This window comes from Hipposideros armiger, unplaced genomic scaffold, assembly GCF_001890085.2.
Source record: "Hipposideros armiger isolate ML-2016 unplaced genomic scaffold, ASM189008v1 scaffold_275, whole genome shotgun sequence".
In the NCBI taxonomy this organism is placed as follows: domain Eukaryota; kingdom Metazoa; phylum Chordata; class Mammalia; order Chiroptera; family Hipposideridae; genus Hipposideros; species Hipposideros armiger.
The window spans coordinates 969,887-1,038,723 of record NW_017731625.1 but is presented as its reverse complement, the minus strand read 5'-3'; the positions used below and the strand labels follow the sequence as shown (position 1 = coordinate 1,038,723).

The 68,837-nt window shown below is 54.1% G+C and overlaps 3 protein-coding genes and 1 long non-coding RNA gene across 18 annotated transcripts in view; 3 read left to right on the top strand and 1 right to left on the bottom strand.

Moving 5' to 3' along the window:
• Positions 1-13,193: 13,193 nt before the first annotated feature.
• Positions 13,194-50,820, top strand: TCF3 (transcription factor 3). 12 transcript variants are annotated; one of them, XM_019657267.1, is made up of 20 exons: positions 13,197-13,460; positions 15,508-15,651; positions 19,100-19,172; positions 32,420-32,493; positions 32,739-32,817; positions 35,487-35,554; positions 36,700-36,829; positions 37,847-37,896; positions 39,074-39,176; positions 39,254-39,420; positions 39,527-39,656; positions 40,059-40,117; positions 40,225-40,303; positions 41,127-41,200; positions 41,615-41,776; positions 41,851-41,974; positions 45,535-45,670; positions 45,807-46,042; positions 48,430-48,575; positions 48,789-50,820. In XM_019657267.1, exons 2-19 carry the CDS (start codon positions 15,580-15,582, stop codon positions 48,570-48,572), a joined length of 1,959 nt encoding a protein of 652 aa, XP_019512812.1. In that variant the 5' UTR covers positions 13,197-13,460; positions 15,508-15,579; the 3' UTR covers positions 48,573-48,575; positions 48,789-50,820. The 12 variants fall into 12 exon arrangements, with proteins under 12 accessions (XP_019512818.1, XP_019512817.1, XP_019512816.1 ...); XM_019657273.1 differs by lacking the exons at positions 48,430-48,575; positions 48,789-50,820 and adding an exon at positions 47,948-48,108 and having other exon boundaries at positions 13,194-13,460; positions 45,807-46,035; XM_019657272.1 differs by lacking the exons at positions 48,430-48,575; positions 48,789-50,820 and adding an exon at positions 47,945-48,108 and having other exon boundaries at positions 13,194-13,460; positions 45,807-46,035.
• Positions 43,756-55,586, bottom strand: LOC109390611 (uncharacterized). The gene is made up of 2 exons (XR_002125607.1): positions 54,972-55,586; positions 43,756-45,222 (listed from the first exon to the last, which is right to left on the bottom strand). It is a non-coding gene; the product is annotated as an uncharacterized LOC109390611 (long non-coding RNA).
• A 59-nt stretch (positions 55,587-55,645) lies between these two features.
• Positions 55,646-57,581, top strand: UQCR11 (ubiquinol-cytochrome c reductase, complex III subunit XI). Its single transcript, XM_019657282.1, has 3 exons — positions 55,646-55,754; positions 56,942-57,083; positions 57,423-57,581. The coding sequence occupies exons 1-2, from the start codon at positions 55,705-55,707 to the stop codon at positions 57,057-57,059; spliced, it is 168 nt and encodes a 55-aa protein (XP_019512827.1). The 5' UTR covers positions 55,646-55,704; the 3' UTR covers positions 57,060-57,083; positions 57,423-57,581.
• A 7,558-nt stretch (positions 57,582-65,139) lies between these two features.
• MBD3 (methyl-CpG binding domain protein 3) overlaps positions 65,140-68,837 on the top strand; it is an 8,686-nt gene continuing 4,988 nt past the window's right edge. Inside the window, exon 1 of one of the 4 annotated variants that reach the window (XM_019657281.1) lies at positions 65,140-65,315. Coding sequence is in view for 2 of the 4 variants with exons in the window: in XM_019657278.1 (XP_019512823.1) it covers positions 65,302-65,411 (110 nt within the window). In the remaining 2 variants the exon portion in view is untranslated. Of the gene's footprint in view, positions 65,412-68,837 lie in introns of all 4 variants that reach the window. The other 3 variants (XM_019657278.1, XM_019657279.1, XM_019657280.1) reach the window with 3 other exon arrangements.

Genomic DNA, 68,837 nt, shown 5'->3' with positions numbered 1-68,837 from the left:
TGGACCAGTGGGCTCTCCCAGAAGCAGGGATGGAGGAATAGTCTAGAAGCAGTAATGGTGAAATCTTCTAGAAGCAGTAATGGTGGACTCTTCCAGAAGCAGTGATGCAGCCAGCTCAGGAGTTAGAATGTGGACTTGGTGTCCGGTGTAATATGGATGGAGCCATGGTTTCCAGTGCCAGTCACACAGGCCACTGCCTGGGTGACCTTCTGTGGTCCAAGCCAAGTCTGCAGCCAGGTGGCCTTGTCATCAGCTATAAATTGGGTGTATTTCCCCATGTATAAAACGCTCCCATGTATAAGATGCACCTTAGCTTTGAAGCCTGAAATTTGAAAAAATATGTATTACATAAAGTTATTGAACTCAAGTTTTAGTCATCATAAAATTCATACACCTCCTCATCACTGTCAAAACTCCCAACCATTAGCTTGTCCTCATCTGTGTCTGATGACGAATCACCCAAATGCCCTTTGCTCTTCAATCCATATCTTCAATTCCCTCTCTAAATCTGGCCATTTTGCTGACTTGCCTTCCATGGCCTTCTGCCGTGGTGTTTTCAATAGGGTTTCTTCTTCCCGTAGACAGTCTTGGATTGTTTTCTCAGTTGGAGGAGGACCAAGTTTTACGTTCAGCAGCACGATTTCCATTCACTTTTGCAAACTGGGTCACTTTTAACTTGTTGAATTCAGCACTGTATGAAAATCTTTTCTGAGCCATTTCTGGGCAGAACGTGGCAAAACGTAACCTACCGTAATATAACGGTAACAAGTGCGAAACAATGAGTGCAAAGACAACAAGCACGAAAAAGAGGGAAATGCAAGTAAAACAATATACAACCACTGTATAAGATGCACCCAGTTTTTAAACCCCAAATTTTTCCTAAAAAGATGCGTCTTATACATGGGGAAATATGGTAAGTACCTAGCCTTCCTCCGGAAGGCCTAGGAACTGTGCTCCCAAATGGTAAGTGCTCCAAAGAACTGGCTTGGACTGGACTTGAGATCTGGATGTGCCTTGGAGGAAACTGAGGCCCAGGAGGGTCATACTGTCCATGTGTGCCAAGGGTCGCTTGACCTCTGAGCCAGCTCACCCTACCGCCCAGGGACTCACTCACCCTCTCTGAGTCTTGCCACCCTTGCTCTGGCTGAGGGACCTCTGTCCTAACCCCACAGCATTCCCCCAACCCTGGACACCCAGGCTTGACCCCACTTCCTTGTCACCTTCCGGGTCCAGGGGTCAGGGCTGCAGGGATGAGAGAGGTTCAGTAGCTGACCTCATGGCCACTATTGCCAAGGAGATGGCCCATGAGGGCTGGGTGTGGGGGAAGTGGCCAGGGACAGGGGGTGACAGACAACTGAGAGAGGGAGGAGATAGAGAGAGAGACGAGAAGGACAGAGGGATTAAAGGAAGAGCCACAGCAAATGAGCACAGTCATCACATCAGAGCCTCCTGGGGAGCTTGTCAGCTGTGTTAACAACTATGGGCGGGATCCAGGAACCAGTATTCATCCCTGAGGAACCACTGATGACAGACTCCTGTCTGCAGGCACTGCTTGGACCACTGAAGGTCACCCAGCTGGGAGCCCAGGAACCCTGCCTGCTCTCCATAGTGGCCTCTCATCTATTCATGCCCAGAAGACCACGGAAGGTGTCCTAGAAGAGGGACTGATAGTGCAGGGCCCTGCAGGATGAATAGGAGTTTGTGGGGGTGGAGAAGGAACAGTAAGAAGGAGGGAGGCAGCCCTTCATACCATCCTGGGAGTGGAGACAACAGGATGGGTGAGTGGGATAAGGAAAGGTCCCTGCTTTGCTGGCCAGCTGTAATTCTGGAACCTCTGGGGCTGGCTGGCTGTGGCTGCATTTTCATAGCCAGGCATGGATACCTGTAATCACAGGGGCCACTGGGCTTGTCCTTCAGTAGGTGAGCCTCTGAGCTGTGTACTGGGTGCCCACAGGGTGCCAGACATAGGGAGTGCCTTCACAGAGCACAGGTCCTCATGGTGGGGGACAGCAGCCAGACCCAGATCAGGGTAACAAAGAAATGGGTTGGGAGAGAGGATCAAACGGGGGCCAGCACTAACCGGAGGTGACACTGAGCCTGGACATATACATGTGTGAACATGCATAAACATGCCAGAGGGTGTGGACACATGTTTTCCAGGACATATGCATGTGCAAATATGCGGGGCCACACGAGAACGTGCTCATGTGACTGCCTGAGGGAGGGCAGGTGACCAGATCAGAGCCCAAGGAAACGTGGACATGTGGGTGTGCCCAGCATGTGTGCACGTGTGAACAAACATAACATGCCTTACATGTTCAAACACGCAAATGTGTACGGACAAGCCAGGGCTCATATACATGTGTGAACACACCTAAACTCACTGTACCCAGTGTGTGTGCACCCCCCAGAAACATGCCAGAACACATGTATAAACATAAACACACGCGAGCACATGAACACGCCAGAGTACACACGAGCGTATAGAGCGTTCACTAGTCTGCCACCATGCACGTGAGTTCACGTGTGCGTGTTAACAAGACTGAGCACGCGTGAGCACCGGTAAACACAGGTGAGCTGCATACACGCACGAACACATCATGGTTCGCATGGACTTGCGTTCACACGTGCCCGAGCCCAAGTGCGCCGCACACACGCCTGAGCCGGTTGGAACACACGCGCGCGATCACGAACCCACGCGGAGATCGGGCACACGCGTGCGCAGATCGCAGCCACGCGCAGCGGGCGTCCCCGCATTTCTGGGCGCCTAGCGCCCTCTGGTGGCCGCGTATGGGCTCCGCAGCACGTTTGTCCCTGTGAGCGCAATGAAGGGTCCCGGTCGCGGCGCCCCCCTCTCCAACCAGGTCAGGCCGAGGGTCAATGTGGGCGTCAAATGATCACATTAGGGTGAGACTGGGACGGGAAGGTCCCCAGGGCTCAGGACGGGGTCAGGACGGGGCAGCCGGGTGGGGCCTCCATGTCCTTCTTCACCATTCAAGCCCTTACATCCCGGAGGAGTCTGGCCGGCTCGCTCTACCCGCACCAGGGGGCTTCCTCCGGTTCCCCCAGCGCAGGGTGGGATCCATGGGGCGGGACTCCTCGGGGCGCCACCAGGTGGCAGCATGCGTCCAGATGCGTACCTCGGGCCACCGGGAGGGAAGGGCTCTGGGAGGAGCCTGTGTGACACTCACCCACCCACCCAGCACCCGGACTCGCCGCTCTGTGCCTGTCTTCCAGCTTCGCGATGGGTTCGTGGAGGTGACAGTACACGTGCATGGTGCAGAGTAGCACCGAGGGCCTCTGGGGAGAGGTGACCTTGAAGGAAAAGGACGAACACACAAATGGAGGGACACAGCATGTGCAAAGGCCCAGAGGTGGGCCATTGGAGCTAGTCGGATCTGAAAGGCATCCTGAGGCTGGGCTGAGCGACTCCGGGGCCACATGAGGAGGCGGGAGGTTTGGAGGGGGAGCCCACTGCTGAGGCTGCAGAGGGGCCTTCGGGTTCTGGCCTGAACACAGGAGGTTGGGTTGATAGCACCATTCGGGGCCTATGACAAATCCAAAGGTTTTCAGACAGATTCTGATCCTGAATTCTCAAGTAGCAGCATGGGATACTCAGAATGTAGCCATCTGCAGAAAATTCCAGAATCCCAGACCTTCTGGTTGATGCCAAAGTTGATGACTCAATTTCAAAAGTAAAGACACCCTGTTCCCTGGTAGGGGTCCCTGTGACCTGAGGGGCAGGGGTGACACAGAGGGGCGACACAGAGGGGCAGGGATCCTGTAGCCACAGACCTGGTGAGGAAGGTTCCATCCTCACCCCCAGAGTTTCTGTGCCTTTAAAATAATGCAGCAAAATTAACAGCTTTGCCAACATTAATATGCAAAAATGCAAATCAGGGGTGATTAAGCTGCAGCCCCTGGAGGGTATTTCTGCAGTGATGGATTCTACTGTCAGCAGAGCTTTGGCAGATTGATATGCTGATGGGGAGCGGGGAGTATGTGTGGGGAATGAGTGTCCTGGGGGTGCCCAACTCCTGGCCCCCCCAGTGCCCTCCTTGCTGCTCACAAACCCCTCCTGTCCACCTTCCCCAGAGCCTGGCCTCAGTGGCTTGAATGGGGGAGTAGAGGGCCTGGTCAGCCAGGCCAGCTTGCTGTGTGACCTGTGGGTGAGGACCAGGAACTTGGCTGAGGATCCTAGTGTTGCAGAGGGGGCCTAGTCGCCAGCCCCAGAGGAAGCGAAGTGTGGCGAGGTGGAGATAGAGACAGAGACAGAGACAGAGGGAGAGAGAGTCCTCAGGGCCTTTGCACTGGCCCTGTCCCAACCAAGATCACCCCTGGCCTCCATACCCCCTCCTGGAGACCCTTTGGCTGCCCAACTCTGACCCCACCATGACAGCTTTAGATGCTTGTAGTGGCTCCTTCAGTATTGTTTTCCTCCACTGCTGGCTGTGACGCCTCCTCACCCCTGCAAGGGCACAGACCGCCAACCTGTGGTCCCACCAGGTGCCAGTGCCCCCAGCCTATCAGGGCCCAGAGAGGGGCCCACGTAGTCTATAGAAGGGAAACAGGCTCATGAGGTGGTGGGGACTTACTTGGGGTCACCCAGCCCATGAGAGGCATCTCCCAGGCTCCCCATCTGGGGAGGGATAGAGACCATGGGACAGGGGTATAGAGGTAGGACTGGTCCTGATGGGCAGGTGGGGGTGAGTGGGATTCTAATGTCACAGAATGGGCCCAGTCCCCAGCCCCAGAGGAGGCAAAGTTCTGGGAGAGGGAGATAGCGACAGGGAGACAGAGAGAGACACAAAGAGAGAGAGAGAGAGAGAGAGAGAGAGAGAGAGAGAGAGCCAGCCCCAGCATTGCCCCTCCCAGCAGAAGCTTCAAGCTGGCCCAGGACCAGCCGCCAGCTGCTGCCTCCCTCCCTCCCCCCTGTACTCAGGGTGGGGGCTGGGCTCTGAGGCATCCCAGCTGCCACTGCCACACACACAGACCCACAGGCTTGTTTGGTGGCCCTGCCAGCTGCCGGGGACCCATACAACCTCCTGGGCTGGAGGAAATGCCTTCGCCTGGGTCAGGGCTTCCAGGCACCACTAAGCTATAGGACAGGCCTCCGCCTCTGAGCCTCACCTGTATGCCAGGCTCAGGCTGGGTGCTGGGGATGCAGGGGTGGCCAGAGCAGGCCCAGGGGCTGTCCTTGTGGAACTGGAGATGGGGGTGGGGGCTTTAACAACCAAATCAGATGGTTGTGGATATTGATAGGTTAAAGGGGGAAAGGTAACAAACCAGCTGACAGGCTGGAGAATGAGGGAAAGAGGGTGTTGCCGTCAGAAGGACCAGCTGTACAAAGGCCCTGAGGTTGGAATGAGACATGGTGTCCGAGGATGAGCTAATGTGGCTGGAGGGGGTGAGTGAGGGGGCTGGAGGGAGGCCAGGCTGGAGACCACATGGTAGGTGCTTTGTGCCCCCCAGTTTCCTCCTATCCTGGATTATTCCTTTCCCTCTTGGCCTGCCCAGACCCCATCCCTGGCTGAGGGTGTCTAGCCAGCTCTGGGGTCTCCCTGGATCCCATCATTGCCAACACAGCCAAGCCACAGGAGGGGAGGGAATTAGGAGCTGGTGGGTGAATTCCTTATTTTTCTCTGTGTCTGTTCTGCATCCTTATAAGTGAAGCACAGAGTGGCCTGGGACCTAGTGTTCTACCCTGCCCTGGGACCAACTAGGGGTGGAAGGAAACCAAGAATCAGTGAGAAGCCCAGAACCCTCACCCAGGCAGTGGGGTGATGGAGAGGCCAGGCCCAGGAAACCAGAACTGGAGGATCTACAGGGTTGGAGGCAGGGCCTCAACACAAATGGGGAAACCGAGGCCAGCAACCTTCAGAGGAGAGGCTCTGTAACCCAGTTCCTCTAGGGCAGTGCTTGGGGCTTTCCCTGCCCTCCTGGAAGGGGCCGCCCCTCCTTGTTCCCCCAGCACCGGCCTGTAGACCTGTAGACTAGCCTTGACCCTGATGGGTGTTGTCATTAATCCCCTTTAACTGATCAGTGGGTGTGTGACCACACTGGACTCTCTGCATTGCTCCTTGTACCCTGCTCACTCTCAGAACTGCTCTGGGGGGCCTCCCCGGGCACCAGGGGTTTTCCCCAGAGGACCCAGGGCAGCTAGCCTGCCTAGTCCAGGGAACGCCCAGTGAGCATTGTCATGGAAGCAGTTGGTGACATCCTCCCCCCAGTGAAACCCCACCCCTCCATCCCATGGCTCTGCAGGGTCACACAGCTTCAGCATAGAGTTGAAAAGCTAAACTTTTAAAAAATTAACACCCCCCACACACACACACACACACAGGACATACAGCCCACCCTCTGCTAATCCTACCTCTTAAATATAAATATAAAGTAAGAACTGAAAGTACCCCCCACCCAGAGTAACCACTGAAACCTTGGGCATTTCCTCCTGCACATTTTCAATACACTCTTTCTTCGTTTACAAAAACTACCCCAAATGGCGCCGTGGGTCTCCAGCTTGTATTTTACTTGCACAGCCTGCCTCAGATGTTGTCCTCACTCAGAAAACAATTACAGACCCCTCTGCTGTAAGGTGAGTACAGTGTTCCGTGCTTGGCCATGTCTGCTTACACATCCCCTTTTGCTGGACACCGGTGGTTCCAAAGTGTTTGCTGTAACGAGCACTCCTGTTTGTGCCATCACTTTCATCAGATTTATGAGTGTTAGCACTGGAATTGAAGGCAGAGTTCAAAGTGATGCAGTGCTTCTTAATTGTAAGAAGCACTCTCCAGTGGTCCCCACACCCACCTTCACCATCACAGGATGTGACCAATCTTTTACTGTTTTGCCAACTATAAGGACAAAAGGTAGTTTCTTGTTTGCATTTATTTCCTTGTGAGTGACTTTAAACTTCATGTTCTCTGTCTCTACAGTGGCCATTTATATTTCATCTTGTGTGAAGTAATTGTTCATTTCTGTTTGGTTGTTTTTCTTACTGATTTGTAGGAACTCTTTGTATAGGAAGGATACAAATCCTTCTTCTGTTACGATGTTGCAAATATTTTCTCCCTAGTAGTCACACCTCATCTGACCTCATCTGTGGGTCTGTTATAATTCAGAAGGGTTTTGTTTTTACGTAGTCAAATTTGAAGATTTTTCCTCCTTTTATAGCTCTAGGCTTTGTGTCTTTGTCACTCCTGAAGAGGGCAAGCAGGTGAGGATGGGGGAGAGGGTGGGCAAGGTCAGCCTTTTCTGAGTCTCCTCCTATCCCAGGAGTACAGGGAACTCAGCCAAGTCCAGGCATCTCCCTCCCTCAGATCCTGCCTCACACACTCCCTACCCGCCATTTGAAAACTGTTGTCCACAGAAGAACAAGTAGGGGCTAGGCCCGAGCCCAGATGACTAAGGACTCAGGCAGATCTCCCTCCTTCCCCAGGCCTCTTGACCTATTTATGCAACTTATTTATTTTCTCTGCAAATATGCAACTAAGTCACATTGAGTCCCAGCCAGGAGGGAGCACGTGGAGTTGGTTCAGCCTCTTTGGGCCTCAGTTTTCTCCTCTGCGAAATAGGGCCAACCACAGCCCCCTCAAACACACACTTTTGCTGGGTTGGTGGGAAGATCACAGAGACGCATAAAAACTGTGTCATAAAAACTGTGTCACAATGCCAGGCACAAAGCCAGTGCCCAGGTGACCCCATTGACTTGTCCCTTCTGTAAAACAGGTGTACACACACACCCAGGGACCCTGCCCTTGGGTGGTCCTGGGCACAGAACCCTGTCTGGGTTCACTGCTCAGTCGTGTGGCTTTGGTTAAGTGGCTGCATCCCTTTGTGCCTCAGTTTTCCCATCTGTAAAACGGGTGCCATAACGGTCACCGCCTCATAGATCTGGGGTGAGATTCGGTGAGACGATACACTCAGGGAAAGCACAATGTGGGCAGCTTTTGGGATCTAGCCCCTGATTTTCAGAAGGGGAAACTGAGGCCCCAGAGGGGAGCCCCTGCCAGGGCTCATATAGCCAAGACAGGGTGGAACTGATATTTGAATCCGCATCTGTTGGTGCACCAGGCCAAGAGGCTGGGAACAGGACTCATGCTCTGTTTCCTACCCTGGGTACCCACTTCTCAAGTCACTAAGAACCAGGAGGCTTCCTGGAGGAGGCAGTACTCAAGTTGAGGGTCAAAGGATGAGGAAGGAATAGCAAGGTACAACTGGGGGAAGGGTGGCTCAGGAGGAGAGCACAGGCAGGGCAGAGGCCTGGAAACTCACAGGTGTTTGGAGGAACGGCAAGGAAGGGACTTGGAGGGTAGTTTAGGCTGCAAGGTGGGGAGTGGGCAGAACTGGGGTAGGAGTGGAGGCCAGAGTGGGGTCAGTGCCACTAACTGCCAAGGGCTCTCCATGGCCCTCAGCACACCCAGGGGATGGCTTTTGATGCCACCTCCCGGCCTTTGCCCTAACTGTGCTCTCTTCCGGATCACACTTGCTAGCCTGGGGACATCTCAGCATTTCAGGCTCAGCTCCTGTGCCCCCAGTGAGATCAACCACATTGCCCTCCTGGCTTTTCCCCAGGGCCCTTGAGTAAGACCCACACTCCTTAGCCTGGCAAGGTGCTGGCGGCCTGGAATGCCCTTTCCCCATTTCTGGAAGGCACCAGGGAGCAGGTGAAGGAACTTGGGAGGCCAGGTGAACCCAGTGTGAGAGCCTGGCTGGCCTCAGGCGGGGACCTGACCCTCAGTTTTCCCCATCTGAACAGTGGGGTGATTACTGCTTCCTCCTGGTTGAAGTTTGGGGGATCTGGAGAAGCCTCAGGAGAAGAAGGTCACCCTTAGTGTGCGCAGGGTAGACAGGAGCACCCCTTATGCTGCTGTGAGCAGAGGTCAGCAAGTCTCCCCTGTGGGTGGGCACATGGGCAGTGGGGATCCAGCCCAGCTCCCTGATGCCTAAGGGAACTGAGCCAGACAGTGCCCATGGGGGCAGGTGGGGAAGTGCCCCATGTTTGCACAGGCTGCCCTGGAATGTGGTGGGACAGGCCCTGGGGGCCCCTGAGTCAGGAGCTGTGGGCACCAGGCCAGGAGGAGGAAGGGCTGCCCTCAGAAGGTGGCACTTGCCTGGGTGGTGGGTAGTGACCATGCCGGTAGGGACCAGGTGCAAAGAGCTCAGTGTGGTGGCCGGGTTCCATCCAGGTGAGGGGGCCCAGCCTAGGCTTGGGGCCCAGTCCAGGGTTGGGGCCCATGCTGGGTTCGGGTTCAGTCCAGGTCAGGGCTCATTCATTCATTTACTGACCTCTACCTGGCACACAGCCTCTCCTGACCTGCCCTTTTCATTCCTTCACTGGCCCCCAAACGCCCTTGCTTGGGGAGTCTATTGATGCACTCAGATCCCCAGCCCCACACTCAATACTGATGGAGTGGCTGTCTCCTTGTCCCCAACTCATGGGTGAGCCTTCAGTCCCCCCACAAACTTATCCCAAATCCACAGCCCCATGCCCACCCTTCTCTCCCTCAACGACCATCCCACCTTCTCCCCGCTGAACCCTCCTCCATATGCAGCCACAGAGATCATGTCCCTCTTCCCACCATGGTGGCTCCCTCATGCCTTCACCATTAGGACCTGACCCCTCCCTGTGGAGTCTGAGGCCCCGCCCTCCAACCTTGGCTCCTCTTTCCTCCATTTCTTGGGGCTCCAGCCTCGAGGCTTCCTTAAATACACCCTGTGCAGTCCCACCTCCCAGCCTTTGCCCTGGCAATTCCCCTGCCTAGGATGCTCCCTGCTCTGCCCATCAACTTCGCGCCTCCTGCTGGTCACACCCAAGTGTGTTTTTAGCCAGAGGACACACCCCAGGGAGGTTGGGGTCCTGTGGGTCACATTTAGAAACCCTCCTGGATCTTTATCTGACATCCCAACAATGGGAGCTGTGAGGCTGGGCTTGGATCACCTTCAGAGCCCCCTGACCAGCTCTCACGGTCCAACTGCTCCCCAGGTCCAGTGCCCGGGTGGAGGGGCAGGGGTCCCTCCCCTCCTTGTATTCATGGTTGAGTGCCAGAGAAGTCAGGCCTGGGAGCCGCTGGTGGACCTGCTGCTTCACCGGCCACTGAACACGCACCATGGCTGGCATTTCCTTCCTCATCTGGGGAGGGTAATACTCTCCCCAATGCCATCTCCAGGGAGACCCCTAACCCCAGGCACAACCGGCAGGCCTTGGAGGAACCTCGCTCCCAGAGAGAATCAATAAATGAATGAATGAGACCTGACCCAGGCCACTGGTTGGGGGGGTCATGGTAAGCATGGACATGTTGGGGTCAGACCCCTCCATGAGGGTCAAATGGACCAAGAAGCCCCCAGCTCCAGAGGCAGCTGTCATCCCTGCAGGAGTGCATGCTGGGAGGGTGAAATGGGGTGTGTGTGTGTGTGAATGTGAGCAGGTCTGGCTTGAGTGATAAGCAGTCCTCCCTCCTGCTACAGCTTCTGAAATGCAGGGAGGAGCTGGGTGGGGTGGGAGAGAGTGTGTGTGTTGGGGTGGGGGTTGAGGTGGGAGGGGAGTCTGTTAACACTCCAAGAGAAGGTCCCTTTTTTGGAGACAAATGAAAAGGGGTGTTGGGAGAGTGGCCCTAAAGTCCCAATACATTATCTCCGTGGACAACTGTGGCCCACACACCTACTGTGTCTGTCTTGCGGAAGCTTCTACCACCATGCCAAGTTCTATCCCCCAATACCCCCACACACACTCACTGGTGGAAATCTGTCTTTGGCATGAGTTTTTCCAACCAGAAATGGGGTCACCTCCCTCACTGTGGGGTCCCCAGCCTGGGGTGTGCACAGTAGGTGTGGCTCAGGTGGAAGGAGGAGACAACAGGCAAGGGAGGCAGGTCTCTGGTTCCTGCCTGCAGTGCCTGGGGCACTCAGAGAACAAAGGCCACAGTCAGGCAGGTGGAGGCGGGCAGGCTGTGGGCTGCCCTCAAGGGCCCCTGGCACCAGCCGCTGGCTGCCTGTCCCTGTGCCAGGGCCCTGTAGGGCACACCTGGGCCTCTGGGCTGGGCAGAGGTGGCAACTTAATGGGGGCCCCCCATGGGCTGCTCCACCTGGTGACTCAGCCCCACACCAGGCCTCCCCAGGAGGACAATGGTGGTTTGTGGAGCCAGGAGGGCCTCCTGGCAGGTGTGAACTCCAGAGTGAATTGGGGCCCAAGGATGAGCTGTCTGAGTCTCAGTTTCCTCATCTGGACAATAGGTGTGAGAACCTGACCGCCAAAAGTGTGGATGGAAAGTGCCACCTTTGGGACTAAAGCGGGGAGCTCTTTAGCAGGCCCAGTTTGCTTTGGAGGACAGGGACTGGATAGGTCACAAGTACCACTGTACCCCAACGCCCAGCATCAAGCCTGGCACACAGTCGGTGTTCAATAATCGCATGGACCATTCCCCCCTTCACTGGGTGTGTCCAGGACCACCCCAGGAACACTGGCCCAACCCAATTGTTTACACTCAGCATTGGGGGACAAAGGCTGACCTACCCTGAATGAGGCTGGGGACCCCAAGAAGCCTGGGCCTCAGCCTGTTCTTCCAGAAACCTCCCAGGCTGGAGGGAAGCCAGAGTAGACCACAGACCTGTGGGGTCAGGGCTGGGCCACCAGTAAAGGCTGGAGAGAAGAAGGGACCCTCACTCTAGAGTCCCAGATCCATTAGTGGGGAGAGGCTGAGGGATGCAGGCAAGAGCTGTGGGCAAATACTCTGTGTCCTTCCATTTTCCTGATGGGGAAACTGAGGCCTAGAGTGCAGCCAGAATTTGCCCAAGATCACAGTGAGATGGGGAGGGAAGAGGGACTCAATATCCCACTATCCATACCCCTTACCCAGGCCCGGAAAGGGGTCAGGGTGAGGATCAGCCAGCCCCGTTCCAGTGTAGCAGGAGGGGCTTGTGACTTTATTAAGAGTCCCTACGTTTCCCTTGGGTCTTCTCCACTCCTTCCCCCAGAACCCCCACTTTTCTACCTTCCTTTCAGCCCAGCTCTCTGGGCTGGAGCAGCCCTAAACTGTGGTGATTAAAAGGCTCTAGGTGGGGGTAGAAGAGCAATGAGGCTGGGGGCACAGGAAGGACAAAGACCCAGAGGTGGGAATGAGCCTCGTAGGTTCCAGAACAGGGAGGTGGCCCTTGTGGCCTTTGCTGAGCCCCTCAGGCCATGGGGATGGTGACCTCTTCCCAAGCCTGAAAGCCATGTAGCTTTCTCTCTGGGGACACAGATGGCCACGGAAGAGTGTGTTATTTAATTTATAATAATTATTCCCATTTTGTAGGGTCTGTGGTCTTTAAAAAGCTGAGGAGCCCTTTGCTGTGGGGGGAACTTTGGAACTAAGTGGAAACAGGTCACTGAGAATCAGAAGGCCTAGACTGGCCTTAGCCCTGTCCAAACTCAGGTCCAAATTCCATGTTACAGATGGGGAAACAGACCCAGCGAGTCACAGGTATAGTGCGGGTTACACGCGGGACTCTCTAACCCTGAAATAGAGCTGACCTCGGTTTCCCCGACAGTGAAATGGGTCTGATTCGTTCGCTCTGGGCCTGGATGCCCGCTCGCAACACCGAACACCGGAGCCAGCTCTAGGAACGCAGACACGACAAAGTCCAAGAGGCCGCGCGGGCGGCCACGCAAACCTGAGAATAAAACTCCAAAGCCCACCCCCGACGCTTCTCGCGGCCTCTTGCTCGGAGAGTCCTGCCTCTTTCTTCGCTGGGCCTCACAGAAAGCGTGAAGAGGGCGTGGCCTCTTCACGAATGGCTGGCAGCCCCGCCAATCAGGCTTTCGCGCCCTCCGATTGGATATCGTCGATCTGCCTTATCTTTCCATCTCACGGTCCTTTCCCGCTTGCGTCAAACAGGATGTGCACTCCCAATCCACGTACGCCTCCGCGCTGGAAGATAGTCCCTGCTGGTTCCCGGTGCTGTCTGCTGACGGACTCGCTGGGCGCCCCCGCTTTCAGGCTCCGGCCTCTTCCGCGACGCCGCAGCCAACACCTGTGGGCGCACTGGAGAGCAAGCCGCGAGCAGGATGCGCGGAGGGCTGCGGCAGAGGGCTGCGGCGGAGGGATCCACGATGGCATCAGGCGGGGCGTGGGTCGTGGGGCGGGGCGTAGGCGTGCCCTGGAGTGGGCGTGGCCGGCGCGCGGGCGGGGGGCGGAACATGTCTCCCGCCGCAGGAAGATGAGGCAGCGGCGGTGGCCGCGGGCGTAGCGGGCCGGACTGAGCCCACCGGACGCGGCGGCTGACACTGCGGCTCCACGAACGACGCCTCCGCCAGCGTCCCGGCGGTGCACGGGCCCCGCGGGGCGGGCACTCAGGGAGGGGCCCGGGCCACGCGCCGCGCCGCCTACGCGCGACCCTCGGGGCTGGCGGACGCCCCTTTGTCCGGGGGGGCCGTTCATGCGCCGCCCCCCGCGCGCTGCGGGCCGGGCCGCGCAGAGCAGGTAACCGCGTCGAGACCCGGCGGGCCGCGCCGCGTTGGGGGCCCAGCGTCTTTGTGCAAAGTTGCCCCGGACCTCCCCACGTCCCGAGGGCCGGGAAGTTGGGACGGGGATAGCGTTCGGGAGTGCGCTCCCTGCCCCATGCGGGTCGGGCGCGGGGCAGCGGCGGCCCGGAGTCATTGTTCTCCAACTTTGCGCGCAGGGAAAGGGGGGCGGGCGACGTGGAGGGGTCGGCGCACGCGAGGGCCGCGCGCTCCTCCTCCGCGGTCAGGCGGGCCACTTAACGAAACTTTGCGGAGCCCGGGGCGGGGGCGCCCGAGGGGTCACCGAACTTTGAGGGGGGGGGCGGTCAGGGCCCAGAGCGGAGTTCTCGGGATGCCCCCTCCCCGGGGAGGGGCCCAGCCGGGAGCCAGAGTTTGGAGGGGGAGCGCGGGAGGGGAGCGTCCTTTTGTCTGCTCGGGGAAGGTGAGGCCGCGCGAACTGCAGCTCAGGTTTAGGGCCGGGGGCTGGGGAGGGAATATCTGCTCCGCGTTAATGCGGGGAGAGGCGGCAGCGGTGGCTTGGGGTCGCGAACAGAGCGGCCGTGGCGCCCCAGCTTCAAAGGGCTCCCGGGCCGCGCCGCCTGCCCGGGCTTCGGGAGTTGGGGGTGGGGGGTTGGTTTCCCGGGCCTCGTTCCACCTTTCCTCTCCGAAAGGAAGACGCCCTGTGCCCCCTTATTCTCAAAGTGGTTCCAAACACCTTTTGAGTCCCCCATAGTCTTTGTGACACCCCGTAAGAGTCAACTCCCCTATAAAAGCCTGTTTCAGCCCCCCCCCCCGCTTTCTAGTCTGTTTTAAAATCGGTTTCAACTACCCCACAAAAAAGTGCGGTTTCGTACTCAAAAAAGTCAGTTTCACACGCCCTTCAAAAAAGAAAAAAGTTAGCGGGGGAGGGGTGCGCAGGGGCAGCCGTTTCACACCCCGTCTCTAGTTGGCAAACAAAGCGGGGGTTTCTCCGCCTCTGAAGTTGGGTCTCCCTTGGCCTCGGAACCTCCTCTTCCCCGCAGTCTCCGTGGTGTCCCCGCAGCCGCCCCCGCCTGGGGATCCGGGGAGGAAACCGGAGGGGCTTCGCTGTCCGTTTATGGGACGACGGAGACCTGCTCTGCGCCCCTTTCTGGGGGTCGGAAGGGGTCTGGCAGGTGGATACCCCACCCGCGTTCTAGAATGGAGCCCCCTGGGACTATGCGGAGGACCTTAGTCTAGAGACCCCCTCCCCCAGCGGCGGGAGGCAGGGGATATTTTCAGAGTTGCTTAAAAATAATTACCGGATACATCATGACAATAAAATAATAACCTAGGCTTGGGTTTTTTTTTTCTGACTTGGGTTGTTTTTTATGGGAGGAGGAGGTGAAGGATGGAGGGAAGCTTTGAGGGTAGGTCCGCGCGCGGGGCTGTCCCCCATTCAGCCTTGAAGCGGGCAAGGAGCTTGGCCTTCTTGAGGATTTCTTTCGCTTTGAATTTGGGGGTGACCGGAACTTAAACGTGCTGTGACAGCTGCTGGGGGAGGGGGGGTCACCAAATTTCCTTGGGGCGGGGTCTGGGTCGCCCCTCCCCCTTCCCGGGGGCGGGACCAGGGAAAACCTGGGTGGTTGGAAATGGGAGATGTGGCGGGGAGAGGGGGCGGGTTCTGGCCCAGCGAGCGGGGAAGGGACTGCTCCCGCTCTGCTTCCAGTTTAAAATTTGCAACTTGAGTCCCTGGTGGTCGCAGAGGGAATTAGGAAATCTGTATTTGTGCATATTCCCCCCTTCATTGTTCAGACTCCCCGAGCGCTCTGGGGAGGGGTCTCTCCAGGGACCCAAATCCTGGAATCCTGGCTGCCCCACTCCCACCCCCTGGGTCTGGAAGGAACTCAGTCTTGGAGGACCTAGACCCTCAGGGCAGTTAGAAGTGCTTTTTAAGTAGTTCCCCCACTCCCCATCTGTCCACCTTGGCCACAGTCACTCAAACCTCTTCTCTCCCATCCCTGTTTCCCTGTGTCTGTCCCTGCCCCTCCCTGCATTCACCACTGCAGGCCACCACGCAGGGCTGTCTCTAGGCCTGTGGTACCCATTGTGGCCCCTGAGCCCACCGTTGCAGCTGGAGAATGAACCAGCCGCAGAGGATGGCGCCAGTGGGCACAGACAAGGAGCTCAGCGACCTCCTGGACTTCAGCATGGTAAGCCAGTCCCTGCCCACCTCTGCAACACTCCCTGTGCCTCCAGGATTCCTGGGGAGGAAGCATCTGCCAAAACACCCCCAACAGTCAAGCCTTACTTACACTTGTTTGGATGGAAGGGCTCCCAGTGGGTCTGGGGGTATTGGGGTACCTTCTGATGAGCAGGCTGACCACCCCATGGCATTGTACAGCATTGGGGCCCTTGTTGGCTTCCAAAGGCCTCTGTCACCCAGGTGTTTGCTCAGGCACAGAATAGGACCAGTCCACCACTTTACAGATAGGAAAACCAAGGCCCAGAGACTAGGAGGGGATGCCCAGAGCCTCCAAGGGGACCCCTGCTTGGCTGTGGGCACACAGTGGCCCTGGCCTTCTGATTTGTAAAATGGGTGTGTTCAGGGTTATTTTTTTACATCATGGGTGAAAAAATACACGAGGGGGGCCCAGCACCTGGCTGACTCGTGTGGGGACCCTCAATGAATGGGGCAGAGGATACAGATGGTCAGTCTGACTTTTCCATTATTTAGCTACACAGTGGTTAGTGCAGTCTGGTGACAGGAGGAGACCCCATAAGGAGTGTGGACATTTGTGGTTAGTACTCAGCCAGCACCACTGTTACTGCCATTGTTATTGTTGGGGAGAGGCAGGCCTGTGGGGGGAGGTGAGGGATTCTTATACTTCCCAGGCTGTTTGATCCACCCCGGAATGGCCTGTTTCCCAGCCAGGCAGATGGAAGTTCAGAGGGGCTGCTGGCATCTAGAGGTCACACAGCCCAGACAGGCCCAGTGAGGCCAGAAATCAGAGCAGAACTCTATTGGATGTCGGGAGCTGGATTGCACCTTAGACTGGGGCCTCAGCCTGTCCACCATGGGCCTCTTGTCCCGTGTGTCAGTGGGGGTGGTCAGGGTTTCCTTGCAAACAGACCGAACCCAATATGGATAGTTTCCTAAGTCTCTCTTTCCCCCGTAGGTACCATTTCGGTTTGAAATAGGTTGGGGGAGGAAGCTTTCGGTCTGAATTTAACTCTCTACTGGTAGAAGGCCCAGGTCACTGAGGTCTGTCGCAAACAAGTCCCCAAACTGAAACAACACCAGCTACCCTGTGGAAAAACAGCCCACGGGCAGCGGGCCGCAGCTCCGGAAAGACCATGCCTGTATTTTTAAGCCCTGTTTTATTTTCGCCTCTCTGGCTGAGTAACCAGGGGTGCAGCTCAGTTTTGTTGTTTTTTTTTTTGTTAAACTGACAAGTCACAGTCTACTGGGCCGGAACAGGCCAGCTTGAGGGTGGGAGGGCACAGGTTTAGACCTGGCCCCTTCACCTCCACCATCCTAGAGCCCCTGAACCACTTATCAGCCTCCCCCTTCTGTCAAGGGTCTGAATGTCTCCCTCGCCTCAGCTCAATCAGAAACGCTTTTCACAGATAAAGAAATGAAGCCTGAGAGAGTCGGGTGCCTGGTGTCTTCCCTTGAAACCCAGAGCTGGATTTTTATCCTCTCCTTGTTATAGGAGAGAGGCCTCGCCAAGTCACAGGGTGCAGAGGTAGCCCCCTATTTAAGCTCACATCCCTCCTTTCCTTCCTCCATAGCAGCCCCTCCCACCTGCCCCAGAGAAAATTAATTTGTTCTTTGAAACACCTTGTTTTTAAACTGAAGCAAAAGAACTTAAAGGGAAGTGCTTCCTTGGGCCAGGTTTTCAAAAGTAGGAGAGGCAACTGTCAAAATTAATGCAAGAAAAGAAACCCAGAGCTGTTAAATGCCATCTCTGCCTGGCGCTGAGCTTCCTGGGTCAGAAAAGTACAGCAGGTGTTGAGAGTATTCCCTGAGTGGGCCTGATGAGGGGCTGGGAGGACGAGGGGGTGGGCAGCACTTGCCCTGTGACCCAGCTGGGTATCCCTCTGAGCTGGGTGCATGGACAGAGGCCCCCACATGCCCAAGACGCCCACGTGCATTGGGGTTTCACAACATTCCACGTGGTCAGAGCCCTGTGTCCATTTCACAGAAGAGAATATTGAGGCTCCAGGGGTACAGGGGCCTATCTGTGCTGGTGATGACATAGCCTATGGGCACCCACAGGCCACGGCCCAGTGCCCCTGTGGCAAGTGCTGTGTCAGAGACCCTGGCACTCTAGGGTATGAAATAAAGATAAGCCCCATGTGCTTAGTTGCTGATCTCCAGGCTTGGGGTCTGGTTGGTTCTGGTCCTGGCTCAGGCCAGCCTGTCCCCAATACAGGCCCCCGTTCCAGTGGGGAAAAGGCCCATCTTAGAGAATAGGGCCCTGGGGAGGCTGGCCCAGTTGAGTGACCACAGTGATGCCCCCTCAGGGCATAGACCCTATGAGAGCCCACTGCCACCTACCCATGAGCCTCTGCTCTAACTCCTGTCAGAGCCAAGTGAGCATGTGGCTTCAGTTTCCCCTCCTGTGGGATGCAGTGTGGGGTAAAGGACCCCACTTCATGGACCCCTCCCAGAGCTCATGGTGCCCACATGAAAATCACACCCATAGGTAAGAGCTGTGCTGTCACCTCCTGGCTGCTGGGGACGGTTTGGGGGACCATCAGCCACATTCTAACAAGCCCCTGGCTTTGAGTCTGGCTACTTTTAATCACTCAGGTCCCAAATGGAATCTGTAAAACACAGACCCTTGGGGCAGGGCAGGGATGTGGCATAGGGCTTATTGATGTTGGGTTTTCCTGTTTGTACTGCTAAGCTGTTTAATCTTCAGGACTTAACACTCGGTTTGGGTGGGGAGGGTGGCACCTGGGAGAGCCACCCAATCAACCATGAGGGTGTATAGCCTTTACCTGGTCTCCAGCTTACTGCCTCTCTCAGCCTCAGTTTCCCCCAATGATGGGCAGGCATCAAAGGTGAGAATACAGTGAAGGCCACCTGGGCAGCCACTGAGCACAGAGCCCGGCACGTGGGGGACACTCAACCCAGTTACTCTCCCTGTCTCTGGCGGGGGCTGGCTGCCCTCCCCACGTCTGTGCCACTTGGGCTCAGGGGCGCACACAGAAGGTGATTCTGGGCTTATCAGGAAAGGTCAGCAACATGGTGGTGGGCAGGACGGCAGCGGCTGGGGGACCTTGGCTGGTCTACCTGATGGATATAAATGATTTCTTTTAAGCTGAAATTTAAAGGAAACTTTGTATCACCTCTGAGAGCAGAAAAATTATATCAAGGTCTAAATACTTGCTGTACCCTTAAAAATATAAACCTCGTGCAGCCTTTTAAAGCATTGCATACTGTTGCTGGTGTGGCGGTTCTGTCAGGGTTTGTCCTGCAGAACCTTTCTCCAGGCATGAGCGGGCAGTGGGGGGCCCCTGGCTGCCATTTTCTGCCTGGGCCATCAGGGTCCATGGGGTGCCTGGGGTCCCTGATACGATAGGATCCCTACGCACAGCCACGTTCCCAGGTGTACCCCCTACCCCACTCACCTCTTTCTCTCTTCACAGATGTTCCCCCTGCCAGTGGCCAACGGGAAGGGCCGGCCCACCTCACTGGCTGGCACCCAGTTTGGAGGCTCAGGTAGGACCTTACTGCCTTGGGGCTGCACGTTTGCATGAAAAGATGAGCATGTATAGAGGGTGGGCTGGAGCAGAGTCCTGTGGGATGCAACACTGGGTGGGGCTGCCCGCAGGCTCTCAGCACTGGAGGAGGAGGTGTTGGGGGTCAGCACCCAGGCCTAGCCACTGGAGTGGAGGATTGGGGCCTGAAGTACACATGTGAGTATGGGGGTGGGCAGCCTGAGAGAACCCCAAGAACCAGTTACTGTCACGGTCACATGACCTGTGTTGTCGACCTGTGTTGTGTTGAGTGTAACAGAGGGAGCCTGGAAGTCAGTAAGGTGTCCCCTGTCGGTCTTGCACATGGAGCCTGGTTGGCTGGCCTGGGGGTGGGGGCCCTTGTGAGGCCGAAACTTGAGCCTCCAAGGTCCTCTTGGCCCCATGGGGTCCTGGATCTCCAGTCTATCTCCAAGAAGGAAACTAAGGCCCAGAGGGGCATGACATGGAAACCCAGCCCTTGACAAATCTTGCCCTTCCTGTAAGCCGTGTGAGAGGCCTAGCTCCCTGCTGTTTACATTCAAATGTGTGTGGCACTTATGGTATACAGGACCCAGCACTGGGCTGACTGACCATCCTGATTTGCTCAGGACCCAGGAGCTTCCTGGTCACCTGAGACCGTAAGCATTCAAATGGGGTGTGTTCAGGCAAATCTGGACGAGTCGGTCACCCTACTGGCCACTGAGTGCTGATGGTATGGCTGGGGGAGGATGGACAGTACAGCACGAAGGGACTGAGGAGGGCACTGTCACAAAGCTAGGCCAATCAGGGATGGTCTCCAAGGAGATGTTTGAGAAGAGACCTGGGGGACGAGGCTTTCTCGGCAGGGGCACAGCATATGCTAAGGGCAGGTCAGTGCCTGGTGTGGCTGGAGCAAAGTGAGCAAGTAAGTGATGGGGAGAGGGAAGAGATGAGGGCAGGGCCTTGTAGGCTGCGGAGAGGACTTGGGCTTTCACCCCCAGGGAGATGGGAGCCCTGGAGGGCTGTGGGCAGAGAGGTGTCATGTTAAGGAGTCCACTGTGGCTGTCAAGGGGTTAGAGGGATCCCCTGGGGAGGTTGGCTGAGACTCCAGCACATCCGGCACTCTGCGTGGACTTTGGCATCTTTCTGGGGTTTCAGAGTTGGGGCCATGTCCTTCCATGTCTCTGGGATCCAGGATGGAAGGTTCTGTCTTAGAGTCGTCTGCAAATTCCATTGGGGAATCCAATGAGCTCTGGCTGGAGATGGATAGCGTTTTGAGGGGGTGGTTTGTGCTCATGCATCCCACAAAAGGAAGAGCGTTGTGTTGCCGCTCCTGTTGCCCTGCACTGGCCTTCCTCTCTGCCTGAGGAAGTAGCCACAGGGCCTGCCGGAGTCCTTCCTTAGGTATGGAAATCCCCACCCCCACCCCCCGGAAACAGCCCCCAGGAGCTGGGGTGCTGCTACTTCCCTACCTTGGGCAGAGGGTCAGTCTCTGGGGGCTTCCCAGAGGAGGTGGCACAGATGTGCCCTCATCTCCCCCTAGCCTGTGCCCTCGGTTGCCTTTCCTAGTCCAGTGTCCATTCAAAAGGCCAGCAACCATAAGTAGCCAAAGCCATGGTCCAAGGGAAGGAACCCCTCTAGAACACTCCACTCCTGACCTGGCCTCCTGCCCACCTGTGTGACCTGAGTCTGACCCCTGTGAAGCCTGTGGTTTCTGCAGCCCTGGCCCTCCCTTTGACCTTGCCCTGACCATTTTTGATGGGGAGGGTCTTGCCTGTTCCTTCCCACTTTCATCATAAGTGTGTCACCCCCTTCCAGATGGGCTGTGTCAGCTTAAGAGGGACACCACCATTTGTCAAGAGTTTCCAGATATAAGTCCTCCAACCACGTTCTCTTCCCTCACCCCTCTTTGTACGTCCTGGTCTGGCGTTTTCCTAGTGTTACTGTAAGTCAGCTTCTCTTAAATACATTCCAAAAGGGCACTTTCTATCAGAAAATCAGCAGCCTGACCTGAAATGGGAGACATCTCTGAAAATAACTGCAATAGTAGCTGAGTGTTGGGGTTTGTGGACATCCTTGCTGAAGGGCTGCTTGGGTCATCTATGTTTTTAAAAAATGTCAGCAAGGCATTAAAGACCCATCAGTGCCAGGCAGAGGCTTTCTGGTAATTCTCTGGATGGGAAGACATTTAAAACAAAAATTTTCTAGTCCCTCCTGTTTTGGAAACCCCGAGGCACAGATCTCTGCCAAACACTGCAGGATTGAGGCCACTCAAGACAGCGGGGAGTGCTTGTCCCACCAAAGAAAGCACCTCTCCTATTTTTAATTCCTCCGCAGCTTTTTTTTTTTTTTTAGCTGAGCCATCCCGCCATCTGTTGGCAGCTCATGGCTGCTCAGCTCGGGCTGACTCGAACCGCTGTTGCTCAGAGCTCAAACTCTTGAGCGAGCTCTTAACCAACTGAGCCACTCAGCCGGCCCTCTACCTCCGCAGCTTTCTTGGTTTGTGTAAACGTAATGCATGCTGGGGTAAAAATCTAACACTTAGAAGAGGGCGTGTGCAGCTGTCCTCTGGAGAAGTCACTAGACAGAAAACTTCTGGCTTTGGAGGTGTATGCACCATGAAAATGCCCCCCAGGTGTCCCCACCTCTTAGCCAGCTCCAAGTCTTTTAAAATCTCTTTGTGTTTAATAGGTGAAGAGGAACATGTCATTATTTCAGTGGGCATTTATTTGATTAATAATGGGTGATAATCTTTCTAAAAGCTGATGGGCCATGAGTTTTTTATGACTTTCCCTCCCCCTTTTTTTGGAGTTGATCAACTTTTTAGTGTTGGCTAACTTCTTATTTAGAAGTCATTATAGATGGTAAGTTGCAAAGAAATGTCAGGGAGGTCCTGTGCCCCACCTCTCAGCCTCCCCCATCGGGGATGTCCTGCATGTCTATAACATAATAATGCAACTGGGAAGATGACCTTGGTACAGTGCACAGTATATTTGAGTCTCACCAGTGTATGTGCAGGTGCATGCGTGTGTAGTTTTATGCAATTTTGTCCCACGTGTAGTGCTATTAAGCCACCACCACAGTCGAGATACAGAGCTGTTCCATCACCCCACGATATCCCCCCTGCTGCCTCTTCGTAGTCACCCCTACCCACCACCCTGCACCCAGTGACCACTGATTTACTGTTCTCTGTGTCCACATTTTGTCATGTTGAGAATGTTATACACACAGGGACTACGCAGCATCTCACCTTCCAAGACTGGCTTTTTCCACTTAGCATACTGTTCTGGAGATCCATCCAAGTTGTTGGCTGTTTCAATGGTTGGTTTCTTTTTTTGCTGCCTGAACTTTTTAACAGAAATCATTGTTTCTGTTCATATCAACAATGACTTATGTCACCATTTCTTAAGCACTCTATGCCGGGCATCCAGCTTGGATCATTTTTGTGAGTCTTCCTCACAGGTCGGTGAAGTAAGTACTGTTATCATCCCTGTTTTACTTATGGAGAAGCTGAAACTCAGAGAGTTTAGTAATCATCCCAGCTAACCCCCAATACTGCCTTCCTGTAGTATCCCATACGCATAACTTATATTGCGCTTATTGATTTGTAAGAGTTCTTTATATAGGAAGGATGCTTGTCTTTTGTGACCTATGTTGGCAACTTTTCTCCTAACTTTTCAACTGTTGTTAATGATGGAGGTTTTTTTTTCATTTGTGTCAGTGGTTTACAAGTTTAATTTTTATGTTGTCAAGACTTTTTCAATTATGGTGTTCTAGCCTTGGTGCCATCTCTGAAAAATCCTTAAGAATTGGATGACGGAGTCCATTCTGCAGTGCAGATATGACGTCATGAATGTGCCTGCTTCTCGTTACATCAGGTTGAAGAATATATGGGAAAGATGCTAGAGGGCAGGAAAGTATGCTTTCACCATCCTTGGCCAAGCAAAGACATGAAAAATAAGTGGGAGGGAGGAACCTTAATGGTGATCAAGCCAACTCTATCCAAGTGCGCACATCCTGCTCACCTGTGGAGCTGCTCAGAACACACACCCTTGCGCCCTGGACCCAGAGCCACTGATGAAAAGGCTGGGGTGCGACCTGTAAGAGCTTCCATGTGGTTCTAAGGGAACCTTAGTTAGAAGTACACTTATTCTTCTTTTTTTTTTTTTTTTTTTTTTAGCTGAGCCATCCTGCTACCTGTTGGCAGCTCATCAGCAGCTCAGCTCAGGCCGGGAACGGCAACCCTGTTGCTCAGAGCTCACACTCTTGAGCGAGCTCTTAACCAACTGAGCCACTTGGCTGGCCCTAGAAGTATTTATTCTTTAAAGGCTTGTACGTAAATAGGGACCACACCCCTTTTATAATAATTGACCACATACTGGGCACAGTGAAAGCCTCTAACATTAAAAAAAAAACACCAAAACCAAGGTATAAACCATGTTTAAGAACAATGCAATAAATCTAGAAATAACATTCCAAAAAAATTATAAAGAAATAAAAAGCCTGACCACTTGGAAGTATCAAAATTCCTTTATACCCACCTCTTGAGTTAAAAAGGAAATTAAAACAGCCAAGACAGAATAACATGAGCAGAACTGTAAACACATTGAAACTGAGGTGCAGCCAAAGCTGTACTTGGGGGAGAATCATAGCCTTTGATTTCCTTCTCATTAGAACAGATATAATGAAAAGAAATGGATTAAGCATTTAAGTTAGGAAGTTCTAGAACAGCAGTTCTCAGCCTGTGGGTCACGACCCCTTTCACAGGGGTCGCCTAAGACCATCGGAAAACAAGAAGATATTTACATTACGATTCATAACAGTAGCAAAATTACAGTTATAGAGGAGCAACGAAAATAATTTTATGGTTGGGGGTCACCACAACATGAGGAACTGTATTAAGGGGTCATGGCATTAGGAAGGTTGAGAACCGCTGTTCTAGAAGAACAGAATTCAAGGAAACTTTCCTTAATGGTTTGAAATGCCTTACAGCATTTTCTAAATTGCAATTACCCACAGACTTTTTTCTCATCTTCTTTCCTTGCTATCTGTTAACTGCCTAGCACTACTACCCAGTGTTAGTTACTGTGGCATTACAATGTTTTTGTAGTCCTACCTCAGTTATTCTTTTTCAGGTTCTTTTCCCCCTGTATTTTTCAGAGATGCTAATTCTTTTCCATGATCTTTAGAATAATTAGGTCATGTCTCTTCTCCTCACTTTCCCCCATGCAAAAAAAAAAAAAACAACCTTGTTGGGGTTTTGATACTAGTTAAATTCATAGGTAAGTTTGGGAAGAACCATTTGTCTTTAAAATACTGCATTTTCCCATTGTAAGAACCTGGATTCTTTCCATTTAAGTTTTCTTATTTTGACTCTTAGTTTTTACGATAAACTTTGAAAATTGAAGTACAAGGCACTTAGTCATTTTATACTTTTTTTAAAAATTTGATCACGTACTTTTCTGGTGAGGGTTATTTCTAAGTATTTTAGGATTTTTCGTGCTGTGGCTAGGGATCTTTTTCATCATGTCTTTCACCTGGTTGCCTCCTGCCATCCCTTAATTGTTTGCATTTTCCTCTGGATTCACTTTTCCAGCTCCACTGTCCTCAGACACCTAGCCTCCCCCATCCCAGCTGCCATGTCCCTTTCCTCATCGACTCATGTTTGTAGAACCACATATTCCGTGCTGTTTGGCTTGTCAGCAGGACCAAGCCTGACATTGGCTGTCGATTCAAGATAGATCTGTCTGTCTGTGTTTATCATGTTAAGGGTGTTTCCTTCCAGTCCTATATGACGATCCACAACAAATGTCTCAGAATAGCCCCTGGATTTCCTCCTTCACCTTGTTTGATTTTGTCCATTAATAGTTTTTGTCACCCCAAATGCTCCTTGAATTTTAAATATGGTCTGTGTCCTTTATTATATTAGCTAGACCAGGGTCAGCAAACGGCTCGCGAGCTACATGCGGCTTATGTTCCATTTCAAAAGTTTGCCAACCCCTGGAAGAGCCAATCCTATCCCTCGAAGTTTTGCGAGATCTGGAAAACAAATAAAATCACCATTATGTGAATAATACCCTTTAAAATTTTTTATTTTTTTTTTAAAGATTTTATTGGGGAGTTGCGGGGAGGGGAACAGTGTTGGGGAATCAGGGAAGGGGAACAGACAGGTAGACAAATTGCTGTTTTTGTTCTTCAGTCTAGTTGTGGAGGACCTCGCTTCACTGGCCCATGTTAGTATGATCATTGTGCTCTTCCCAGGTGAGGCAATCAGTCGCTGGTCGTTGGTTGGCCGCTCACAGCAGCTCCCAGCAGCTCACACCGGCTGCCAGCCACTCATGTAGCTCACGGCAGCCCACTGCAGCCCTGCTGCAGCCTATGCCATCGCCTCACAGCAGCCCAGCTCCAGGTCGAGCCGTTGTTCTTCATCTTAGCTATAGAGGGCCAGCGTCACTGGTCCCCAATGTGGGATCCGAACCACAGCCCTGCTGCTCAGAGTTGGCACTCCCAAGCGAGCTCTTAACCAGCTGAGCCATTCGGCTGGCCCCCTTTAAAATTTTTATAAATGAAACTATGATAGTTTTATTTTCAATTTTTCTTCAGAGCCACATGTGCGTACCTAAAGAGCCGCATGTGGCTCACGAGCCGCAGTTTGCTGAGTCCTGAGCTAGGCCTACTTTGCGTTTTGCCTGTGTTCCTTTATAGTGTAGTGCTATGGCTTCTTTAGGCACTGCTGTGTTTCTGAGCCAGTTTCTCTGGAAGAGTCTCTAATAAGTGTGGGAACCTGGCCCCATCCTGTGTGTACCTGATACTTTCTGGAGTTTTCTCATTTCTCATATGATTGGCCTGTCAAAATTTCGTCCACTCCTCTTGCCAGTTTTAGCATTTCCTTAGGGAAAAATCCATCCACTTCAGGTACACATAAAAATGGCTAACATTGCATTCTTTTGTTACGAATACAGTCACTTGTCCTTGTGTCAGGAAGTGGCATCTGTGTCTCTGTCCTAAATCTACGTGGTTTTTCTTTTTGTTCTTTTGTCCTTGATTTAGTGCTTTATCTGTTATTGATCTTTCTTCATTGCTGAACTGGTATTTATCAGTAGACTGCTTTTCTTTTCTCTCTTCCAGCTTAATTCTCTCTTTAAAGTTTTTATTTTTACTTTTTTTTTTTTAACCAGGGTTACCCATTCCCCAATGAGGACCACTTCAGCCTCACCCCATTGGTTTCAACAATGTGTATTTCCCTTACGGTTTTAGAGATACTTGGTCATTTAAAAAACAATTTTTTAAATTTGAATCATTATTTTGGAGATTCCTGATTTCCTGGTTGAAAGTGGATGGTTTGCCCCTGGCCAGCGCATTTCTAGGTCACCATTGCAGAATCAATGAGGCCTGGGTTGTTGCTCCCATCCAGGCAATACAGAGCATTCCTACTCTCACTTTGTTGTTCCTCATGAAAACTTGAGGGACATGGGCTATGAGGCCTTGGTTCCCGCCCGGCCACATTTGGGTCTTCAATTTGTTGAATGTCAAGGACCAAGCAGTCTGTTTGTCTCCTCAGGTTTGTGGGTCTCCAAGTGTCCCTGGCTTCTGCCTATTGCACACTGGGCTATTGGCACATGAAACAGGTCACTGGGGCTTTCTTTGTGGGTCGAGCACTTGCCTCTTGAATTCAGACTTTTATACGAATGTTATGATCCCTCCTTTGCATTTCATTCTTTGGTCTGTCTTTGTGCTTGATTCTCTCTTGTCTTCCTGAGTTGCTTGTTTCAGAATGTCTCCTGTTGGTGCTGGGTTGTTTTTTTTTTTGAGAAATTAACTGTGAGGCTTACATTTCAGCCTTGCTCCATACGCTCCTGTCCGGTTTTTCTGTCTTCACACTCCCTCCTGTACTCGTGTGCATCTCGCCTGTGTTTTCTGGACTTGTCTTTGGAAGGTTTTGCTGGTTGACAGCTCACTGGAGGTTATTGTCATGACTTTAAAGAACGTGCTTAAACCATTTCTTGCTCTTTCTACTCTACAAGCGAAGTCATAGTTCCCTCCTGCCGACAAGCAGAGGAATGAGCCTCTGTGTTTCTTCTCCTGCTATGGTATTTGGTATAAGTAAATGGCTAGTTTTAACAACATTGTTTCTCTTTGTTGGCAGTTGTATATATTTGTATCCTGCCACTTATTAGGAAGTCTTGAGCAAATGACTAAGCTTCTTTGAGCCTCAGTGTCTCTGTAAAGTGGGGATATTCACAGCCATTGCAAGGATTCAGTGGAGAAATCATGAGAAGTGCCTAGAGCATGGCACCCATGGGGTCCAATCCCATTCTTGGTGCAATGGTGTCTTCACTTCAGGGCTGCATGGGATCACCCTTCCATCGCACCCTCCTGACTCACATGTCCATGTTTGATCCCTCCCAGTCTGGAGTGTTTCTTCAGGGGCTGATTTCCAGAAGGGGACAGGGTGCTGTTCTCCTTGCATGTGACACTTGGGCGTAGAATCCCCGGGCCATCCCCTTTCCTACCTCCACCTGCGCCTGGCCATATGCCACTGTCTACTGGTGATACTCAGTAAGCGGGCATATGATTATCTTAACTTTCTGCACCTTTTCGTTCATTTTGGGGGTTGCTGATGAGCCCTTGTGGTCTGCGGCTCAAAAATGCTTGGTCAGCTATGTCTTCCACTTCAGTCTGGGATGTTTTTTTCTGTTCCTGCAGGGGTACCAGCTTTCTGATGCTGGGTCTCATTTAGGTCAATTGTCTCAGAATCCCTTCCTTTTCCTCTGCATTTGGGGGCATTTCCAGAACTTTCCCTCCTCATTGATAATCTTTTATGCACTGTCTGTTCTGCATTCCTTGCCTCTGGTGCTGCTTTTAAAATCTGTGATAAAAATCTGAATTTGTTGCATGAACTTCTTTTCTTAGTTTTCTCTGCTTCCTCCCTTTTTCTCTCTGAAATCTTATCTTTTTTCCAAAGAACCCACATGCTCTATAATTTCCTTGAGGGGGTGTGGTAGTTGCTGTCATAGACATGCTTCTGTTTCCTGGGATCAATCTTGAATCCATTAGCTTGGTCCATCTCTTGTGTTCCATGTTTGTTTCCCTCTCATGTCTGCTTGCTTGGGGGTCACAGGTTGGCCTCTGAGCTCATATTTGGGGGTGGGGGTGCAGATTCTCCTGTCCCCACACTTGGATACCACAATGGGTCCCTCTGGAGACTGGAACAGGAGGTGATCTTTCTGTTATCACTTTGGTCATGGATTTGAAATTTACAGGAGGAAGGGTGGGGCAGCTTCTGCAGCTGGGGTTCCCTGTTCTCTGTGAATTACTCAGAATTTGTGGACCGGCTCTGCCCACCAGGGAAGCCCTGGGTTGGGGGTTGCCATCCTAGGGGTTCAGGAGAGGTTAAGTTGGAATGGAGCTCCAGTTGGGGGGACCCCCTGCTCTTAGAAAAGGTGGAGTATGGCCTCCACTCACTTTCTCTGCAGCCTCAGATCTGCTTGTCAGGTAGCTCGCGGCCCTGTCTTTCCATCCTCCACTTTTCAGGGGCATATACGACATTATAAACAGTGCAGGTGATGAAAAGGGTAAAATACAAACTAGTGTATTTCAGATGTATCCAGGCACTCTACTAGCAGTTTTCCCTCAAGTCTGAAATGATATGAAAATTAAAAACTTGCCCAAAGAGATTACAAGAAGAGACCCTCGCAGTGGTGGGAGCTCTCAACCCCACTCAAGGTAGGGCTGACCCTCAAATTCCAACCAGCATTTATCTCACCCACCCCCAACCCTTGTGAGTCTCCAAGCACCACAGTGCCAGGCCCAGGCAGGGCGGCTGAATGGCCACCATTTGGTTTCTTGGGGATTTTCATTTTAAGGGAAAGCTGACTGGCTTGGAGTTGTATCAGTCATGTGGTAAAACTGGTGGGAGCACTGGCCAAATAGTTGCTTAAGACGTTGTTAATTTCTTAGATGTGATCGTCATTTATGGTGGTTACTTTTATTATTGTTGTCATTATCTTAGTCTTTAGTTTTTGGGGCTGTACTGTCCAGTACAAGCAGCCACTATCCACACAGCGATCTAAATTTGCGTTCATTAAAATCACATAGAATGGGGAGTTCTTTCGCAGCCATGTGGCTACCTTATGGGACACACACTGTGATGGTCGGAGGCAGGTTAAGTTACTTGTGGGTGCGATGAAGACATAGAAAACAAATGTGGAGGTTGTTTGGGAAGGTCATCTCTGTTCAGGCAACACTGTGGGGTTGCAGACAGGGCCCCAGCTAGGAGGGGACACGTAAGGTGACTTCCCTGAAGGGGGATAAAGAAATAGCAGGACATAGCTGGCAGAAGGAGAGGGAAAAGGGAGGTAAGGAAGGAGCCTGGTCTCTGCCCTGAGGGCAACCAGGAGCCATGTAAGGAGTTGGAGAGAGGGAGGAGAGCCAGGTTTTGCTTCTTAAAGCTCTGTAGGGCTACCTGGGGTGGAGAATGGGCAAGGACCCTGCTGCAGGGGTGCAGCCAGCGGGCCTGTGAGCAGAGGCCATGTGGGGTGGGCTGTGAGGGAAGGAGAGGGGGGCAGCTCCTGAGTGAGGGGGTGCTTCATTACAGATCGGAGCTGCAGGATGAAAACCCCATGCTGGGCTAATGACCACCTGGTTGTACTGGCAGGGTTTTGGGGTGGGGATAGTAGACAGGGCTGTGCCCAATGCCCCGTGACAGCCTGGGCTTTGCCTGTCCTACACAGTAACCCTGCTGCTGGTACTGGATATTCTGATGGTTGGGCTTCTTTACACAGAGGAACCAGCTCCTGGAATCTTCACCACACCAAGGTCAGCTGACCTCCATAAAGGGCCAGGCGGCCTCTACTCTGCTGCTGCAGCAAAAGCTGCCATTGACAGGACAGGACAAATGAGCATGGCTGTGTGCTAATAAAACTTTATTTATAAAGGCAGGTGGGGGCCGGACTTGGTTCGAGGGCCCTAGTTTGCTGACCCTGCCTCAGAGGAATCCAGCACAGGACATGGGCCACTCAGTCCCAACCAGTGTCCACTGAGCACCTTTCAGAGCCCACTCCCCCAGTTTATCAGGCAAAGGCTAGCCCTCAATCACATGGTGAGGTGACTCAGCTTGGGATGCCAACTGTGCCACCTGCTCTGTGGTGGTCCTTGTCATCCTCGCAGCAACCTGGGGGGACATGGAGGGGTGGGCAGCGCCCCTGGCCTTCCCCCCACTTCCTGTGCCCTCTGCTCCTTCACATCTCCCTTTTTGGGAGGCAGCCAGGCTAGATCTGAGTACAGACAGTTTTTCCCAGGTGCCCCCCCACCAGCCCATCACCTCTAGCATTAAAAAAAAAAAAAATGACACTCCAACAGCAATATCTAATTCTATTCATACGTTTTAATTAGAACACGAACAAGGGATGTTATGAATATTCATGGCCAAGTTATTAAAATGCATAATTAATCGGTGTGGGGGGGTAATAATTGTATTAACGGAAATGGGGCTTTCCCTATTTTTGTCATTCTAGAAGGGAGGATAAGGGGCTGGCTGAGGGTTTTTTTTTCCAGAAGTGACAGAGCAGCACCCAGTTGCCTCTGCCAGGCATTCATGGATCCCATGTTGGGGTAGTCCCTGGACCCCATGAGCCCCCTTCACTACTGCCAGGGCTTCATGTGATGGGGGCTGCTCCATGGGGGAGACGACAACAGGCAAGTGCACACAGAAGGAAATTGAGGCTCTGGGGGTGCTGGCACTTTGCCTAAGGTCACCCCCTCCTCACTGGCTGCTGTCCTCTCAGGAGCCCAAGTTGGGGTCTAGGACCTTGGGGTACAGACATCCCAAACCTGGCAGCAAATGCCAGATGGATTCCTGGAGAACACAGGAGCCCCCTGCCAGGTCCCCCACCTGCCAAGGTAGTCCTTCAGCCCTGCACTGTAATCACATTGGAAATTTTTGATTAGAAAACAAAACCTAAATGAGATGTATGAATATTCATCAGACTGGGAGATTAATATGCATGATCATGCAAATTAGAAAGCCGTTAAACACCAGTTCTCTGGGGGTAATGATTAACACAAAGGCACCAAAATGGAAGGATACAATTTGAAAGAAGTTTCTGATGCACACAAGTAGCGGGAGGGTAGGGGGCAGGGTTTAGGATTTGGGCTGGGGTGCATGGGACAGCCAGAGTGTGGGGTCCAAGGGTGGGTGGTAGAGAGGTTGTGCTGGTACAGGTGGCCCCCTTCGTACTCCCTTCCAGCTTGGCTTGGAGAGCCTTTGGACTCAGAGTTGACTATGGACACGCCCAGTTCTGCCAAGTAGGTCCTGTTAATAACCCCATTTACAGAGGAGGGAAACTGAGGCACCAGGAGGGAAGGGCCTGAGACTGCTTCCCTTCACCTTCTCTAGGTTGTGTGTTCTGTGGCCCCTGATGGATGGGGTTGGAGCCCCTGTCCTGAAAGGATGCAGGCACTGGCTGCCTCCCCTCGGGGGAGGATTCTGAGTCCTGGCCTGGTGCCTGGGAGAGTGTCTGGGGAGATAAGGGTCCCACCCTGACCAACCCTTGAGAGGAAGGTCCTCTCCCCAGCCTGGTTAACCCTGACTACATCTCAGACCTCAGCCCAGCAGGCTTATGGCAGGAGCCTGTTTGCTCCTTACAGGGATTGGGTTCCACCCTGAAGGAGCCACCAGCCTATGCCTGGTGGGTAGTCAGTGACAGCTGCCACTATTATTTCAACAAAGGGACAGCCTCACTTCTCAAGTTGGCAGGCATGGGCAGGGGAGAGACTCTCACTTTCCTGAGATCAGAGCTTATTGCTCATCCTATTTGCTGATGTCTTCATGAGCCTTCCTCACAGGGTCAGGAGGGACAATTTGGCACAGAGGCCCCAGCACCATGTGGTCAGGGCAGGGCCAGAGGGTGGAACCCTGGGGCTGGGAGAGGGAGACTTGGTGTGAGTGAGGGCTCTGCCTAGGGTGTTCATGGTGGATAGGGCTTTGATGGATGGGCAGGAGTTTGCCAGCAGCGATAGCTGGTGGAAATTTTTTAGCTGCGGACCTGGAAGTATGCTAAGTGCCAGGGTGTCTGGGGCACGTGCCATTGACAGTGGTGTCAGTGTGGACAGAGCTGGAGTTGGGTGAGGCGCGACAGGCACCAGGACCAGGCTGGAGGAGGAAGGGCCCAGAAAGCCTGCTGAGTGGGGTTAGGACCACCTGAGGCGGTAAGGGTGGGGTGAGGTTACCCTCTCTCTTCTGCCCTGCAGGTCTGGAGGACCGGCCCAGTTCAGGCTCCTGGGGCACTGGCGACCAGAATAGCTCCTCCTTCGACCCCAGCCGGGTGAGGAGCCCTGTGGGGCCTGAGACTCTGAGTTTCCCTTTTCTGGGGGAGGGGGACACATGAGAAAACAGGGGCTCAGCGGGGGGATGTTGGACTCCAGACTGGTCTGCAGGGATTTTGGGCTCACAGATGTAGGTTTGAGTCCTGACTCAGGTACTTACAAGCATGCCTGCCTCCTGAGCCTGTTTTCCCTGCTTTAAAACGGGATGCCCTATCACTCCTCACCCTCACCCATCTCTCTACAGACCTACAGCGAAGGCGGCCACTTCACTGAGTCCCACAGCAGCCTCTCTTCATCCACATTCCTGGGACCTGGGCTTGGAGGTGAGTGTCCGCAGGGCACAGCCCTTCTCCCCATACCTGAATGGGAGTGCCCGGGGCATGGTCAGCTCACTCAGAGTGCCAGTGCATCCAGGATGTTTGCCCAGAGCAGAGGGTGCAGGTGGACACGGCCGGGACCCCACCCCACCCCCAACCTAGGTCATTAGGGGCTGGCCATGTCCCCACCAGGAAGTAAACGTGTGTCCTGGTGACTTAGACAATTTGAGCCCGCTGGCCCTTCCAAGGCTGGCCTGCTCTCCCTGACCACAAGAATCATGACTCAGCAGGCCTGAGCTCCAGTCTAACCCACTGGGCTCCTGGTGAGGCTGTCCCCCCTAGAGCCTCGATTTCCCCACCCCTGAGACAGGGATGCTCACAGAACCGTTTGTGTAGTGGGTGGTGAGGCCTTGACCAATGTGCCAGGCCCTGCACCTCCATCTTATTGTAGAGGCGCAAACAGGCTCAGCAGAAAAGGACCTGTCAGGAATCTGTGACGAGTCAGAGCCCACCCAGTGCTCTGTCCTCAGGGACCATCAGGCACTAGACTGATAACCTGTGTGTTGTCCCTCCCGCCAGGAGACTAAGGGACTAAGGCAAGTGCTCTGCTGAGCCCTGGCCCCTCCTCTTGCAGTTCTGAGGGAGCCTCAAGGTGATTGCAAAGCTAGCGTCTCAGGGTCAGTGGGGGGCTGCTCCCGCCTCAGAGCCTGGGTGGTCCTGAGACAGGACACCCTTCCACATGAAAGCTGGGCAGAATCGGGTCATAGAAGTGCCATCGTTGATAGTTTATAGGCTAAGGTGGCTACTGGGAGAGCAGATATGTGGACTGTGGGACTCTCGGTGTGACTAACCAGTGGGGAAACTGAGTCCAGAGGTCTTTGTGCTGAACCCTGAGGGGACAGCACCTGCCAGACCCTACAGGTCATATGTCACTTGCTGGACCCAGGACTGGGCGCACAGTAGGGCTGGACAGGTGAATATGGCCCAAGAGGAATAGCTTGAGGAGCTGGGGGGCAGCGTCCATGCACCCACTGAATTGTGGGAGTCTGCCCTCATTTTCCAGACCAGGAGGTAAGGCTTGTCCTACATAGCCCAGGGTGGCCTCTGCACCTGCAGCTGTTCCCCTCTGCTGTTCCTTCCTCCCGCCTCTTCCTGGCGCGGGCAATTCCCACGCTGGGCCTGGTCAGCAGGGCCCAGAGCCAGCTGTGTCCCATGCCAGCAACACACCCTGTGGCCAAGGAGCTCAGAGAGGGCAGCATGGGGCCCAGGCCAAGCCTGGTGGGGAGGTGGGCGCGCGCACCCTCAACCTCCCTGCGCCTGTTTCTCACCCATGGACCAGGCTGGATGGGGCTGGTGGTAGGTGGTCATGGGGCTGCTCCCTGGTGGGCAGGGCCAGTCTGTTCCCTTGTGGCCTCCAGCCCGTTCTGGCTCCCAATACAACCCTGGTGGTTTTATTCTCTGCTGTTTCTCCCCATTCCCTGATGTGAGGGTTCAGCACATGGATTAGGCACCTGATGTATACCAATGGGGCTCATGGCCCCTGCAGGCTCCCCTCCTAGAGCCTCAGCATCCTCTCCTTGACCTCTTCACCCTTCCTCTTTACAAACCCATATTTGGTGCCTGCTGTGTTCAGGGCCTAAACCCATGGCAGCCACATCTTGCGCAGAGGGCCAAGAATCGGGGAGGCGAAACTCCTTCCCTGGGTGGAGCCCAGAGCACTGGCTAGGCTAGCCAGCTTTCCTCTCACACCCACCCTGGGAAGAAGCATTTGCCTCACCCTCTGTTAACTCAGTGGACAGAGAGCAAGGCCCCTCTAGTTTCCAGGCCTTGCTTTGCTCATCCCTAAAAGGGCCCTGCCCTGTGGGATGCCTCTCCCTCTCCCCAGCAGCATTTGCTCCAGAAGTCTAGTTGAAATTGTTGTGCTTTTAATATAAAGAAAACGAATTTTCTTTTTCTCCCAAGTTGGAGAATAATGCAAGTTAGTGGACCAAGCGTGAGCGTCATGTTGAGGTTGGTGCCAGTTTAAGCCAGAAACAGACTTAAATGGCTCTGTTACTGACGGATCCAGGGCACCTGCTTCAGGCAAGGCTGGGTCCAGGCATCTGTGCAGTGGCAGGAATCATCCACACTGGTGACTGTCATGCAGGCTGTGTCCCCACAGCCCAGGCGTCACCTGCTCTCACAGGGGAAGGGCCCCTTCTTAGCAAGTCACTTGAATCAACATCCCCAGGGACGTCACATGCTCATTCATGAGCTAAATCCTGGCTGGGGCCTGGGTGCTGAACCTCGCCGACTCCAGGGACCACCCCCCACCCCAGGCTGCCCCCTGGGAGCCCGGCACCCTGGGGAGTCAACACCTCACTACCTTGAATGGAGAAAAAGAGACTCAGGAAGGGCAGTGGATACTCAACTTGGTGCTGGCCCATCTCGGGGATGGGATGTTGGGGGCCCTGGTGGGTTTGTAGAAGCCCCTGTGGGACACTGGGAAGCTGTCTGGCCAGACCCCTGCTTGTCCGCCAGGCCGATGGGGAGATCAGTATCTCACTGTGGTTCTCTCTCTATTGTGCACTTAAGGAACACCTGCTGTATATAGGCTTGTGCCAGCCTCAGGAGGTGTCCTCAGGAGGTGTCCTTCCTGGGGTCAGCTCTGAGTGACCCTCTTTCCTCCCCTCCAGGCAAGGGCAGTGAGCGGAATGCGTACACTGCCTTTGGCAGAGATGCAGGTGTTGGCGGCTTGACTCAGGTGAGGCCATGTCTTTGAGGTGCGGGCAGCCAGGGCCCATCGGCAACCAGCAGTCTGCAGAACCCAGAGAATGGGGCGGGTGGGATCCGAATCTCCAGACTGTAGGGACATCGTAGTGGGGAGTGGTTCAGGGTTGGGGGACTCATGAGGGCTGCACTCACCTCTACCATTCCCCCTTTCCTACCCACCTTTTAAAATTTTAAACAAATTGGTCACAATTTCCTCCTTATCTGTGGAAGGGTCCCTGGCTGGGCTGAGTGCTGGTCACTCTTTCAGCAGCAGCTAAAATAGGACCAAGCCAGGCTGGAATGGCCAGGAGTGGGCAGGGGGCGAGGGAGGCAGGGGAAGCCACAGCCCCATGGCCCCCCAACATGGGGACCACTATGCAGAAGTGGAAGGGCTCAGAGACATCTGCCCACCCCCAAGTACAGAAAAAGAAACTGAGGCCAGCCCAGCAGCCCTAGGGCCCCATCCCATAGGCCCCAAGCCCAGGCGAAACACCCATGCCTACCCCAGCTGTGAAGCCCACAGGGACACTGACCAGCCACAGTGGTCCCATGTGGCCTGTCCTGGTCACCCCTTGGGCACCCTCCCGGACCCACGCCCAAGTGTTTTATTCCTGTCCTCACCAGCATCTCCCAAATCTCAGGTGAGGCTAGACCTTGTCCCAGGTGGTGTTGCCTGTGTACATATGAAGTCTATTGAGTGCCAGCTGGGTACCAGGCCCTGTGCCAAGGCAGAGCTCACCTCGCCCCCATCAGTTCCCACCACCCCTGAGCCAATGTGTCTGTTTTACAGATGGAAAGGGTCAGATGTAGAGTGGCCACTCCCATGAGGCCCCGTCACTCGTGCTTCCAAAGAAAGAAGGCCCCTTTCAAAGTAATTATCCAAAATTAAACCGTCTGCCTTAACAAAACAAAAAGACACCTACAAACTGAAGCAGTCAGATTTCACTGCCTCCCAGAAGCACTTTTGCACATTCTGCATCCCAGAATGGGTGACCCGCTAGGCTGGCTGGCAACGGTTTTTCTCATGAGAGTGTCCATGGGTGACAGGTATCAGGAGAGAAACGTCCTGAGCAGGGGTCGCTGTCATCCCTGGACACCAGACCAGCCCCTGGTGATGACCTCCCTTCCCTTCCCCAGGCTGGGTTCCTGCCCAGTGATTTGGCCCTCAGCAGCCCCGGGCCACTGTCCCCTTCGAGCGTCAAGGGCGGGTCCCAGTATTACTCCTACCCCGGTCATGCTCGGCGGAGAGCCGCGGACAGCAGCCTGGGTGAGTGGGGCAGCGGCGAGGCCTAAGGGTGGGGACAGGGAGGGGATCTCCCCCGTTGTTGTCGTCGTCCCCCCGTCCCCGTCCGTTCTCCCCCCACCCCCCCACCAGGCCAGCACCTCAGGTCCAGGCTGGACTGGGAGCTCAGGCAGTGGGGGGATGGGTAGTGAGTCAGGAAAGAAGCAGTCAACTCTGGTCATCTGCAGAGGTTCTGTTCTGTCAAATCCTCAAACACTGAGCCCCTGCTCCTGGGGAAACACATGGGTAGATTCCTGCCAGCCTCTTGGTTGGTCACAATCGATCAACACATATAACCTCGTGTCAGGTGTGTTCCTGTCTGGACACCTTATTTCACATGTATTGTTGATTCATTGATACGAAACTCACCAGCGGTGCTATAACTGGGGCCTAAACATAGCTGGTCTGACGTGTATTTTCAAATCCCAGTATTTGTGCTCAGGGACACTAGCCAGCACTGCAGCACCATGCTTGGGGGGCTCTTTTAAACAGCAAAGCTACCCACAAAAGCATGAAAATTGGGGCTCTTGATAGACTGACAAAAGGACCCTGGTTTATAGCTGAGCTGGAACCTGTTCCTCTTCAATGTACATGTGTGTGGATTCTCAGGGTTCCCACTCTGCACTGCGAGTAGGATTTGGGGGAACCAATTTTCAGCAGATTTGCAAGCCAGGGACCTGTGAATAAAGAGGATGGACCATGGGAGTTGGGGTAGGAGTGGCAGGGGGGCTTTGGAGCAGGGACCCAACTCAAGTATCTGCTGATTGCCCACTTCCCAGACCCCCACTGCAGATCCCTCCGTGATTTTTGCACTTTATTAGACCCTTGCACACGGACCTGAGCCCTTGTTTAATTTTATTAAAAGGGAAGGCTCAAGGGCCTCCTCTTCAAGGTGTAGGTGTCCCCTGACCACCCCCCGTGACAGGTGTGTCCCTGGGCCATGAAGGGGCCCCCTTATGTCCCTGGCTGAGTTGGGTGGCTCACTCCTCTTGTTCCTAATAGACACGCAGCCCAAGAAGGTCCGGAAGGTGCCGCCAGGTCTCCCGTCCTCGGTGAGTCATGAGATCAAGTGGGGATCCCACAGACCACATGTCCCTCGTGTTCTGCAGGCTCAGGGAGTACTCCCCTTCCCACTGGAGGCCACATAACACATCAGTGGGTGCACTGGGCTGTGTGTGCTGCTGGGAACACATGTGGGTTCACGTGGCTTTCTTAAGTGTGGGCAGGCCCTGCTGAAGTTGTGCTCCGAGTCCTCACTTCTGCCCACCTCTGAGGGAGTTGAGGTTCTTCCTGGGGTCTAGCCTTGATCCCTCCTGCTTTAAGAGAAAGTCATGTCCTGTGGCACCTTAGAAAGTGTATGAATGGGGGTCCTGGGAGTGGGAACAGACAGAGGGTTCCTTCCCCCACTCGATCAACCCGGGTTTGAGCCACCCAGTGTCCCTACCCCAGCAGATGGTGCCAGGCCATCTGCGATTTAATCATGGGGAAAAAAGGTCATTTGCCTGTTGCCTCCTCTTGGTTCTTGTGCCAGCTTCCAGGAGTCCCTGGCCCCACGGCTCAGGCAGAGTCCCCTGCAAGCTGACCCAGACCACTCCAGGACCCAAGGTCAGGGCTAGTGACAGAGGTTGACATGCCATAGCCAGGAGGTACAGTGAGGCTCAGGCTGTCTTAAGAGTTGACTCTTGATGTCATTGACTACACATTTTCCTCATCTAAACCCCCACCCCACTTTCCTAGAGCTGAGAGCCCCCTGCGCTCACGTCGTCCTACCAGCACTCGTACCCTGCGTTCTGTTCCAGTGCTGGGGCAGACATTACCAGTTGATCCTAGTACTTTTCTCCTGTCTTCAGCCTCAGTTCCAGGCAGTGCCAGCCAATTAGAGATGGCACTTATCCTAGAAGCCTTTTCCTGTTTCCCTAGTCTGGGGCAGCCTGAATGGAATGTCAGTCCACTGCCCTGCCTCTCATGCCCCTGGGTCTTATGTAATTGGGGCTGGGGCTAAGGGAGGTTCCAGCACTGGGGGAACAAGGAAAAAGGAAGGGCTGGGGGGCATTGCAGCTGGGCTTTGCTTTGATGGATCAATAGGAGTTTTTGGGGTTAAGGAGGGAAAAGGGGTGGTGGGGTAAACTGCTGTCCAGATGGAGGGCAAGACTGGGATGGGGCCAGCTGAGGGGTGGGGGATAGGTTAGTCCTGTTCCCCTTTGACCACATCCACCTACCTGCCCACAGGTGTACCCACCCAGCTCAAGTGATGATTATAGCAGGGATACCACTCCCTATCCATCCGCCAAGACCCCCATCAGCGCCTACCCGTCCACCTTCTACATGGCAGGTTAGGTATATGGGGGCCTGCCTGGGATAGCGCCTGGGTCCCTCTGCCCTCCCATCTCACTGTGCCCCTCTCTGCAGATGGCAGCCTGCACCCCTCAGCAGAACTCTGGAGCCCCCCAGGCCAGGCGGGCTTCGGGCCCATGCTGGGTGGGGGCTCGTCCCCTCTGTCCCTCCCACCAGGCAGCAGCAGCACTGTGGGCAGCGGCAGTGGTGGCTTTGGTGGCCTTCACCAGCATGAGCGCATGGTAGGCCCCTCAGGGTGGTGTGGGGGCGTGCATGTGGGTAGCACCTTCTCTGACTCCCTCTGGCTCCATCTAACCCAATTTGATCTCTGACCCTGTCCCACCACAGGGCTACCCACTGCACAGCTCGGAGGTGAATGGTGGGCTCCCGACTGTGTCCACCTTCTCGGCCCCCACAAGCTCCTATGGCAGCGTTGCCAGCCACACGCCCCCTGTCAGTGGGGCCGACAGCCTCATGGGTATGGCCCCCCACCCCACCCCTGATGCAGCCCTTGTTATTAACACCCTCCCTCTCCGAGGCCGCCATCTGCATAAGTTCAGACCCCTCAGCCCCATCATGGATGTGAAAATGGCTCTTTGATTGGACTTCCCCACTTTACATCTGGGGAAAGTGAGACGCAGAGAGATTGCCTTGCTTCTGGTCCCGTGGCCTGCCTGTCCCTGGAACCTCTGGAGGCAGGTGTCGAGATGTCAGGCAGAAACCAGACCAAAATCAGGGGCTGCTCAGTGCTGGGCTGGGGCATCCATGCCAGGCAGCTGAGTGTAGAAGGGAACTCCTTGTCAGCCTGGGCATCCAAGCCAAGCCCTGGTGCTGGGGCGCTGCATTCCTAAGGTTGGGTCTCACCTCTTTCCATCCACAGGTTCCCGAGGGACCACAGCCGGCAGCTCTGGGGACGCCCTCGGGAAGGCACTGGCCTCGGTGAGGCTTGGGGCCCAGGGGGTGGCAGGGACGGTTGGGCCAGTGACCAAGAGAGGCCAGCCCCTGAGTGACCGCCTGGTGGCCCTGTCTCCTCATTCCCGTTGTAGATCTACTCCCCGGATCATTCAAGCAATAACTTCTCGTCCAGCCCCTCGACCCCTGTAGGTTCCCCACAGGGCCTGGCAGGTATGTGTGGGGTGCTGGGGGGAGGGGGTTGTGCCTGGTGCCTCCAGCCTGGAGTTGGCAGGGAGGGGTCAGGCTGCATCATGGGTTGGGGAGATGGACAGACCACCTGCCTTGGAGTTCATGTTTCTCTGAGCATCCAGGAAGGCTTCCTGGAGGAGGAGGCCTCCAAGCCAGGCTAGGTTACAGCACACGCAAAGGTCGGAAGCAGAACCTAGAAGTCCGCACTGTGTGGGCGTGAGGGGCAGGGGTGCCCAGAGCCGGGGCAGTGGGCCTGAGATTTCCACCCAGACTTTAGAACGTGCAGGTCTTTGTGTTTGAACACCCCACAGATATTAGGCACCAATTGTATGCCCTGTGCTAGCTCTGCCAAGAGGTCCAGGTCCTCCTGTCCTCTGCAAGGAGGTACCTGGGGATCAGCCGTGGGCAAGGAGAAGTGAGAGCAGAGGTTTCTGCAAGGCCTGTGTGGTGCCCTCAGGGCTAACCACTTCCCCTCTCTGCTCCAGCATCAGTGTGGCAGGACTGGGAGGAACCGGCCTCTAGGGCACCTACTGTGTGCCTCTGAGCCAGCCACCGTCCCTGTGGTGGAGGAGGAGCTGTGGATTCTGCAGATGGGGAAACTGAGGCTAGGAGATGTGAACCTACCCAGACGTGGCCAGACTCAGCCCTTTAGAACAGTCCTGTGGTTGTGAGCGCCCCCGTGTGGTCAGCCAGGGTATCACAGGCTGCTCAGCAGCTTCCCACCCTGGCCTTCAGAATCCCTCCCTCCCTCTCCAGGTCAGGCTGCACCAAGTCCCCCCATTCATGTGTCTCTTACCATTTCCAGGGACGTCGCAGTGGCCCCGAGCAGGAGCCCCCGGTGCCTTATCACCGAGCTATGATGGGGGTCTCCACAGCCTGGTAAGCTTTCTCTGAGACTGGGGAGGATGTGTCCTCCTAGAGCGCCCTGGGGTGGCAGGGTAGAGGTGCGTGTGACAGACATGAGGTGTGTGTGGGCAGGCACAGGGACGCCCGTTCCTGGGGCAGGGAAGGCAGCCATGGGACGGCTCAGCATGTCTGCTGTGGCCACGTTTCATGTGACTTTGAAACTGAGCCGCATAAGAGAGCCATCAGGTCTCGTGTGAGTAGCAGAACTTGCAATAGGACAGATGCCCTGTTGACAAGAATGAACTTTGTAGTTAATTTGCCAGGAGTAAGGTCCAGTGCTATTCCGTGGCTCTGTGGCCAGTGCAGGCACATGTTTCGAGCCAAGCCACACAGGATGGACAGGGTCCAGTGGCCCAGGCCCCTCACCCTATCCCCTCATGCCCACAGCAGAACAAGATGGAGGACCACCTGGACGAGGCCATCCATGTGCTCCGCAGCCACGCCGTGGGCACTGCGGGCGATGTGCACGGGCTGCTGCCCGGCCACGGGACACTGGCCTCAGGCTTCGCCAGCCCTGTCATGCCACTGGGAGGGCGGCATGCCGGTCTGGTGAGTGCTGGGCGAGAGGCTGGGCGGGTGGTAGGAACCAGGTCGGCCCTGACGAGCCCACTCCCCATCCGTAGGTTGGAGGCAGCCACTCAGAAGATGGCCTCTCGGGCAGTAGCAGCCTCATGCACAACCACGTGGCCCTCCCTGGCCAGCCCAGCACCCTCCCCGACCTGTCTCGGCCGCCCGACTCCTACAGTGGTAAGTCCCAGTGTTGTGCCTGGGCAAGGCGGGAACCAGGGCACCTCAGTATCACCTGTGCCCTGGTTCCCTCTGTGGGGCTCAGTTACTGAGTGTCACTCCCCCTCTGAGCAGCATTTCTCCTCTGGAAAACGGGGATGACAGAGAGCTTGTGACAGGGACTGAGAACGGCCAAGCTGAGCCAAGCGTTTGCTCTTTGCTGGGCTGGGGCTTGTGACTGTCCCACTTCTATTTCCAGCTGAGGAAACAGGCACAGGCACAGCCGGAACTGGGGAAGCCGTACCAGGCAGGCGCATAGGATCCCAGCAGGGGTGGAGCTAGGCAGCAATGGTCACTGGCAGAGGCACCTGGATTTCCGGAAAGGCTGGCAAGGTCACTGGTCAGCCCCTTCCAGAAGGGAGGCAGGACCCAGTGGTCTCTGGGTGCTGTGTTGGGGCAAGTGATGCTGCAGCTTTCAGGGCCCCTACCTTTTCATTCACTCAACCAACACTTGAGTGAATTGAGCTCAGGTCCAGTGTGTACCTGGTGCTTCTCTAGGCTCTGGGGGATAAAATGGAATCCAACAGAGAATGGCCACCCTGGAGGTAAAGGACAGACAGGTGCGAAGGAGAAAGTAGGGAAGGGAAAGGCTGTAGGGGTGTTGTAGTTTTAAAGATAGTGGGGGTGACATGTAAGCAGAGCCAGGTACGAGGAAGGGGGGAGCCTGTGCAAAGGCCCTGGGGCAGGTCTGTGCCTGGTGTGGCTGGTGCAGAATGAGCAAGGGGGAGAGAGGGAGGAGGTGAGGGCAGGGAGGGGACGGGGCAGGTTGGGTAAGGTCTTCTGGGCCACAGGGAGGACTTGGGCTTTTACCCAGAGGGAGGTGGGAGCTCTGGAGGACTGAGCCGAGGAGGGACAGAACTTGACTGGGCTGTTCACAGGTGCCCCCTGCTGGCTTTGGGGAGGACAAGCTGTGTTGGGTAAGGACCAAACTGACTGGGCTCACAGGCGCCCTCTGGTGGGTGCTGCGGGAAGGCCCGACCAGGGAAGAGAGATGCATGACTTGAGCTTGTTTGGAGGTCCTGGGAGGAGAGCTCAGCTACTCATATACCCTTGACTTAAAAACGCTCCTCTCTTCTATCAAGGAAGGTACTCCTCTTCAAATGAACGCGCAGCTTCAGGAGGGACGCATATAAAGCAGTGAGGGAAGAAGGGGGCATGAGCCAGATCAACCAAATCAACCTGGCTATCTGTGGGGTGACATGTTGCAGCCAGATCGGCCTCACATTCAGGAAGATGCAGGAACTTGGCTTGGGTGCTCACAGGAGCCCTCTGGTGGCTGCTGTGGAGAGGACAGACGTGGAGAACAAGGGCGGCAGCCAGGGACCTTACAGAGGGTACTGTTCTGGTCTAGGAGGATGATGGGGGCAGATGCTGGAGGCCGTGGCATGGTGGGTGAGTGCCAGCTATTCTGAAGGTAGAGCCCACAAAAGTTGCAGTTGTGAAGGAGGTAATGGAATTCGGATCTGGAGTTCAAAGTGAGAGGCCCAAATGTCATCGCACATGGTGGAGTTCAGAGCTGGGATCCTGGGTGGGTGATAGGTGGTGTGTGGGCAGAGCAGAGCTGAGGCCTGAGCGTCAGGCCGGAAGCGGGTAGGCAGCAAGGGAAGTGGAGGAGGGTGGACTGTGTCCCACACGGATGTGAGGACCCAGGCTAGACTGAGGTGGGGTCAGAGTGACCTGGGCAGGAGCGGCATTGGTAAAGTGCTGGGGCATTATTGTCCAGGAAGTAAGAGCAGAGTGGGTGAGGTCTAGAGGATTTATTTCAAGACCAAGGAGGTGACAGCATGTTTGAAGGTGCTGGGGCCAGCAAGGGGAGGCCTTCATTTGAGCAGGACAGCTGTCCGCCTAGCAGGAGATCTTTATAGAGCAGGAGGCAAGAACGTGGCAAGGCTCGCAAGCACCCACCAGGGATTGGGGTCCTAGGACTCATGGCCAGTCCCAGGGTCGGTTAATGCCGACCGCGCTACAGCAGGAGAAATCAAGGACCAGAGCGGGGTCCAGGGACTCCCCACCAGGCAGTGGCCAAGCTGAGCCTGGCTTCCACCCCAAATCTTCAACCTTGTGAAAAATACACCACACATGTCACAGTAATGTGGTGTTGGTATGTGAAAAGGCTGCCTAACTGCCGAGCCCCCTGGGAACCTACCATGCAACCCAAATTAGAGCAGGCGCTCTCATGCCTTTCTGGGGACCCTCCCCATCCTGTCCCACACATAACCCAAAAGCCAGCCGGATTTAGAAAAAAGTCAGTACTTTCGTTTTTCTTAATCTTATTACTCCACACCCAGAGTCTCACCTGAGGGACATCAGGTGGTATCTGGGGATATCTGTGGTTGTCACATTGGGGGTGCTCCTGGCATTAAAGGGGTGGGGGCCAGGGATGCTGCTCAACACCCCGCAGTGCTCAGGACAGCCTCCCACAGAGAATGACCTGGCCCCAGTGTCAGCAGTGCCATTGAGGGACCCTGAGCTCTTATCTACAGGTTCTTCCCTTCCCCTCCTTTACCTGCAGTTCACCTGTTGACGAACCCTGGGCTGTTTCTGGGTCGGCACTTCGCTGATCTCATCTCTTGTATAGTTGAGTTCAGTGGAGCTGCAACCCCTGAAGCCATGTTTTGTTCCCATGGGTTTGGGGTTCCTGCCCATGTTCCTCTTCACCCGTTCGCTTGCTCAAGTTGGATGTGACGTCTGCTGTGCTGCTAGTGGCTGGGCATGGTCCCAGGCCCAACCTGGGGCATTAGGTCACTTCCCACTCTGCTTTTGTTGGATGCTTTCCAGAACATTTTGAAATATGTCTCCTGGTATACATATGCTAAAGTTTCTCAGGTGTGGTTCCAAGCTGTGGAATTTCTGGATATGCACATGTCCACCTTTTCCAGATAACATCCAATTGTTTCCCTAAGTAGTTGTACTGACCTGCCACACTACCAGCAACACTTAGGACTGTCCAACCTCTCGATTCAGCCGACTTAGTAGTTGTGACACATAGCTCGTTGGTCCTCATTCACACTTCTTCATGCGATAAAGCATATTACCATATGGCCGCGTCCATGTCCGCTCCTTGCTGCCTGTTCCCATTGAGCCATCTGTCCTTTCCTAGTTGATTTGTCAGAGTTGTTGACAAATCGTGGAGACCTGGCCTCTGTTGGTTTATACATGACGAGTAACTTCTGTCTTGTGGCCTATCTTCCTATTTTCTTGGTGGTAGTCTGGGGATCAGAAATACACAATTAGGATATAGTCAGGTTTATCGATTTCTGTTTTTCCTTTTTGAGAACAGCCCTTTCAGTGTTTTACGAAACAGTTCCCTGTCCATAGGCCTCACTGAAGACCCATGCACGTGCTCCTGAAGGTTTCGCCTTTCTGGAATTAATGTCTGTGTGCTGTATGGTGGGCGTTTTGTCCCCCTTTGCAAACGGAGGCTGGCTGTCCCAGGAGAGCTCATGCCCCTCACATGAGGGTCACAGGATGTGTCCATTGGTTCTGGGGACGGCCGAACCCTAATCCTCGGCCTGTTGCAGGACTCGGGCGTTCGGGTGCCGCCTCGGGTGCCAGCGAGATCAAGCGGGAGGAAAAGGAGGACGAGGAGAACGCGTCAGTGGCCGACAACTCGGAGGAGGAGAAAAAGGAGCTGAAGCCCCTCCGGACCCGGACCAGGTGCCAGCCCCTCCTTGGCCCCGCCCCTCCCGTCAGGACGCACGCACATGCACACGGCGCCCACACCGCGAGGCACCCGGCGGGCCCCGCGCCCGTCCCCCACCTCACTGTCTCCCTCTGGCCCCTGGCCCCGTAGCCCGGACGAGGATGAGGACGACCTTCTCCCCCCAGAGCAGAAGGCTGAGCGGGAGAAGGAGCGCCGGGTGGCCAATAACGCACGGGAGCGGCTACGGGTCCGAGACATCAATGAGGCTTTTAAGGAGCTGGGGCGTATGTGCCAGCTGCACCTCAACAGTGAGAAGCCCCAGACCAAACTGCTCATCCTGCACCAGGCCGTGTCGGTCATCCTGAACCTGGAGCAGCAGGTGCGAGGTCAGTGGGGGCCGCCGCTGCCCGCGCTCTCTCCTTCCCTTCCTGGAGCCCGCCTACCCTGCAGTGACTGTCCCCTGTACTGCCCTGGTCTCCCCAGTCACCGCCTCCCCGTAGTGACACCCCCTTCCCGTAGTGACAGCCCTCACTCACAATGACCATGTCTCCCTGCAGTGACGGTCCCCCTCACAGTGATCCCTACCCCCCCCCGCCACACACACACACACACACACACACACACAGTGACCATCCTTCCCCTAAATTGTCAGCCCTCTCTGCCTGGCCGGACCCCTAGTCCTACAGACCTGGTCACTTTGGCTCAGAACTGCATCCCAGATCCCAGGGACCCCTGCTCACCCTGGCCCTTCATTCTCAGGAAGCCCAGAGCCTGGCTAGCAGGGGCCAGTGTTCCCCAGGTCCCAGAGGCTGTCACTCTGAGCAAACACCTTGTGGGACCCCATCAGCCCCCATCTGTAGGTGGGGTTCACCCCCATTTCCCAGGGTTGGTGAGGATCCAGAAAGTCCCCATGTGACCCCCTAGCTACTTCCTTCACTCCTCCCCCTCTTGTGCGCCTGGTAACCCTCTCTCTCCTGCAGCGCTGTTGCTTGTACTGGAGCTGGGGCCCTGGCCCACCCTGTGCTGTCCCCTCAGCTCTGAGGTTTCTGCGTCTGTACTCGGTGTGGGTGTCACACTGTGCCCCTGCGTCCACCTCTCTGCTCTCTGCCTCTCGCGCTGTCCCCGCTTCCACCGGCAGCCCCTCCTCACCTCGCACTTGCTGCCCGAGCACCGGATGGCAGACGATGACCTCAGGCCCTTTCCTCTCCCAAAGCTCCCGGTGGGGACTTGAGGGAAGAAAGGAGACCGGGGAGCACCAGCCTCCGGGCCTGGCTGTCAGTTTGGTCTGCGCGCTTGTCCTGGGCTCCGGGGCCAGCAGGCAGGGCAAGAGCAGCATCCCCCGCAGCACAGGAGCAGGACAGGGCACTGAGCATCCAGGTTCCTGCATCTTGGGCACATGCCAGGCCTTCACCTGTGTTTACCACCACAGCCAAGCATGGCAGGCGTCCTGACTGCCATTAACCCCCATCCTACCGATAAAGAAACAGGCACAGAGTGAGGTCACTTCTAGAACCACACAGCCACGACACTATTAGGGCCTGGGCTGGGTATGGAGCAGGCAGGCAGGTGTCTCGGTGAACGGCTCAACACTGTGTGTGGCACACATGGGTACCCTATAAATTGGAGCCCCGAGTCCTCAGATTGGAAGCCCCAAGCCCAAAGTCGAGGCCTGTGGGCAGGGCTCATGGTGGCAGTCCAGGCCCAGCTTTCAGGGCAGCCCAGCTTTGGGGATCTCAGAGGGAGTGAGCTGGCTGGCTCCTTGGGGGACTGAACGTCCTGGGCCACTCCAAAGTATGAAAAGTCTCCCTAGGCCTTTGCCTGCCTGCTGAACCAGTCTCCTCAGCCCCTTCCAGCCTAGCCCTCCGTCACCCAGCAGGCGACTGCTCTGAATGGGAAAGGTCTTCATCCCTGGAGGGGCACCAGGCCTCCCCTGCCATCCTGGCCAGTCCTGGCACACGTGGGATGGGCATGGGACAAAGGACAGATAAAAGCAGGGCTCACATCCATCCCTATGAATCGTCTTGGGGACAGTCCAGCTTTGGTCGTGTCCCTCGGACATGACCACACACAGCCTCACCTGGAACCGGTCACAAACAGGCACATGGCCTCCGGTCTCTGCTCCAGGAGCACATTTCAGGGCGTGAGCATTCACTAGGCACACGCACCTTTGCTATCGTGCCTGTCCCACACAGCCACCACGCACCCTCCACACCCTGTCCCTGCCTGCCCTCCTGCCCGTCACGCCATCCCTGCACCTAACTAACAGAGGCCCCGGTGCTGTGACCCAGCAGTACGGAGGAGGTGCTGTCCCTGGAGGAGAAAGACCTGAGGGACCGGGAGAGGCGAATGGCCAATAACGCAAGGGAGCGGGTGCGCGTGCGGGACATTAACGAGGCCTTCCGGGAGCTGGGGCGCATGTGCCAGCTGCACCTCAAGTCGGACAAGGCGCAGACCAAGCTGCTCATCCTGCAGCAGGCCGTGCAGGTCATTCTGGGCCTGGAGCAGCAGGTGCGAGGTAGGCGCCCGGCCGGCCCCGCCCCTCCCCACGTGCGTGTGCAGCTTCACAGGAGACGTGCCCCGGAACGCTTGGCCTCTTCTTTACATCCCCCAGCCCTGCAGAGCCTAATCAGGGAAGGGGTCGAGTTGAGAAGTGGAGGTGGCCACACGCTTGGGGGCCCTTGCCTCTCTTGGCGCTCTTTGCCACGTTCCCACCCCTGCCACCTCATGTTCTCTCCAGGAGACTCTCCCACAGTGCTCTCCCCCCTCCCCACAGAGCGTAACCTGAACCCCAAAGCAGCCTGCTTGAAACGACGTGAAGAGGAGAAGGTGTCAGGTGTGGTCGGAGACCCTCAGATGGTACTTACAGCCGCCCACCAGGGCCTGAGCGACACCCACAACCCCGCTGGCCACATGTGAAAGGTACGCCGCTGCGGGACAAGTGACCTGCCCTCAGTCTAACCTGGAACGGTCACACCAGGTGCCAGGTCCACATCTCACATAACGGCTATAGTCAGTGTTGAGCCAACACAGACCTAAAGAGGCTCCAGATGATGGGGCCACTGGAGGCAACACCGGGTCTGGGAGCATCCTGGGGACCCTGCTGTTCCCTCACTCCCCCATCCCCACCCCCAGGCCCCAGCTGCCCCCCACGCCCTGTGACACCTGATGGATCCTGAAACTGCATCTTAGCCCTGCCACCCAAGACCTGGCCTGAAGAAGCTTTTCTTTTTTTTTTTTCCGTAAAAGTCAGAAAGCAAGAAATATATACTTTGTCAGAAAAGAAAAAAAAATGCCTTAAGTATAAAACGCGGAAGAATTGAAACATATCACCTGCTGGAGAGAGACGCTGTGCAAAACTGGCTTTTTCAGAAGCCACCAGCAACTTGTGCCTATGCCTGATATTTTTTTTAAGGAAAATAAAAAGAATGCTAGTTATGAGAATTCTTTTCTAAGGTAGAAGAAAATTAGCAAGGAGGATGCCTTCGGTCTTTTTTTTTTTTTTTAGCTTTTTTGCATATGTTTTGTAAGCAACAAATGTTTTTGTATAAAAGTTTCGTGTCTCTTGCTATTTCTGCTGCTGTTTCTAGACGTGAACATTGCATTTCATGAGCAACCAGATTATTAAAAGTTGTGTTAACGAGGCCCAATGTAAAGCTGAGGTGCCCCTGGGAGCCCAGCTGCTGAACAGGGACGGTACATCTGGTTTGGTGTAAATTGGTGGGTGGGCCTTTCCCCGCCACATCCTCTCTGCCTCCAGATGGGGGACATTCTGGCCTCTCAGGGCAGGGCATCTGCAGGAAGGTGCCACCCTCCCAGGTGAAATGCCAAGGATCCTCCAGAAGCAGCCCTGGTCCCCCCAGGCACATTCCCATGGCCTCCTGGTCCCCACATCCCTCCCCTGGACCCCATAAGCTGCTCACCCTGGAGCCCACAGACCATTCCAAAATGAGAGGTTTTGTTGGGACTGACGTTCTCAGGCACAAGGACTGCACCACTGGAGTCCGGTCCTGGGGTGTCTCCTTTAACCTGGGAACAAGCCCATTCTTTGCACCCTGGCAGAGGGGCTATGGCTCAAGGCCAGCACAGAAAACTGACCTCCCCCCCCCCACACTCTACCAATTGACCATCCTGGTATGGACAGGTCAGAGGTGGGTATGGCCAGAACAGGGAGAAGGTGCAGGGTGTCTGTGCCCAGAAAAGGCCCCAGGCTGTGCACCTGCCAAAATGACCACCCAGCTGCAAAACCAGAAGTGGGCACACTCGGGCCTGTGGGCCCCATGTCCCAGGCCTCCCCAGGTCCCCTCTCTGGTCACACATGTCAGCAGGGGGATCAATTGGTCCCTGGTTACATGTGACTGTTCCAGGTTTACACTGAACATCCATGTCCCTGGTCACCCTACATGTCACCCAGGTACAGGGTCGTGCATGCTGGGGTCTTGGTTTCTTTTCCTTTATGTCCCCCACAGAGGCCTTAAGGATCCCCAGGCTAGCTGTGTTCACCAGTAGGCCCCCCCTCAGGTGTCGGCCCCCCAAGAGCACCAGGAGCCTGCTGATCCACATGACTGGTATTCCCTGAGGCTGGGGAGCGGGGCACCCCACATCTGGCACCAGGCGGACATCCAGGCTTGGGGCCAGGGCCACCACCTAACCCCTGACATCACCTGGGGCCTTCTCTGGGGTCTGCCTTCTGAGACTCAGGGACAGCAAGAAGCCATCGGCTTATAGGGGACTCTACCTGGTGACTCCCCTGGTCTGCTGGGTCTTGTCTTTGGGAGGACCTGCCTCAGTTTCCCTGTTACTCTGCTTCTGGACCCATAGGTCCAGATGGGCAGGGGCTGAGGTTCTGAAGCCCCCCAAGGCCCACAGACTTTGGAACTGTTATACAGAGTTTAAATTACACATATATGAAAAAGAGATGGACCTAGGACCATAAGTAGTAGCACTGGGGAGGAGGGGAAGAACCAGAGTTACGGGAGATGGGATTGTGTTGAGTGCCTCAAGGTAACTGGTTTTCAAAACTTCTAAGAAAAATGATTTTATACAAGTGTCCACACGGCTGGCTGGATTCTTTGGAATTTTTAAACAATCCCCTTTAAAAAGTAGATTGGAGATCTGTCCTGTACATAACAGCACTATAGCAATAAATGCGACATTTTATAACGATGCTTGGTTGTGTCCCGGATCTCTCGGTGGCTATGTGCTTATGAAGGGCCCTGAACTCGGGGCCCCTGGCCTCGTGTACGTGGAAGCAGCTGGTTGAGTGACCTGAGTCCATCCTGTAAAGGTGGCACTGGGGATGCGGGGCTTCCCTGTGTGAGTACCCTAGGGTGGCCACACTCTGAGGAGGCATAAACCCCCAGGGATTTGATTCTTACATATTCTGCAGCTCAGAAGTCTGAGATCATGGTGTCATAGGGTCCTGCTCCCTCCTCAGGCTCTGGGGGAGGGTCCTTCCTGCCTCTTCCAGCTTCTGGGGACTCCTGTGTCCCTGGGTTTGTGGCTGCATCACCCTATCTCTGCCTCTGTCTTCACATGGCTTCTCTCTCACCATGTCTGTATCCTAATCCCCCCCTCTATTATAGACACCTGTCACTGCATCAGTGCCGCCCTACTCCTTTTACTGACATCTGCAAAGACCCTTTCCAAATAAGATCCCGTTCACAGGGACCGGCTGTCACGGTTTCAACATGTCTTTGGGGGCACACAAATTGGGCACAACGGGTCTGACCGGGAAAGGAGCCCATGGTGAACCCTAGAACCAAAGCTGCACGTGAGGCGGGATCCTGCACTTTATGGGGCTCCTGGTGATTTGGGACCGGGAGCGGTGCACACAGAAAAGCCACTTCCAGAGATGCTGCCTGTTGATTTTTAAAAATAACAGTGTAATACACAAAAACCCACTAAATTGTGCACATTAAATGGGTGAATGTGCACATAAATGGGCAAGGTAGGTGAGTTATGGCTCAACAAAGGTGTTTAAACATGTATCTTAAAGGTGCCAAAATCCTCACCAAGTGAAGCATCGCCTCTGTCCCAGCAACAGTTGGCTCCTTGGAAATGTCTAGGAGACTGCTTGGCTCAGCCCAGAAATCTGGTGGGCAGGGGACAGGGCATGGTGATAAAGTTTGCAGTTCATTGGGTGCCTGCTGCATGCCTTCAACGGGGCCCCAGGGCAGCCCTCCAGGCTCTCAGGAGGCCACACGGCCAGGGTCTGACAAGAACCCTCAGAGCTTGGCCTCCCAGAGCAGTCCTGTCACCGTGGGCCAGGGAGGGAAGGGACTTGCCAGACTAAGGTGGGCATCCTCAGCCCATGCTATGCTGCAGTGGGTGATGATGGCCCCAAGAGAGACGCCACATCGTCCCCTGGAACCAGTGGAAGGGAACCTTACAGGCTGACTGGAGACGCTGCTGGCTGGGTTCCAGACCATCACAGTAAAGCAAGCCGTAACCTTTTTGCTGGTGAGGGTCTGGCCTTCAACTTGTAAAAAAGGCAACATCTGTGAAGCGCAGTAAAGTGAGGTCTGCCTGCATTTGGAACCAGGTCGTTGCAGAGTAATCAAGGGAAGCATCTGAGATGAGGTCATTGTGCATTATCCAGGAGGGCCCCTAATCAATGACAACTGTCTTTTGGAGAGACACAAGGAGGATGCCATGTGAGGGAAGAAGCCATGTGAAGGCGGAGGCAGACACGGGTGATGCAGCCACAAGCACAGGGATGCTGGGGAACCCAGCAGCTGGGAGAGGCAGGAAGGACCCTTCCCTGGGGCCTCTGCCTCACATGGATCTTGGACATCTGGCCCCAGAACTGGGAGAGGATTGATTTCTGTTGTTTTAAGATGGCCACCATGTGGCACCTCTGCGAGATGAATAGCGTGTGTCCTTTTTACAACATCCAAATGCAATAGGACTCTCACACATGGCTCTTGGGAATGTGAGCGGATGCAATGCTTTAGAAAAGAGTGGCAGTACACGTGAAGCTAGTGTTAACTTCCGTCAATTATGCCGCAAGAAAGAGTTTGGTGGTTTCTCCGACAGTTAAACTGATGCCTCCATATGAGCTGGAACTCCAACCCCTGGCACCCACCCAAGAAAAACGAAGACACACGTCCACACAATGACCTGGTCACGGTGGCTCATTGTGGCTCCATTTGTAATAGAAAAAACCTGGAAGCAACCGGAATGTCCTCCGACACATGACTAAACACACAGGTCCACACACTGCATGGAATGTGACTCAGCACCAGAAGGAACCAACCACTGACAGACGCAATGGCTGGGTGACTCCCAGGATAATTATGCTCCAGGAAGAAGTCAGACTGATAAAGAGTCCCTTTATAGAAAAGTCTAAAAAACGCAGACTGACCATAGCAGAGAGCAGATGAATGGTTGCTGGGGCTGGGAGGGGTGGGGGAGGTGTGCCATCATCTCAGTGGTGGTAGTGATGGTTTCATGGACTTGCATATGTCCAAATGCCAAGTTGTGTGTTTTATTTTTTTTTTTATTATTATTTTTTTTTTTAGCTGAGCCATCCCGCCACCTGTTGGCAGCTCACGGCAGCTCAGCTCAGGCCTGGACTCGAACCGCTGTTGCTCAGAGCTCAAACTCTTGAGCGAGCTCTTAACCAACTGAGCCACTCAGCCAGCCCTAAGTTGTGTGTTTTAAATATGTGTATTTTTGTATGTCAAATATACCTCATTGAAGTTGTAGAAATTTAAAAAGCATCCATAGGGCTGGCCGAGTGGTGCTGGCTTGGGACACCAGCTCAGAACAGCAGGGCCCTGGTTCAGATCCCACATTAGGGTCAGATTCCACATTAGGCTGCGCCCTCTACAACTAAGATGGTGAACAATAGCTCGACCTGGAGCTGGGCTGCTGTGAGTTGCAGGCGACGGCGTAGGCTGCAGTAGGCTTCCATAAAGCTACCGTGAGTGGCTGGGAGCCGGCGTGAGCGGCTGTCCAATGTCCAGCGACAGATCTGCCTCACCCAGGAAGAGCGCAATGATAATACCAACATGGGTCAGTAAAGCGATGTCCTCCACAACTAGAATGAAGAACAAAAGGACAGCAACTTGTCTGTTTCCCTTCCCCAATTCCCCAACGCTATTCTCCCACCCAATTCCCCAGTAAAATTGAATCCATGCTCAGATGACAGACAACACAGAGTGTGGCCCACCCATACATGGAGTGTTACCCGGCCATGAAAAGGAGTGAGGCGCTGACACTTGCAACAACGTGGATGGACCTTGAACACATGTTGCTCATGAGAGAAGCCAGACACACAAGACCACACAGTGTGTCATTCCATTTATGTGAAATGTCCAGAACAGGAACATCCACAGACAGGAAGTGGGTTCTTGGTTGCCAGGGGGTGGGGGTGACTGTTGATGGGTACGGGTCTTCTTTTAGGAGAAATGAGAAGGTTCTGGAACTACAATGAGCTGGTGGTTGCATAACCTTACAAATGTATCCAATGCCACTGCATTGTACACTTTAAAATTGCTTTTTGTCCACCTTCTCTGGTCACAGAATCCTGGTTATTCCCTGTTGGGGACCTCCCCTCCCCCAGTTTCAGCCCATGCCCTCATATGAGAGGGGCTGGCTCTGCCCTGTTTCCACAGCAGGCTAACAAGGACCAGCCTTGGGACATGTTCTGTGATTACTGTAAAAGAGGTACCATCTTCCTGGAAGGACTGGTGGAATGTCAACGCAGTTTCCAGGCAATGCTGACCAGAGAGGGAGGATGACACAGAGAAGAGAAGAGCTAAGAGGTGGAGAGAGATTTGTAATGCTATTGCTAGACTACTGGATCCAGCCAGGCCTGGAGCTATCCAAATGCTATAAAATGTTCTTTTCGCTTATGCCGTTTCTGTTCTTTTCTTCTTTTTTTTTTTTAATCACTTGAAGAGCACTCTGCCCTGTGAAATAAAGTACTTTATGCAGGGTTTCAGGAACTGCTGGATCCAGGACCAGCAGCCCCAGGCCTCCATGCCCACCTCTGCTCTTTTCAGGAAGCTTTATTCTGTCTCTTTCTCCTCCTCTCTCTTAATCTTCGTAACAGCCCCTACATCCCCCTTTTTAAGTTTCCATCAAGGTCAGGATTTTTCAGGCCCTCTCTGATACTAAGCTCAAAAACTCACGGGCAACTGGAAAGACCGAGAAACCACACCGCGGTCACTACATACTATTGCCGGCTCCCAACCCCAGTTCGAGGCCAGGGGCGGGTCGGAACCCGCAGCCTCCGTGAGCCGAGGATTGAAGGCGCTGGGAGAGGATTCCAGGGGGCCAGGCAGCAAGCCCACGGCGCCCGGAGCTTACCTCCTGGCCTGCTGCATCCGACGCTGGGCCGGAGCGAGCCTTGGGAGCAGAAAGCCCGAAGCGGGAGGGCCTGTGCGGGGAGCGCACCAGGTAGCGGGGAACCTGGGTGTTCTCGGCGCCGAGCCGGCCTCCTTCCGCAGCCGGGAGGAGGAAGCACCGCGCTCTCAAATGGAAACGTGCAGAAAATTTCCGACAACAGACAACTCGCGAAGGGCAAACAGGTTCGGGGAGAAACTCCTTGGGCTAGAGCTTCACTGACAGCGGGTCAGTGACAGCTCGAATGCTCCAGAATTGGGTTCAGATCGCAGTCTGCCCCTTTGTGCGATGCTGGGCAAGTCCCTTCCCCGTTTAGCTTCAGTTTCGTTAATTGTAAATGAAGTTATGGCACGTAGTAAGGGCTCAAAGTCACCAGCCAAATTTCATGGGTCATACTTAGTTGCCAGAACCCGTGCGTAACTGGGGGCCACTCTGACTGCGGGGTCAGAGATAGATCTGGAGTCCCCGGATCATGTGCTCATAAAGCTCCACTTCCCAGACGTGCTCATTCTCGCCCATGTCTAACCTTATTGGAGCCTCCCCGGAAGTGACTAATGTTTTCCGAGTCCGCGCGCGCAGCGGCCGCGGGTCAGGACGTCGCAGGGTCAGCCGGCCTGGGGCGGGGCCTCTGCGCGCCTGCGCAATGCGTCCGCCCTAGGGGGAACCAGGGTCACCCTGAGCTACAGACGGCGCTGCGATGCTGAGCAGGTTCCTGAGCCCGCGCTACCGCGAACTGGCCAAGAACTGGTGAGGACGCAGCCCCCGCCCTTCCCAGTCCGCGTTGCCCCCATCATTGTGTGCACCACTGCTCCTGGACCCGGACCCTGAATCGCGCCGGGCAATGAACAAGGGAACAGGCGCAGAGACGGAGCGGTCTTTCCCGGTCACACGTACGTGGCGGGCTCCCGACCCCGTGGCCGAGCCGCTCTGAAGCTGTTTTCGTACCTCTATGAAGCGCCCACTCTGTTCCCGCCCAGCACCTTCGGCTCAGCTCTTTGAGCCTAAAAACTGATCCTGTATGTTCCTGGCTTTGCTTTTGACTTTAAGTGATCTTGAGCCAGGGTAGGATTTGGGTGACCCCACGTGGCAACAGGGATGGGGTGTCCTCTTCCGGGGGTTGCCTGGTGCCCACAACGTGAGGTGCAGTCGTGTCCTCGAGCTCTAGCAGGAAGAGGGGTGGGGGAATGCTCCTGGATAGTGGCTCTGACCTTCAGGTAGACACGGTCGGTGGTGACTGACCGCTGGGGCGACCAAGCCAAGAAGGTGAAGGCCATCCCTAGTGTCAGGTGAGAACCACCAGGGCCCATGCAGTCTCGCAGGCTTTTGACTCGGACTTCCCCCAGCTCAGCTGGTCCCTTCTCATCTGGACTTGGTCAGAGCAGCAACACACTCACTCAGGCTTTCATTCAGTCAGGAAGCACTTACTGAACACCCACTATGTGTTAGCACCTAGTATTGCTGGGTGCCAGAGACACAGTGATTAACAGAATCTTTGTGGCTGATGTTCTAGTCAGTGGACCAGAGAAAGTAAACAAATGAAATCTATGGTATGAGACTGTGTGTCCTCAGGGGACTGACTCACCCTCTCTGTGCCTTGGCCTCATCAGTGAAACAGACCAATACGCCTGCCTCTTTTGGTCGTAGGCTGTTGCAGGGGTCAACAAATCACTATCAATTGTGCTCACGGCACCTGTATGCAAATAATTAGCTATTGTCATGGTGGTTACAAGCTTGGGACAGGATTCCTCAAATAAAACCTTAGGCAGATTCCAACATGAAGGCAGATAGGAGTGGTCACTTTGGGGTCTTCTGCCTGTGCCCACCCTGCAGCATGTGTTCACATGCTGGGCAGGGGCTCAGGATGGGGTGGGGTCCACATGTGCTGTTGAGAGTTTGAGTTCCCAGCAGGGCCTGACTCCTGCTGTCCTTTGCAGGATTCCCACCGTGGGCATGTGGGGCAGCGTGGGTACCATAGGGCTGGTGTGGGCCACCGACTGGCAGCTGATTCTTGACTGGGTGCCCTACATCAACGGCAAGTTTAAGGACAACTAAGCTTAACCTCCTTGGATCCCTCTGGTAAGTCTCAGCAGTTGTCAGTGGTGAACCCCATGATTTCCGCATGGCAGAGGGGTGAGCTTCCACAAGGCGGGTTCCCTGTGCTTCCAGGGCAGGGAGGCTCACCTGGACTGTTCACCCTGGAGAATCCTGCCCACAGGTGGAGCTCTTGGGTGGACTCTCCAGGCACCTACAGCTTATTGGCACAGAGGCTGGCCACGCAGCCCCTAGGTGGCATTGCTAGCTCTGGTTTTGGAGCCTGGCTGTATCATCTATGTACCCCCTCACTGCTCGATGCCTCTTTTCCTGTAAGAACAGGAGCTGAGAGCCTTCTGCTCACCCTCCCTTGTCCCCTTCCAGGTTACTGGTGGTGATGCCTGCTGCATCTGAAACAGCAGGAGCCCTCAGCATAGACCTCAAGGAGATCCATGGCATGACAGGACTTTGTAGTCTCTGATAATAACTTTGATGTGAGTGCACACAGCATTAAACTTCACTCTGAAACCTGCCCCGCCTGGACATGGTGATGCTGGTGACTTAGTTACCTTGACTATAGCCCTGGTGGCTTGGGCGACCTAGCAGTCCTTTCACCTCCAAAATTTTGCAAATCTAATTGTTTCCCAATCGCTGGCAGAAACTGATTATTTAAAATGTTTAATGGATAATACCTGCAAAGTGTATTTATCACTACCTTAAGAAACTACCCTATGAAAAACATTTTCCGTTTCTGTGGGTAAGAATTAGGGAGTGATTATCAGGGTGGTCCTGGCTCAGGGTCCCTCATGAGGTTGCAGTCAAGCCGCCGGTGTGGACTGCCTCATCTGAAGGCTCCACCAGGGCTGGAGGAGTCCCTTCCCTGATGGCTCCCCAACATGGCTGCTGGCAGGAGGCCTCAGCTCCCCCACAGGTCCCTCCACTGGATGTCCGTCCCCCTCTCCCCGCCCCCCCCCGCGAGTAATTCAGAGAGAGAGCAGATAGCAGCCTCATGTCTTTTATGACCTCCCCTGGGCAGTCTTACTCCATCACTTGATTCTGTTCTCATTGCACATTCCATTTGCTAGGACCACATCCCTGAGTCCAGCCCACACTCAAGGGGAGGGAGAATCAGGCTGTTTTGAAAGAAGGAATTTATAGACATCACATGAAGGGTACAAAACCAGCAAGTACACAAGGGTACGGTGTGGCCCATCCCCTCCCTGGTGTCCCTGCACAGTTCTCTCCAATTCTTACCAAGTTCTTGAAAATTCTAGAAACATTCTATGCAGATATAAGCATATTTGTGAAAACAGCTGTTATGTAACTCTGCTCAGGCTACCTACCATAACAAAACATCACAGATTGGGCGGCTTAAATAACAGAATTTAGGTATTTAAGGTATTTGGAATTTTCTCAGTTCTGACGCTGGAATTCTGTGATCAAGGATCCGGCAGGGTTTGTTCTGGTGATCTGATTCCTGGCTTGTAGACAGCCACCTTCTCACTATGTGGTCAGAAAGCCTTTCTTTGATTCATGAGCAGAGGGAGGAAGAGAGCATGTGAGCTCTCCAGTGTCTCTTATAAGGATACTAATCCCATGGGACCTAGGCCCCACCCTTTGGCCTCATTTAACCTCATTACATCCTCGGAGGCCCCATCCCCAGCTACACTGGGGAGTAAGGGCTCCAACATGAATTTTTGGGGAGGCACACATTCAGTCCATAACAGCTGTATATTTTTAACACAAGTGGTGGCATTTAGTATACGCTTTTCTGCACATACTTTTTTCACCTAAGGCTTATTTCCTGGCAGCCAGGCCACTTCAGGAAACGTGTTTTTTTTGTGTGGGTTTTATTTTAAGATTTTATTGGGGAATTGGGGGAGGGTAACAGCGTTGGGGAATCTGGGAAGGGGAACACACAAGTTGCTATCCTTTTTGTTCTTTGGTCTAGTGGAGGACGTTGCTTCACTGGCCCATGTTGGTTTCATCATTGCGCTCTTCCCGGGTCAGGCAGTCGCTCGCTAGCCATTGGACAGCAGCTCATGAAAGTGCACGAAAGCGCATGCCAGCTGCTAGCCAGTCCCACTGCAGCCTATGCCGAGCCGGTGACTCATGGCAGCCTAACTCCAGGTTGAGCTATTGTTCACCATCTTAGCTGTAAAGGGTGCAGCGTCACTGGCCCTAATGTGGGATCTCAACCAGGGCCCTGCTGCTCAGAGCTGGCGTCCCAAGCCAACTCAACCAACGCACCACTCGGCCAGCCCCAGCAAACGTTTTTAAACAGCTGCCTGGTACCTACATTTATTAACTTGTTAGCCAGGGACATTCATTATTTGCCATTATAATAATATCCATGATGTTGTTTCAGACATATGAATGTATGTCACCGTATTTTTCCATTTATAGTGTGCACTTTTTGCCCAAATTTGTGAGGGAAAATTAAAGATGTACATTACTAATTCCATTTCCCTGAAAGTTTGGGCCAAAAACGTGGGCACGCATTATTCACGGGAGCGCATTATACACTGCAAAATACAGTAAATATTAAGTGGTGAATTGTGATATGAGTTACTCTTAAATTTTTGTTAACAATTTCTAATTCACGCAGGGTAGACAGAGCTATGCCAAGCCATGTCGCAGCCTGAAGCAAAAGGAAACATGTGCCCTGATTCACATGTTTTTATGTATTTTTGTGATGGTTAATGGTTTTAATGAAAATAATGAGTGACATCAGCCTCAGGGTGGAGTGAGAAAACCCCTCCCTCTCTCCCGTTAAAGTTGCGTCTGAAAACTAACTCAACAAAGGACCCTGCTCAGCACACACACGTCTGAGATCCGAGCATGGGGACATGAGAAGCTGGCTGAATGGAATGAGCAGCGGAGGCGGGTTGGAGGACAGACGGGGCGCAGACGCGGTCCGGTACTTCCGGCCCACTGACGCGGTGGCAGCGGGATTGGGGTTGCAGCCCTTACACAGTAGGCAGTGGGGTGCACAAGCCACATTCGGGCCTAAGTGGTGACTGGCCGAAACGCGGCACAGCGAGGTGGCCGCCTACGCTACACCTGCCGTTACCAGCCACGCGGCAAAAAGCGGACTCGCTAGCCGCCTCGGACAGCACAGCGCACTGGCAGCTGTTTTCAAGGAGGAGGTGCAGGGAGCTCCACCGACCGCCAGTCACCTTGCACCACAGGCGTGGGGCCCTGAGACTAAGACGACCTGGATACAGAGGGGACGCCCACCTCCACGGGAATATGGGGCACTTTCCATGACCAACGCGACACCGCCCCGCCCCCCAGCCGGGAGGTGCCAGGATGCAGGTGAGAAAACAAATTTGCGCTGTAGCACCACCTGCTGGAAGGGAAAAGAAAGAATTCTTATCAACCTGCTGAATTGCTAAGGGCAAAACAGCATCTAAACCGGAGTTCATGGCTTCAAATCTGCAGGCAGAGAAACAGCCATCCGGTACCTTGAATAACGAAGGGTACCACACTCCCTGACTTCAAACTATACTACAAAGCCACAATATGGTACTAGCAGAAAAACACACAGACCAAGGGGACAGAATCAAGAGCCCAGCAATAAACCCACTCAATATGGGCAACTAATTTTCAACAAAAGAGCTCAAAACATTCAATGGAGAAAGGACAGTCTCTTCAATAAGTGGTGCTGGGAAAACTGGACAGCCACATGCAAAAGAGTGAAATGACTGCCATCTGAGGCATAAACAAAAATTAACTCAAAAGTGGGGCCAGCTGAGTGGTTCGTTGGTTAAGAGTTGACCTGGGAGCATGAGCTCTGAGCAGCAGGGCTGCAGTTCAGATCCCACATTGAGGGCCAGTGACGCTTGCCCTCTACAGCTAAGATGATGAACAACAGCTCGATCTGGGGCTGGGCTGCTGTGAGTCGCCGGCAACAGGGCTGCAGTGGGCTGCAGTGAGCTACATGAGTGGCCTGCTGCCGGGAGCCGCTGTGAGTGGCCGACAAATGACTGGCAACCTATTGCCTCATCCGGGAAGAGCACAATAATCATACCAACATGGGCCAGTGAAGCAACGTCCTCCAGACTGAAGAACAAAAACAGCAATTTGTCTACCTGTCTGTTCCCCTCCCCCCCAATTCCCCAATAAAATCTTAAAAAAAAAAAAAAAGGCCACCAGCTGGATGGGAGAAGACATTTGCAAATGATATTTCTGATAAGAGGCTAATATCCAAACTATATAAAGAACTCACACAATTCAACAACAAAATAACCCAATTAAAAATTGGGCAGAGGACCTGAACAGACACTTTTCTTAGGAAGACATCCAGATAGCCAACAGATACATGAAAAGATGCTCAACACCAGTAGCTCTCAGGGAAATAAAACTGAAAACCACAACAAGGTACCACCTCACACCTGCTAGAAGAGCTATTATCAATAAGTAACAAGTGTTGGTGAGAATGTGGAGAAAAGGGAACCCTCATGCACTGTTGGTGGAAATGTAAATTGGTGCAGCCACTATGGAAAACAGTATGGAGGTTCCTCAAAAAAATAAGAATACAACTACATTATGACCCAGCCATCCCACTTCTGGGTATTTATCCGAAGAAAATGAAAGCACTGATTCAAAAAGACATGCACCCCTATGTTCACTGCAGGTCTATTTACAATAGCCAAGATATGGAAGCAACATATGTGTCCTTTGACAAATGACTGGATAAAGATATTGGATAAAGATGGATAAATGACATATTGGATAAATGACTGGATAAAGATATATGTATATATATGTATACATATATATATATATGTATACATATATATATAATGTGGTATATACTATATATATGCATATACATATATAATGTGGTGTATATAAATATATAATGTATACACACACACACACACACACACACACAATGGTACACTACTCCGTCATAAGGATGAAACACTGCCATTTGTGACAACATGAATGGATCTTGCTTAGTGAAATAAGTCAGATGGAAAAATGACAGGAACCATATGATTTGACTCATATGTGGGATATAAAACAAAACAAACAGATTCATAGATACAGACAACAGAATGGTGGTTACCAGAGGGGAAGGGGGATCAGGAAAGGACATAGAGGGTAAAGGGGTCAAATACAAGATGACAGAAGGAGACTAGACCTCAGGTAGTGAACACACAATGGAGTATACAGATGTTGTATTATACAGTTGAGTACCTGAAATTTATATAATGTTAACCAATGTTACATCAATAAATTGAAGTTTAAGAAATCTAAAGGTGAAGACAGATATTTAAAAAGAAAATATATCTGAGTTTGCTTCTGTGAAAACCAGAAAAGTGAAAATCTAATAAATTCAAGTTTTAGTACAAATATTTAAGCTTAAACTATTGAGTTTTAATACAGCTTCAATATCTTAATACTTTTTCAATCACTTTACTGTTCTGGGGGAAAGTTAACCATTAAAAAATGACAAAAACTTATACCATGGTTCCCTGAAAATAAGACCTAACCAGAAAATAAGCCCTGGCATGATTTTTCAGGATGCTTGTAATATAAGCCCTACCCCAAACATAAGCCCCAGTTAAGATCATCAGCCAGACATGACTGTTTGAGGAAATGCCAATTTTTGTACATGAATAAATGAGTAAATGTAGACTGTTGGGGCAAAAATTAATATAAGACCGGGACTTATTTTCGGGCAAACACGGTATAAAGGAAACATTTTGGGCCGGCCGAGTGGCTCAGTTGGTTAAGAGTTCGCTCAAGAGTGCGAGCTCTGAGAAACAGGGTTGCTGGTTCGATTCCTGGCCCGAGCTGAGCTGCCACCAGGTGGCAGGATGGTTCAGCTAAAGAAAAAAAAAAAGACACATTTCTCATTTTGTCTTGGTCTCCAAAATGGCTTGGTACAGCCCTGTTCAATCCTGTATTTACTTAAAATTTTGACATTTTATTCACAGTGATTTTTTTGTGTTCACTTTGAATTGTTAAAATATTGCATTAGATACCATTCATTTTAATGACTGAGGTATTTGGCACCCCCTAAACTTGTGCCTCAGGAGAGTACCTTCCTAGCCTCATTTTAGCTTGCAGGGACCTTGGAAGTATCTGGAGACATTTGTGGTTGTCACATGGGTTGGTGCTCCTGTCATTGAGTGGGGGCCAGGGAGGCTGGTCAACCCCCCACAGTACCCAGGACGGCCCCCCCCCACAGAGGATGGCCTTGGGGGGAAGGGGGAACAGACCCTGCCATAGAAAGCCTTTTAAAGGTTCCTCATATAGCACCTTCAGGTTTAATTCCTATTTTTTCCATTGTGGAGATGGACAGGAGAGGGTGTCTGCTGGGGTACTGAGCCAACCAGCCTGGGAAAGGGGTTTATTTCAAAGGAGCAAAGTGCAAAGAAGGCCCACCAGAAGGGGAGGAGTGGGAAGCCCTGTCCCTCCCTCCTGGGGTCACGTCCACTCTCCCAGACAGGCCGTCATGCCAGCACACAGGACCTCTAGACCAGCCCCTCAGGGGATGATCCCAGGGGCCCAACTTGGGCCAGATTCCCTGAGAAGTGAGGGTTGGGGGCCAGATTCCTGAGAAGGCAGGAGCACACAGGGTCAAAATCTTGTGACCCTACACCACACCCTCATTAGGATGGTTACTATTAAAAACGAAAACAAAACCCAGAACATAGCAAGTGTTGATGAGGACATGGAGAAATCGGCACCTTAGTGCACTGTTGGTGGGAGTGTGAAATGGGGTAGCTGCTATGGAAAACAGGGTAGCGACTCCTCAAAGAATTAAAGGTAGAATTACCACGTGACTGAGCCATTTCACTTCTGGAATTCCATTTCTGTATATACCCATTGAAAGCAGGACGCGGGAGATTAACACATTCCTTTATGTCTTCACATGGTTTCGCTGATTATAATGAACATGTTTATCTTTGTAATTACAAATTTTAAAATAAGTCGTACATACTGGAAAACACACCTAGCAGTTAAGAGCAGTGCCCTCCATGGAAGCCCAGGATCCCAGAGTCCTGGGTTCGGGCCTTAACTCTGCAGACAGGAATCTAAGGCATCAAACCAGCTTTGTACCTGCTGACCTTCCGTTCAAGGTGCCCGCCTGGCCACTTAGCCCTTCAGTCTGTGAGGGAGCAGCCTTCTCACCAGAGGCAGTAGCTGTCTGTCAGCTGCCCCTTGGGGAACCCAGGAAGGTAAAGGGCATACGGAATCATGAGAAGTTGCACTCACCGGAAGACTTTAAAATAAACAAGTGATACCTGCCTGCTGTGGTCTTGGGTTTCCCGCCCAGGGCCTGCCTCCAACCTGAACAAGAATTACCGTTTGGGCTGGGAAGACACCTGTGGGGGAGAACCAGATGTGCAGACCACCCCTCTGCCTCCTAGGTGGAAGTCTGTGGACTTCCCACCTGCATCCTCCTCACTCACCCAGAGAGTGCTGTCAGGGAGTCCAGCCTGCCCCTGACACCGGCCACAGCTCTGCCCACTCATTCAGCAATCTTAAGCTTCTGCCCTGGGCCGGCCAGGCTCTGCCGTGAGGGAGCATTGCAGCCAGGGGAGGGACTAAAGGGGGAATGCCACCTGGATCCTCTGGCTAAAGAGGGGAAGGTTTTGGAGGGAGGGAACAAGGGGGTACGAGAGAGAGGTTCCATTGGAAGGTCTTGAACCCCCAGACGACAGATGGTAAATGAACCAAAGTGGAGGTGAGGAGAGCGGGGGCGTATTCCCGGATTCTGAGGCATCAGAAAAGCGTTGGGTAGGGCTCGGGGTGGTCACCGACAATGGCCACCAGTGAAAGAGACTGGACACTGGGAGACCAGGGGGGCTGCAAGACAAAGGCCCGGAAGCCAGGCAGGGACGTGGAAATAGGCAAGCGGCGTGCAGTGGACGTAGGCCGCTCGCGGTACCCGGTGTGCAAGCGCGGGTTGCGAAAGCCGCGTGCCGATGCAGGCCCCGCCCCTGCCCACATGCTGATTGGCGCCGCTGCCGGGGGGGCCGGGACTTGCGCGGCGCATGCGCAGCACGCGACCCCGCGCGCGGGCGGGTGGGCGGAGCGGGCCCCCCGAGCGGGGGCTGGCGAGCGCGGGGAGGGGGCTGAGAGGGCGGCAAAGCCGGCGCGCTCCCGGCTGGGGGTGGAGGGAGGGGGCCTGCGGGCCGGAACAGCCACGGCAAGTAGCGGCGGCGGCGGCGGAGGCAGCTGAGGCGGCGGCGGAGACCGGGGGTCCGGGCGGCGGCGGCGGGCCGAGGAGCCGGGCGCGATGGAGCGGAAGAGGTGGGAGTGCCCGGCGCTCCCGCAGGGCTGGGAGAGGGAAGAAGTGCCCAGAAGGTCGGGGCTGTCGGCCGGCCACAGGGATGTCTTTTACTATAGGTGAATGAACGTGCCAGCCGGGCAGGGCCCCAACGGGCGCCTCCCAGCGGCCTCTGCGGCCGCCTGGGCACCCCGACCCGGGCTGCGACCTGGGCCCCGCGCGTGCGTCATGCGTGCGTGCGTGCGTGCGTACAGTCGCGCGGCGGGCGGCTTTGCCAGGGAGCGTGCGTGCCCTCGCGCGGCGGCCCTCCCCCCCTCGGCCCAGTACGCGTGCGTAAGCGGCGGGGCCCTTTGGCCCAGTGCGCGTGCGCCCGTAGCGCGGCCGCGTGGTACGCGGACTGCCTCTGGGCGGTCGGGTAGCGGCTTTTGTTGTGCGGCAGCGACAAACCTGCCAGCAGGCCGAGGGGCACTCAGCGCGGGCCAGACGCCGCTGGGAGGTGGGGGTGGGGGCTGGGGTGTCCCTCTGATCTGCGTCGCGCGCTCTTGGGGCTGCGCGCAGCCCGATGTGGGTGGCGATTAGGGGTTTTGAAGAGCAGGGTTTTCTCTGGTGGCCCGGGAGGACGTGCTGGGAAAGTAAATTCCTTGTCCTTTCCCAGGGTGGCCAGGCCCCGGAGCTGCGTGTTTTTGAAGGGCCGCCCCTCCCCATCTTTAAGCGTGTTCCGAGGGTACCAATCCCCGTGTGTCGTGTCCCCTCCATTCGCAGAGATGTGGGAACGTGAGACTGTGAGCCCCGCACGCACCTCATTGGTCTGGGGCTTTCAGAGTTTACCCCAAATTGGAGGGAGGGGCTGCCCTAGGCGTGGGAGAAGTGGCCGGAACCCCCTCCATGGAACGAAGAATTAGTGGGAGGCTCGCAGCCCAACCCCATACAGTGGGCCACCTGCTGCTTGCCTTCTCCCTCCCTTTTATTTTTCCTGGTAGTAGATGCTTTTGCTTCTGAGTCAGCTTGAAGGGCTTCCTTCCCTTTGCTTTAGGTCCCTGGTGAAAGAGCGAGCTGGATACCTGCCACGTGTTAAATGCCAGCGGGTGCTGGGGGTTTTGCGGCCGGTGTGGGCCCAGTAATTGGCTGGGTGAGGCTGAGGAGAGCTAGAACCGCCAATCCATCCTCCAGCACTGGGGACTACCGTGGACCTTTGGTAGTCCCGTTTTGGAAGAATGAGTGAGGGAAGTGAGCAAGGAAAGGATGGTAACTCACCCAGGACAAGCTGAGGATCTGGTTTTAGAAAAGTGCAGGGCAATGATTGGGAGCAAAACTGGACCCCCAGATGTGTACTGTAATCGGCTGGATCCTGTAACTTAGGCATTGACACTATGGCACTGCAAGCAGCTGTTTTTTAGGGACAAGTGTGCATTCTCCGTTGCCACCTACTGTGACATCACTCCCATGCTGGTTCTTGAGAAAATCTAAATCCTTGAGTTTTGTCCTCCTGGGTCAGTAGATTTGCCCCAGGCTAGGAACCATTGGCCTCATTTAGTTCCAAGCTTACTTGTGTGTTTGCTTCTTTGTTTTAGATCCAAAGGCTGAGGCAGGCCTTTGCCTCTAGTTCTTTGTTAATTTAACAAATGCCTCTGTGGCACCTGTTGGGTGTCTGGCACTGCTGGGTCCTGGCCATTCAGCAGGGAGTAAGACCCCGGACCTCCTCATGCTGAGGCATCTTCATTTTATTAATCCTGTAGTTAACAAGTGGTGACATACGCTGAGAAGTGCAGGGATCTGATTGAGGCTAGGGCAGATCAGGGAGGGCTTCTCTGAGGAGATGACACAGCTAATCCCTAACAGTGGAGCTGTCCAGGCATCAAGAACGCCCTGTGCAGAGGCCTGGGGAGGCAGAGAGCTGGCTGCAGCTCCAGCTGAACCAAGGCCAGCGGTGGCTGGAGTGCGGTGAAACCATCATCACCCCACCTTGTCCTCAGTCTGAGGCCCCAGCCCCGAGCAAGGGGGTCTGGAGGTGGGGAAAAGCTCCACCCTGGAGCTGGACAGACATGAGTTCAGGTTTCACACAGTTCCACTGAGAGTCGAGGGACTGAAATGGGAGAGGAGGGGACTTGGGGTCCGGTGCCACTCCCAGGTCTCTGGTCTGAGTGACTCTCCAGATGTCACCATTTCACTGGTGGGAGATCTGGGGGGATTGGATACGAAACTGTAGTGTTTTCTGGAATTTGGGTTCCTGGCCTCCTGGAGCCCCTGCTGAACCAGGTGACTGGGCAGGAGCACTGATTTTCCTGGCTCTCTTAATGCAGAAAGGAGTCAGACAGACCTGGCCCCTGGTCCTAGCCCTGCCTTTGGGAACACACAGGCTTTGGTTTCCTGGTCCAGAGAGTAGAAGGAAGTGAATGTGTTCTTTGCAGGACTGCCATGGAGAGATGGAGTGACCCCACAGATTATCACCAAGGAACTCGTGCCCACCCACCCCTCCACCTTGATGATGTGGGCCTTGCTTCGCTCCCAGGGTGTGCCACGAGGAGAGGGTGGCAGGGTGGGGTAGCTGGGTGTTTTCTTTGTGAAAACAATCTCACCCCTTGACATTTTCTATCCAGGCAGGAAATTGAGGACTTGGGAGAAGTGAGTACCCTACCTAAGGAATAATTCTTTGAGACGTGTAGAATAGAGAGGACTTTTCCAGAAGATCTCATTTTAAAAGTAGAAATATACTTAGGAAAAGCAGAAGGGGCCTAGCATATCAGCCTACTTACCTAGGCAGCAGGCTGAGGTTGGCCATAACCTGCTGCACCTTGATATTTGGGCCTCACTGGACAATGCGGGTCCAAGCCTCCTTCTGGCCATGGTGTGGAAGCCCACTCACCAGTCCTGGTGATCCTCAAAGCAGCCCTTTCGACAGATGAGAAGCGGAGGTGGAGGGAAGGAAGGGCCGAGACCAAGTTTCTATCCCACATCTTGGGCCCTGGGTTCCACGCTGGGTGCCAGCTCCTATCCCCATGATCAGCCACACTCCACGGTAGGCCTGCTTCCAGAGAAAGGCCACAGTGTGAATATCGGGGACATACCGGGTTCTAGTGCTCACCTTGCCCAGTAGGAGGTCCCAGCAGGGGCCACACACCCTGGGTTTCCTTCTGGCTGGAATAAGTCCCACACTGCCCTCTGTTGTCCCTCATCTGCCGTGTGCTGGGCCTTCTGGAGTAGGGCTGGAGGGGTGAGGCGTGCACTTGCTCAAATTAGGGGCTTGTCCTGGAGGTTTTCAAAAAGACACCCCATGCCCATTAGCTGTCACCTCCCACTGCCTGCCCAGCCCCTGACAACCATGAACCCACTTCCTGTCTGTGGATGTGCCTGTTTGGACGTTTCAGATAAATGGAATCACACACTGTGTGGCCTTGTGTGTCTGGCTTCTCTCACTGAGCACCGTGTGTTCAAGGTCCATCCACGTTGTGGCGAGTGTCAGCGCCTCCCTCCTTTTCACAGCTGAGTAATATTCCAGAGTGTGGATCGGCCACGCTGTGTGTTTGTGAGACTTTTGGGCTTGTCCA

What these genes read in the sequence shown, in the direction of transcription:
- TCF3 (XM_019657267.1), top strand. Translation starts at nt 15,580, where the DNA reads ATGAACCAGCCGCAGAGGATGGCGCCAGTGGGCACAGACAAGGAGCTC. An exon ending in TTCACCAGCATGAGCGCATG is followed by an intron (nt 39,421 to 39,526) that starts GTAGGCCCCTCA and finishes GTCCCACCACAG; the next exon opens with GGCTACCCACTGCACAGCTC. An exon ending in GCCGCCCGACTCCTACAGTG is followed by an intron (nt 41,975 to 45,534) that starts GTAAGTCCCAGT and finishes GGCCTGTTGCAG; the next exon opens with GACTCGGGCGTTCGGGTGCC.
- UQCR11 (XM_019657282.1), top strand. Translation starts at nt 55,705, where the DNA reads ATGCTGAGCAGGTTCCTGAGCCCGCGCTACCGCGAACTGGCCAAGAAC. An exon ending in CGCGAACTGGCCAAGAACTG is followed by an intron (nt 55,755 to 56,941) that starts GTGAGGACGCAG and finishes TGTCCTTTGCAG; the next exon opens with GATTCCCACCGTGGGCATGT.